The sequence below is a fragment of the Vicia villosa genome, unplaced genomic scaffold, assembly GCF_029867415.1.
Source record: "Vicia villosa cultivar HV-30 ecotype Madison, WI unplaced genomic scaffold, Vvil1.0 ctg.000393F_1_1, whole genome shotgun sequence".
Lineage (NCBI taxonomy): Eukaryota > Viridiplantae > Streptophyta > Magnoliopsida > Fabales > Fabaceae > Vicia > Vicia villosa.
Genome location: NW_026705177.1, coordinates 704,945 through 777,033, shown reverse-complemented (window position 1 = coordinate 777,033; position 72,089 = coordinate 704,945). Strand labels below are relative to the sequence as shown.

The 72,089-nt window shown below is 31.8% G+C and overlaps 2 protein-coding genes across 3 annotated transcripts; one reads left to right on the top strand and one right to left on the bottom strand.

Annotated features, from left to right (window-relative positions):
* The first annotated feature begins 28,529 nt into the window (after positions 1-28,529).
* On the top strand, positions 28,530-30,830 carry LOC131627657 (uncharacterized). The gene has a single exon (XM_058898495.1). It carries the CDS (start codon positions 29,085-29,087, stop codon positions 29,658-29,660), a length of 576 nt encoding a protein of 191 aa, XP_058754478.1. The 5' UTR covers positions 28,530-29,084; the 3' UTR covers positions 29,661-30,830.
* Positions 30,831-47,498: 16,668 nt separating this feature from the next.
* Positions 47,499-49,570, bottom strand: LOC131627656 (growth-regulating factor 5-like). Of its 2 annotated transcripts, none has more exons than XM_058898493.1 (4): positions 49,087-49,570; positions 48,456-48,984; positions 47,971-48,347; positions 47,499-47,809 (listed from the first exon to the last, which is right to left on the bottom strand). In XM_058898493.1, the coding sequence occupies exons 1-4, from the start codon at positions 49,274-49,276 to the stop codon at positions 47,802-47,804; spliced, it is 1,104 nt and encodes a 367-aa protein (XP_058754476.1). In that variant the 5' UTR covers positions 49,277-49,570; the 3' UTR covers positions 47,499-47,801. The 2 variants fall into 2 exon arrangements, with proteins under 2 accessions (XP_058754476.1, XP_058754475.1); XM_058898492.1 differs by having other exon boundaries at positions 47,971-48,350; positions 49,087-49,567.
* Between the last annotated feature and the right edge of the window lie 22,519 nt (positions 49,571-72,089).

Sequence of the window (72,089 nt, the reverse complement as noted above, 5' to 3'; positions counted from 1 at the left end):
ATGATACGAAAAGGTATAGTAATTTATTCATATTCACTTTTTAACTAAATTTTTTCTTTTAAAAATAAGATCAAGACATTTATAAATAGTTTCATCCACTAATTCATTTACTTTCAAATATTAAAATTTAGTTAATATAATTTATATAAGTTAATAAATTTAAACTTATTTTATTTTAATGTGTTATGTAGTTTAATTATTCATAATAAAATTATTTTTTATCAATAATATAAGAATACATTTTAAATTTTAAAAATGAATGTCAAATCTATTATAGTGCAACTATTCTATTCAAGAGAGTATGGACTTTTCACAAATTCAATTTTTAGTCAGTTATGAATATTCATCCTATGCGATAGTTCTAATGACAGATTCCGAGTTCACCTATGAATATGCATCTTCTACTACAGTTTTTGTGACATATTATAGGTTTTAGTGATGATTTATTGGTTTTAGTGATGAATTGTGTGTTTTAGCTATGAATCTTTATCTTCTTCATCTTTAGTAACGAGTTTAGCATCCAATCTATCATATCTCAATTTTTTTTATTAATATAAAAGGTCAAAATTATCATGTGACACAACAGGTCATCACCTTTGTCACCTTGTTATTCATGTGACATGTTATGTCATCTTTCGTCAACGAAAGTTAACTGAAGGAACAATTAATATGGACGAAAAACTATACGGGAAAGATTGTTTGAAGGAATTTTTTTGGGAGACAAAAATTGAAATATGGTATAATAGCATTCTTCATCTTATTTCAAGAATATCCCACACCTTCTTAGTGAAGTAGCATTCTCATTTTTTTTCTAGAAATTGACAGTATCAACACATTGATAGACGAAAACACTGTCTTAAAATCTTTCTTCTTCGATTCTTTATGGACAACAATATGAGCATATGATACCTCATTATGACGATCTTGCAATCCTAGTTGCATTATTTCCATCACATCTTGGAATCGGGATCACATTCATTTCCTTACTCCATCTATCTCAAATCTTGTTGTCCATAACATGGAATTTCCCACTAAATATGCTTTAAATGTTCTAAAAAAAAGCTTGTTTAAATGTTCTAAAAAAAAAAGCTTGCCATGTTCATTTTATTAACAATTGGAATGAATACCAAATCCTTAACACTTATAAACCGAGGAGCTTATACTTGTTAAAAATATATTAACACACATAAGAAAAAGTAAAAGAGAATAAAAAAATAAAATTAATTGTTGTGTATTACACTTCACATTAGTTCTATTCACAATCCATTTAGTTATAAATATCATTAATTACTCTACTACGAAAAACAAATATAACATCGATTGTGAATGATCTATAATCACGATTGATGATCTGTTGTTACGTAATGTGTGGTTGTAAGTGAAATATTTACAATTACGGTCTATTGTTCATGATAGTAAATTGGATGCCGCGCTACATACAATCAAGGTTGTATTAAATAACTATTGTAGTAGCATGTCTTGTAATAACATAGAAAAATGCAGTAATCGAACAACAACAACAACAATAATAACAACAACAACAATAAGAATAACAATAAAAACAACAACAAAAACAACAAGAAGAACAACAACAATAAAATAAATAAATAAAATCGCTAAACATTAAATCTCAACGGTAACGAAAACAACAACAAAAACAAAATCAATAAAATCTTTAAATTTCAACAATAACAACAACATTAAACATTTTACCTGACACAAAAAAACTAACATTGCTAACTTGAACTCATATATAATTTCCTTGTCTCATTCAAAATGAAGAAGAGATGATGGAGTTCTGAAATTTGTAAATGAAAGAAATGATGTTTTTGAGTATGGTTTAGTGGAGAAATAAAGAATTATAAATGAAAATTGATGTTTAGAGGTAGAACATAAAATTCATTTAAATTCGTCTAATTTTGTCTAAGACAAAAAAAAAAAAGTAAACAAAGAGCATTATATATGTTAGAAAAATAAAATTGGATAACTTTTTACAACGGTTGAAATTTCAACAGAATTACTAATTTAATTAAGTAATTGTATAACAACAACTTAACTCTCACATTTTAGATTTAAATTATATATCAACACACCTGATAGATTTTTGTATATATCACTTTATCTTTTGGCTCGAAGATCACATTATTTCTCATTATTTATTTAAATACTTCTATAAAATACTCTATATTTAAATGTTATTTACAATTATAATTTTTGTTTCTACATAAATTACTCCTCTATAGTATTTCAAAGTTATTCATATGGTTAGATAACAATACACAATCTAACAAAAACAATAGCTATAATAATAACCATTGAAGAAAGTTGGTGTACTTTGAATAGCTAGTTGTTATTTATTTTTCCCTTGATGAGATTGAGCATTTTCTAGCAATGAAACTCCAAGTTATATTTATGCTAGAAATGAGTAGCTAGGTAGGTGGTAGTATGGATAAGAGATGAGTTCAGAGATTGCATGGTTTGGATGCTAGCGTGACAGATTAAGCATATTTTGAACATCTATCTATATTTAGGTACTTCTTCTGTGTGCCTTTATTTGATTTTGTTTTTGGTGGGTGGGTGGAATTGACAGCTCATTCTCTATAGTCTGAAATATACAACAGCCTATATATTCCAGTTTATCCAAACCCTATTTACCTCTATGGAGTATTTCATTTCAAATCTAATCAAAGATTGTTGGAAGATCAATGCTATGCTACTACTTTGAGTCAACGTGTAGAATAGAATATAATAGTAGAATTTCAATTCAATAAAATCGTCTTTTTTTTAGAGATTATGTGTATAAGTTTTTAATATATATGCACGTTTTAACCTTAGCAAAATGAATATAGACTTTGCTTAGAGAGCTTGTGAAGCGATAATAGACTAAAGATTCATGCTAAAGAGACTTTGATAAGAATATCTTATATATTCAGCATTTTTTTCAATTCCAATAAATGTAGAATTTTCCAACAATTAACTACGATAAATATGTATTAAAATTCTATTTACCTACATTTTATTTATAATAAATATATAATAAATGTTATTTAATTATAATTTAATTATATCAATTTCTATTGCAATCTGTCTTACATTTTTATTAGGGTTTTTCTAACCTATGCAACCTTGCATAGGATAAGAGACAATTAATACACCATTTTTTTAAATATAAATTATCATATTTATATTAATTTATGTTCATCCATAATTGGGTAGGAGAGAGAAAATATAAAATATTACTTTTCAACAGAAAAATAATTAATATGATAATTTATATGGAAAGAAATAATTTATTAATTGCCCTTATCCTATGCAATGTTGCATAGGTTAGAAAAACCCTTCTTATTAATGACAAAGTAAACAATATAAAAATGATTTTATTAGTATGATTCTAGCAACTAAGTGATTCTATGAAAATATATATATATATATAACTGAAAACAGCAATGCTATCTATACACCAGAATTGTGTACACCTCACCTACACCGTATCTCTTTTCAACCATTTTCAGCTTTGCACAAAACCCAATACAAAGAAAAAATTAATAAAATAAACAATAGTGTGTAAAACCGTATATAACTACGGTGTGGTTGTAACTTTGTAGTGTAAGCTTAGCATTTCCCAATTGCAAAATGAACAGATTGTTTTGGTTAATATAAGTTCTAGATGCATGTATCTTTCTTTCTTTTGAAATTTTTAAATTCAGTAATTTGGAAAATCAATCCTTCAGTTTACTTGTTTCATTTAAAGTTAGTGTTCCGATCGAAAAATAAAAAATGAGAAGGTAAATGGTGATGATGGTGGATCGCAGCTTCTAACGACACAGTTGAATGAAGACATGTAAGGTTAGCACAACAACCTTCAAGTTAGTATTTGAAGAATGTAATTGTTTTTTAAATTTGTTATCTAATTTTAACGTCATCTATATATATTTAGAGAGTGATAACTAACTTGTTATTAATTAGAAGTGAATTACAAAAAGTCGTTAGATGTTTTACAGTTGAAATCTTAGATGATCACCAAATTGATAATCTTCATGTATTAGAAGGATTCTTAAAGAAATAAGACCTTTATCTAACCACTAGTTGGAATCAATATGATCGGCATAAATTCATCTGAGGTTGATCTAATCAAGCAAAATTAATATTCCATCAGATTCTTATTATAAATATATTTAATAATCAATATATTTATTTATATATAATATAATATCTAATCTAATGTGTAGTAAAATATATCTCAAAAAATATTTTTTTTATAATAAAGATTAGAAAGAATATAATACATATTTCTTTGGTCCTGTTTAATAGAAAAATTGTTTTTTAATTTTATTAAATAAATAATATTTTGAACGATATATAAATCAAATATATTACTTATCAATAAATTTCAAAAATAATATATTTTTCTTATAAATAAGACAGGATGAAGATTCAATAATTTATTAGGCGAGATTCTCTTTTATCTAAGGGCATTTATCTTAATCTCAAATGTAAATATATACAGCCATTTTTCAACAAGATACCAACATCACCCCACCCTACACAACAACACAAACCCCTAAATACATCCAATAAAAAAAACAAAACTCCAAGAACCAAACATCAAAATCAAGTCACAAAACGAGAGTGATATAGTGAGGCCATAAATCCATAGGCATATCCCCATTTCTCCAAATGGCCACCTGGGGTACCCTTTAAACACTAGCTCAAGTTTAACTACTGTAAGCAATGTAGCCTCAATTTCCAAGGCATTGGCATCTAGTAATGCTCTTTTTCATCACTTCACTGTCCTTAAACTCAAACCTTTCGCACTTTTCTCATTATGTCTTTCTATTTTTTTTCTCCTTTTTTCAAAATTATATTCACATTCATAGTAAAGTAAAAACGATGGGGCAAGGGTGCATTAAACCATGAAGTTCCCTTTTTATCCATTATAGGTTGCTTTTTTCTTTTGCCTCTATGGCTTGTGCTTTCATGCACTCTTTTTTTTACCCTTCATTTATTTTATCTCCTAGTTATGTCTCAACAATTCCAACATGCCACCTTTCATCCCTACATAACTCTCCAAATTACTAGAATGCCATTAAACAAAATATTCCATTCCTTTTTTTTTAAATGTCATTTTAGACATAGCAAAATAAATAAATAAATAAATATATTCATTTTTAAACAATAATTAATTTTTTTTACTATATTATCCTTAATTTTTTATTAATTTATTTAAGTTTTTTTATCCTTTTGTAATAAATAACTAAAGATAATTTTGTCAAAATTATAATTAATATTATTTTAAACTTTAAAATGACATTTATAATTAATGAACAAATTTTTTTCTAAAAAATAAAATTAAAAAAGATAAAGAAATAGTACACACTTTCTATATAAGATACTCCCTCCAATGTGATGTTCTTGTAAGAATGTATTTTAAAGTTTTTTATATGAATTAAATATTTTTGTGCCGCAAAGAGAAATTCTTTAAATTAAAAAATTTAGTAATTAAAAGAAAGTAATTGTTTTTTATTTTTGAAGTATTTTATATTTATTTTTTTTGAAATCGTAATTTTTGGAGTATATTTCAAAACTTATTGTTTGAATAGATTTTTTGTGATTTTTTTTTTTTTTGCATATTTATATTGAGATTACCTTTAATAATTTTTAAATATATTTTTATTGGTTATTATAATGATATGAATAATATTTGTAGTTATTTTTCTTACAAAAAGATATAAACATGTAGAATGAAAATGAAATCTACAAAATTTACTTTTAAAAAAAATTTAGTGCATATCCTAAAATTACTATTTAAAAGTTCAAAATAACAAGTATTAAAGAGAATTTGTGTATATAAATAATGTACTCAAAATTAAATTATTTAACTTTTAAAGGAAATCATTTCTTTATTTAAACTATTTAAAGAATATGTTTAGAGCACTCTTACTCTCTTAGCAAGATACTTTTGAAATATGTAGAGATAAATAGGAATAGTGTATAATTTTGATGACTTGTTAATGGGACAAAACATTGATGGCATGCAAATGCAAGGATAGAGTGATAGGTATATAGACATAGGCATAAAGAAGAAGAAGAAAGAGGCAAATAATAGGACAAATGTTGCTGACATTTGTGGCAAAAGAGACTGCGGCTTATTGAGCTGGATCCACCAAACATGCTTCTTGCTCCACTACTGTCTTTTCTAACACCTCTTCCATCTTTTATCTTAATCACTAACTATATGCGACAATAAATCCAAATCACTACACTACTTTATTAACTTAAATATACACTTTCATCCACAAAATGTTTAAGGCTCAACCTCAACAACTCCATCTCACTTAAATTTTTGGATATGTTGATAAGAAACGTAGTTGAAGATAACTTAACCTATAAAATTGATTTATAGGATGGAAATTATATTCAAATATGATATTATTGATATGAGATTTTTAACATATTATTTTGTACTCATGATTGAACAATGTAAAAATAAATTGTGGGCGATTTATAACAGAAATTCGATAAAATGTGACTCACTTAATTTTATGTGAAATTTTTAATAATATGTTAAAAATTATAGTTGGACTTAACTTAATTCTATAAAATCGATTTTTAAGTGAAAATTATCCTACCTATAAATATATACTCCTATGTTCTGGTTAACACATATATACTCTATTTCAAAATATATTGGTTAAAGTCTTTCACATATATTTACAAGTTGTTTTTTATAAACTATACCAGGGTTTAAATATAAAATCTATACAATTTATGAATAACTTTTATTTATTTATTTATTTGAATCATTGATGAATATGTTTAATATATTCTTTATAAACTCTTTCAAACAGTTTCATAGTAAATTATATATATTAATAGATAAATTCAAATGAATAGATATAATTGAGACTATGCTAATGTTTTTATAATAAGCGGTAAAAAAGTTGTATTAAAATGCAGCACTAGGATTTAAAATACAACTAAAAGAAATAATATCGAAATTTACATGAAACAACTTTAAAAAAAACTTACATAAAGGCCGATAACGGCTAAACAAGCACAACTTCTTATCAATGTTCAAAAGATCTGTTTGCCTAACTACAAACCAATATCAAGACATATTTTTTTAAAGCAAAATAATAACCTCCGTTCTCTTACGCCCCCCTTTGAACAAGATGTCGTTTCTCGTGAGCCAAATAGACGACATTGTTAATATTCAAAATAGAAGTTTGAATCTCTTAGTAATCCTCTCTTTCATTCGCGAACTAAAGCAAAGCAAATGATCTGCCATGGATTCCGCTCTTTTAATCGGAGCCATGTCAAGCCATCTAGAAATTGAACTCCACACAGTGATTGAAATGAGGCAAATGATCTGCCATGGATTCCGCTCTTTTAATCGGAGCCATGTCAAGCCATCTAGAAATTGAACTCCACACAGTGATTGAAATGAGGCAAATGATCCGCCATGGATTCCGCTCTTTTAATCGGAGCCATAGTCATTTAGAAATTGAACTCCACACAGTGACTGAAATGGGACAACAGAGGAAAAGGCGAGAGTGATATTTCTTAAGGCCCAAACACAGTGAACACACAAGATCGTGTTAATCCGAAAGCGCCCCACATTTAGCTAACTCATCTCTTATTTACAATATGTTAAGAATCAATCTCCATGCGAAAAATGTAGTGAATTTGGTCATTTCATTTAAAATAGTATTTATAAAGAGAGTAATTGCACCTGCTGCATAAGAATCTAAGACTAAAAATTTTGATTTCTCACCTATCATGCTAGTAATCAATTTGGGTCATACAAGCTAGTCTTATTAATTAATATAAGTTTTTTAAATATAAGTTGTATACAAACAAATAATCCATTTTCATGATAGTATCAATTAAATCGAGATATATAATTCACTACAAGAAATTCTACAATGTGCGAGGGGCTAAGCCCCTCACAAATCTTATCACAATTGATAAAAAAAATTAATATTACTAAGTTAACTTTATGAACTGTGTTCAAATCCCAAATTTCATTGTAGTGTGTGAATCATGAATGAATCCCATTAATTTGTTAACTAATTAAAATATATCAAATTAATCATTAAAAATAATATAATAATAATAATAATAAAATTTTATAGTATTAACCACAGCATTGCCTGGGTATGTGTCTAGTTAAATTTTTGTCTAATATTTCAAACAGCTCAATTTTGTACTTTTTAAAATAAATTTTCAAGATTTGATAATTCTTTCGGTCATATATTAAAATCTTTTTGGTAAAATAAGGGAATTTAAAATTTTGATAGCCCAGCCCGTCAGCTCTAGGCTTCAGCCCATACATCATTTGAAGCTTAGACATTTCCTGGGCTGATGAACTTCCTTTGAAGTCCTTGAGCATCATGGGCCTATCTAGTTCAATTGGTACTAAGAGCATTATGTAAAGAATCCACATTAGTTCTTTAAATAAGCCTACATGATTTTGCATATATTATTGTATATTTCTCAATTATTTAAACAACTCAATTATATTTCTTAAATATCAATAATGGATCCCATCAATTACATAAAATATTTTAAATTTTTTAATCATATAAAATTGAAAGAAAAAAAATGTTTGAGAAACATTTTTTTTTTAGAAGTTGTTTAATTTTTAAATATTCCAAAACTCTGCCAATAAAGCATTGATTGTTGTGTAGAAATAAAATGGATGCGATGTGTATCTTCTAAGGCTTAAATTTTTTATCTCATATCCCTACACTTATTTTCAGACTCGTATATTTTATGAAGAAGAGTGCTAGTAACACCCTATTTTCAACACTCTCTCTAACACTCACTTTCTTATTAGTTGAATAATGTGTGGGTCCCTCACTTTAGAAATGGATCCCACATAAAATGGTAGGACCCACACATGTTTTAACCAATAAGAAAGCGAGTATTGGAGAGTGTTGAAAAAAGAGTGTTGCTAGCATTTCTCATTTTATGAAATATTTCAACTTTATCTTTGTTTGATTTTAATTAATTTACTATTTTATTTTTTACTATTCAATCCCGTTTTATGAAAATTGGAAGGAGTTTACATTTCCATAAATGTGTATCAGATAACTATCAGAAATATCATCTGGTATGTTTTTTATCGGATAACTTAATGTTATGTTATCTAGTTTGTACTTTGTTTTTTTAACCGGGGAACTAAATGAGTAGTTATTCGGTTTGTATTTTTTTAACTGTACCAGATAACTTTTCCTATGTCATTCCGTGTATTCCACGTGTGTATTGGAATACTTAGTGTTAAATTATCCGGTTCATAACAATTTGTTAATCGAAAAAATTAAAGGTAAGTTATCCGGTAGTCATTTCTCTATAATTTTTACTTTTTTTATATTGCAGCTATGGAAATTCCTTTATCGATATGTGTTGTGAAAAACGATGTCAAGAACAAAGTATAATAGGAATTAGGGAAGATAAGAAGAACACAAGAATTGGTTATAACTGCTATTCTTTTACTTTCTCTTAAAACAAGAGTACAAGTTTACAAGAATAACAAATAACCTCACTCACCCTAAATTAGGGTTTGCAACTTAGCAATGATGAGAGACTAGTATGCTATTTATAATAAAACATAACATACTAACTAATGAGCTTTTTCCACAAGGCCCATTTACACAAGCCAACTTAATAAACAAGCTAACTTAACAAATTAGAGTTTAAACACTAAAACCTAATTTAACATGCTAACAACCCTAGCATCTTCGACACAAGCATGTGAACAACCTTCGACTTCATGCTTAATCCTGTCGAACCAAGAAGCTACCCTTCGACCATACTAGATTTCAATCCAATATCTCACAAATCTCCACCTTGGATCTAACTCTACAACATCAAGGGAACAAACTAGCTTTCTTCATGCAGCTTTATCAACTGCATACAGTGGAAAAACTTGCAACTCGGCAATGACTTGGTTATCATATCAGCAACATTGTCCTCAGTCGAAACCTTCAACACTTGGACTTCTTCACGCTCGATTACTCCTCTGACGAAATGCAGCCTCACATCAATGAGCTTAGTTCTCTCATGATATGCTGAGTTCTTCGACAGGTGTATTGCACTTTGACTATCACATTTAACAGTGATACCTCGACCTTGAAGTTTCAGCTCCTTCGCAAAATCTTCAAGCCACAATGCTTCTTTCACAGCTTCCATTAGGGCAATATACTCTGCTTCAGTGGTTGATAGAGCAACAACCTTCCGAAAAGTCGCTTTTCAACTAATTGCAGTGCCAAACATAGTGAAAACACATCCAGAAATAGATTTTCTAGAATCCATACAACCTGCATAATCAGAGTCGACATATCCTTCAATTCCTGCTTTACTATCTTCACCCAAGGCTCCACCATAAATTAGGACTCTGCTCAGAGACTCATTTATGTACCTTAATATCCACTTCAATGCTTGCCAGTGAGCCTTTCCAGGGTTCGCCATGTACCTGCTTACAAGAATTACTGCATATGCTATGTCGGGTCTAGTACAAACCAAAGCATACATCAAAGAACCAACTATATTAGCATATGGGATGCTATTCATATAGGCTCTTTCGACATCAGTACTGGGACACTGATCAATACTCAGCTTGAATTGTGGGTTTGTTGGAATCACAACTTGCTTCGAATTCGACATACCAAATTTTTCGAGAATATTCCGTAAATATGCCTCTTGAGATAAGCATAACTTCGACTTCTTTCTATCGCTTCGAATGTCAATTCCAAGAATCCTAGAAGCAGCTCCCAGATCCTTCATATCGAACTCCTTATTTAGTTCAACCTTCACCCTGGTCGCATCTTCAATATTGTTGCTTGCTATGAGAATATCATCCACATAAAGCAACAAAATAACAAATGAATTACCAGGTCGAAATCTGAAGTAAATGCAGTGGTCAAACTGACTTTTAATGAAACTTATGCGTGCCATGAACTTGTCGAATCTCCTATTCCACTGTCGAGGAGATTGTTTCAGTCCATATAAAGATCTCTTTAGATTGCGCATAAAATCTTCCTTCCCCTTTTCGACATACCCTTCAGGTTGCCTCATCAGGATTGTTTCATCTAAATCACCATACAAGAACGCAGTCTTCACATCCATCTGTTCCAGTTCAAGGTCGAACTGTGCCACCATGGCAAGCAACATTCGAATGGATCTATGCTTTACAACAGGAGAAAACACATCATTGAAGTCGACACCTTCTTTCTGAGTGAAACCCCTTGCAATTAACCTTGCCTTATATCTTTTCGACGTTACTCCTGTGATTCCTTCCTTAACTCTGAAAATCCACTTACAGCTGACTAACCTTGCCCCAGCAGGTTTCTTGATCAGTTCCCAAGTGTGATTATCATGAAGAGATTTTATCTCATCATCCATGGCCTTCAGCCATTCAGTCTTATTTCGAATCCTCATAACTTCCTTACAGTCTCTAGGTTCTTCGTCTAGAACCTCACTTGCAGAGACTAACCCAAGTCTCTGAGGTGCCTTGATGAATCTTCTCGACCTATCTCTTGACAATAGGTAGTCATCAACAGTTTCCTCATCCTCAACATCTTCTGCTTCTTCTTCGACTTCGTCAGGGATATGCAATTCAACATCAACATGCTCCACCTCAACAGGAATCTCTACCTGTTCCAGCTCTTCGTCAGATGTTTCTGTACTTCGACCAACATCATCAATTTTCTTAAAAGCCATTTCAGCTTCATTGAAAACTACGTCTCGAATGGTGATACACCTCCTATGACCTGGCTCTAGGCACCATAGCCTATAAGCTTTGAATCCTTCAGGGTATCCCATGAACATGCATTTCAGAGCTCTAGGTTCGACCTTGTCTTGCCTAATGTGAGCATAGGCTACGCAGCCAAACACTCTCAGTTTGTTGAGATCTGGTGGATGTCTCGACCAAACTTCTTAAGGTGTCTTTATTTCTAACACTATCGAAGGACATCTGTTTATCAGATATGTTATTGTCGAAACAGCCTCAGAACACCTTCTTTAACCCCGCACTAGTCAACATGCATATGACTCTCTCCAATATAGTTTGATTAAACCTTTCAGCTAAATCATTTTGCTGTGGAGTACCTGCAGTAGTTTTGTGCCTTGCAATACCAGAGTCAGCATAAAAGCTGTCGAACGCTTCATTGCAGAATTCAAGGCCATTATCGGTTCTCAACCTCTTAACCTTCCTGCAAGTCTGATTTTCTACTAGAAACTTCCAACTTTTGAAATTCTCAAAAGTTTCATCCTTAGTCTTCTGGATGAATACCCATAACTTTCTGGAATAGTCATCAACTATGGATAGAAAATACCTTGCTCCTGAATGTGATGGACACCTTGCAGGCCCCCAAAGATCAGCATGGATATAATCAAGGGATCCATGTGTTCTTTGTTTGCCTTTGTTGAACTTCAGTGTGCAAGATTTCCCAAATACACAGGATTCACAAAACCTCAGCTTTTCGACTTTGTCTCCACCAAGCAGATTTTGTTTCCCTAATTCAGTCAGACCCCTTTCACTGACATGGCCCAATCTCATGTGCCAGATTTCTATCTTCCACAAAGTTTTCGTGGATGCAATATTTTTCGAACCACTTACAACTCCAGCCTCAAGGGTATAAAAGCCTTGTTTCTTCAAGCCTCTCAAGACTTCCTCGAACCCTTCATGACTCTTAGGATACTTTTCTCTCCTTCGAAAACATATCGTTTCTTGTCGAATTCACCAAGAGAAAGCAGATTTCTCTTAAAATCAGGAACATACCTGACTTCAGTCAACAACCTTATTGACTCATCATGGAGCTTGAACCTCACATATCAAACACCTGCAATCTTGCAAGCCTTGTTGTTTCCCAGCAATACTGATCCACCATCTTGATCACATAATTCTTCGAACAAGTCTTTGTTTGGAGTCATGTGCCAAGTGCAACCTGAATCCATAATCCACTCCTTCCTAGAGTCACTGCTTGAAACCATAAGAACATCAGATGATTCAAAATCATCTTGAACAATGGCTGCATTGCGATTATCCTTACCTCCATGATCTTTCAGGCGTTCAGGGCACACCTTTTGTGTGTGACCCTCCTTCTTACAATGATAGCATCGAATACCAGATGCTTCGCCACTAAAAGACTTATGCTGGCTTTTTCCTTTCTTCTTGTCGAACTTACCATCCTTTCGCAAGAATTTTCCTTTAACGGCCAAACCTTCACCAACAGTCGAAGGTTTATGCTCCTTTCGTTCGTTCAAGTCCTTTGAATACAGGGCTGATTGAACTTCTTCAAAGGACAGAGACTCCCTTCCATACAGGAGAGTTTCTTTGAAGTGAGCATGTGATCGAGGCAAAGCGCACAATAGTAACAGCGCTTGATCTTCATCATCGATCTTTACATCAGTATTTTCAAGATCAAGAATCATCTTGTTGAACATATCCAACTGCTCAGCCAACACTTTGTCTTCAACCATCTTGAATAAATACAAAGCTTGCTTCAGGTAGAGTCGATTTACCAGTGATTTGGTCATATACAAACTTTCAAGTTTCATCCATAACCCTGATGTCGTCGTCTCCTTTGATACCTGTCTGAGAACCTTATCACCAAGGCTCAACAAAATTATGTTGTGTGCCTTCTCGATCATAGTCGTCTTCTTCGCTGCCGTTAATGCAGCATTCATGGCTGCCTCTCCCTTCAACGCTTCCAAACAACCCTGCTGAACCAGTAGGGCTTTCATCTTCAAGCACCACAGAACGAAATCATTCACTCCGGTGAACTTTTCAATCTCATACTTTGTTGAAGGCATCTTCTCCACGCTCACCGCACCAATTTGTTGTGAAAACGATGTCAAGAACAAAGTATAATAGGAATTAGGGAAGATAAGAAGAACACAGGAATTGGTTATAACTGCTATTCTTTTACTTTCTCTTAAAACAAGATTACAAGTTTACAAGAATAAAAAATAACTTCTCTCACCCTAAATTAGGATTTGTAGCTTAGCAATGATGAGAGACTAGTATGCTATTTATAATAAAACCTAACATACTAACTAATGGGTTTTTCCCACAAGGCCCATTACACAAGCCAACTTAATAAACAAGCTAACTTAACAAATTAGGGTTTAAACACTAAAACCTAATTTAACATGCTAACAACCCTAGCATCTTCGACACAAGCATGTGAACAACCTTCGACTTCATGCTTAATCTTGTCGAACCAAGAAGCTACCCTTCGACCATACTAGAGTTCGATCCAATATCTCACAATATGCAATAAAATTCAAATATGTGTAGATATATATGATGCATTCTCAACTACACTAAGATTTGATACACGAGAATAGGTGATAAGGTGAATTTAAGAGTTTGGAATTAGAAAAGTAACTGTTATAATCACTCGTTCAAATATCAAAGTAGGCAAGAGAGAGAGAGAGAGAGAAGCAACAAAGTAATAGTTGGTTGTGATAAAGGTGGAAAATACAAGGATACAAATAGTGAAAATCAAAGTGTCACTGAGAAATGTGAATGTCCATTCAAAATCATGCTAACTCCGTTAAAAGATGGGTATGGATGCAAGGTTTGTTGTAAAATACAGACTTCATAACCCCGACTTACCAGATAGATTAGAAGGTCATGCGTTTGTTGGTAGGATAAGCACGTATGAGAAGCCATATGTTGTTCATTTGACAAAGAGACATGTTCCACCTAGACACATATTGCTTTCCTTGTAAGAGGGAGATCAGGAGAGTGTCACTCAGCTCAAAAACATTTTATCAAACACGTTTAAATATGGAGCGTAAATTCAAAGTAATGAAATTAAGTGACAAATAAAAAAGACAAGGAAGAGAGAATGACACCAAAAATTTATAAAGGTTTGATCTAATAAAGCAACCTACTCTTCTCTCCAAGGAGTGATATTGAGAGTATCCACTTTTAGGATGTCACTTAACGTTAACAACACCTGTTATGTAACACTTAAAGTAAAACATACAAGTACATTTGCAATTGCATGCCCACCTTTACTTAGGGTATCATTGCAGCAAAATTCATCAAATAAGCATGCTTCGCAATCATTAAGTCTCATGATAATACTTTATTTGAAATTAAAACAAATATGGCAAAAGCCTCCACGATAAACATAAACTCAAAACGTTAAGAGTATAATATCCTAACTAAATTAAGGAAACATAATAATAAAATAACATCATTTTTCTGTCAATGTTACAGATCAGAGCAACGGAATATAAACGCATAAAATAAGAAACAGAAGAACAACCTCAATGTCATCCTTCGGCTTAAAGCACTTACTCATTTACCTGCTCGTCTGTACCACCAAAGAAGCACATGACCACACAAATAAAAAGGGGTGAGAATACGTTCAAAATGATTAACAATGAAAAAGTATGCATTGGGTAACCTAAACAAGCAATCATTTTAGATACACATCAATCGCACCAGTAAGTATAACTCATCTGCATTATCCAATCAACAAATTTCCTCAATAATCATCAAAACACTATATTTCACAATTTATATGTAATGCTATACAAATTCCAGCTTAGCTTATGCATGCGGTACCGACTCAGTAAATGGTTCTTCTTATGAATCGGATCCTCACATCTGAACCCCGAGCCCCATATCTGAGCTCTAAGCCCCCACATATGAGCTTGGGACAAGTCACTAATCCCCACATCAAAACTCGTGACTCGCCTTTTTTATAACAACAATAAAATAAGATGCATGACATTTTTCTATGCAACAACAACTCAACAAATAAATTACAGTCTAACATCTAACTGTAAATAATTTTTCACAACAACGTTAGATTAGTCCTCACATATTAACTACATACCACGACAGCACAATTATGAGCATCACATAATTTTCACACAATTATCACAACATCATCATGAATCCACCACAATCAATTAATCATACAATAATAATTAGACAACATCAAAACATCCCCAAACAGTGGCCAGATAGTAACCAAATGATAACACAATATCAAAAATTGGAATTGACGCTAAATTTTAAGCCACTAAGCGAAGAACGCTAATCATGGAAGCATGACGGGTTACCTGTCACCATGGTAAAGCCCGTCACTCACCAAAAATATCCAAAATGTCATATATGTGACAACCGGATTGGAAAACAAGCTTGGGCAGCATGGCGGATTACCCGTCACCATCGTGACGCCCGCCATTGACCTGCAAAATGCAGAATTTCATTTTTTGATGTGGAGTTTAATTCCAAACTCTGATTTCCATCCTAGACACTCAAATCGATATGGAAATAACTGAGAGTCAACATATTAACATAAATAAACCTATATTGATCAACTAACATGCATACTCATCAATTATTCACTACTTTCGACAATTTAATCATCATACTCCTATTACTCTCATGAACACAACAACATCCAATAATTCATCAACAACACATAATTCTCATGGCAATATCAGTGCATGAAAAATAAATACCATCATAGCAATTATATCATGTTATCACAACAACCAACTCATATCATTAATCATTCATAAAGAGAAGGAAATTTAAAGGAAAAAAACCTAGCAGAGGTTAAAGAATCCTCCAAACCCAATCACGTCAAGTATTTTTAAAACCAATAGGAAACATGACATGTTTCAATAAAATACTAAATTGGTGTTGCTAGGGTTTAAACTCATGAGCAGTACAATTTATCCACGGGTGCATTTAGAACAGAGGAAAAAGTGCCAATTTTTTATGACACCTTTTCTTTACCTCGCTATGAAATTGAGGTAAAACCTCTTTTTCAAACGAGTTAAAGGTGTTTTCATAGCAATAATTCCTCCATTATATTTTTTATTTTCAATCTCTAACACAAAGTCATGTTTCCCCGACATTGTTATTGTTTCATTCTCTTCGTAGGTTGACAATTAAGTTGATTGTAAATCTATAGGCGTAACAAAAAAAATTCATAAGCAAAATGTACTAGCCAAGTAGTTATACTCTCGATATATCAGCAGTGAATTTCACTGAACATTTTATGACATATTGATTAAAATCCTAGTAAAATGTTTGACTTTGTATGGAATACAAAACTTTGAGTCAAAACTAACACTAACACCTCATATAAGTAACACATAGAAAAGCTAAATAATTAAAATCTTATGGTATTATATCAAATAATACATTTCACTTAATTCATAATTTCTGAAACATTTACCCAGCGTCAAAGAGATTCTATGATCAGAACATCAAAGTTAATGGTTGTGGAAAAGTCTACAATACCCTTATTTGATTTTTTGCCACCACATTAAAATTGTGTTTATTTGATCTTTGCACAATAAAGTTCTTAATTTTATTATTAAAATAATATAACCCTCATATTTTATCAAACTTACCAAATCTCTCTCCATTCTCTATTTTTTTTTCTCTTTCATTACTTTCTCACTTCTTTCTTCCACAATTTTCTTTCCTCACCCTTTTCTCTTCATTTGTACATTTACAAAATTTTGTTATTGATCTAAATATGTTTATATACGGAAATTTACTATTGAACCAAATATTTTTGTAAATGATACCTAAACAAAAATAATATTTGTATACCGAAAAAAAATCTATTATTGATCTATATATTTTTATATACTAAAAATAGTATTTATAATCTAAATAATTTTTTATTAAAAAATAGTATACGGGGAAAAAATTATAATTGATCAAAATATTTTTATATACGAAAATTTACTATTGATCCAAATATTTTTGTAAATGATACCTAAACCAAATAAAAAGTTGTACACACAAAAATCTATTATCTATCTATATATTTTTATATTCAAAAAATGGTATTTATGATCGAAATACTTTTTATTCAAAAATAGTATACGGGAATAAAATCTACTATTGATCTAAATATTTTTATATACGAAATTTACTATTGATCCAAATATTTTTGTAAACGATACCTAAAAAAATGAAGTATGTATACGAAAAAAAATGTATTATTGATCTAAATATTTTGATATACGAAAAATGTTATTTATGATCAAATATTTTTTATCCAAAAATGGTATACGGGAAAAAAATTATTATCGATCTAAATATTTATACATATGAAAATTTAATATTGATCCAAATATTTTTGTAAATGATACATAAACGAAAATAATATTTGTATGCGGAAAAAATACATTATTTACAAAAAAATAGTATTTATGATCCAAATATTTTTTATTCAAAAATGATATACGGGTAAAAATCTACTATTGATCTAAATATTTTTATATATGAAATTTACTATTGATCCAAATATTTTTGTAAATGATACCTAAACAAAAATGAAGTCTGTTTACGGGAAAAAATCTATTATTCTTATATACCAAAAATGATATTTATGATTAAATATTTTTTATACAAATGTGGTATACGGGAAAAAATCTATTATTGATCTAAATATTTTTGTATACGAAATAATCAATTATTTATCTAAATATTTTTTTCTTTTTTAATATTTTATTTAAAATAAATTATATATTCAAATGCGCGTAACAGATCATGTTCCCGTTAATATTCAATATTTTGTTCAATAATTTTATGTTCGCGTATTCAATATTTTAATCAGTAACTTCAAATTCCCGTTAATTTCAAAATATTTTGATCAGTAACTTCATGTTCCCGTTAATATTCAATATTTTGAATAATGTAATATTAACATTGTTAATTTATATAAATATTAAATTTTCATTTAATTTGTAAATATTTACTTTTAAATTTAAAATATTAAGTAACAATAAGTAGTTCATTAATTTTCATATTTAAATATTTAAATAAATATATATTCTTGATTAAAAAAATATATTAAAATTTTAAATAAATATAATTTTCATGTTTGACTCAACAACTATATATTATTTCTATTCTTGTGATAATAAAATAATTAAGAATGTTTTATATATAAATATTTTTTTTCATCTATAAATATTTGTTTGGCATTATTTACAAAATAATTGAATCAATATTAAACTTGTTCGTATTATTATTTAATTTTTTATCGATAACTTTATTTTTTTCGTTGCATAAAATTTTCATATTAGAAGAAACAAAATTTATTAAAATTTTAAATAAATATAATTTTCATGTTTGATTCAATAACTATATATTTTTTCTATTCTTGTGATAATTAAATAATTAAGAATATTTTATATTAAATATTTTTTTATTATTAATGTCAAAAAGTAAAATTTAATTCAAATTCATTTTCCAAAATAAAAGAGAAGAGAGAGATGAATCAAGAAGTTTAATATGTGTGAAGAAAGAGACATGAAGAAAGAGAATCTACTATTCTACTATCTACTATCTATTCATTAATAATAGATTGACCAAATTGCCTAAATTACCCTTTCACCAAAATTTATTTGCACTAATAAAAGGTCATTTTTGTAACTAACAAATTAAGTATTCACTCTTTCAACTTTATTGAATGGATGCACTAAGTGTTAGCTTTTCATTGGTCCGAATTAAATAACACTTTCCCTACAACTTTATTGCATGAATGATGACATCACATGTAAGCCATGGATGATGGAAGTCATATTTAAATTTCTTTTACATTTCATTTTGCCACACTTTCTTACTTTCATTTTAATTTTTCTTAATTTATTTATTATCACAAAAAATATTAATAATCTATTTTTAAATTTTAATCTTACTAAAAATTTCAAATTTCTTTCGCTTTTCATTTTTCCATACTTTCATTTTAATTTTTCAACATTTATCTATTATCGCAAAAAATATTAATAATCGATCATTTAATTATTATTCCCAAAAATATTTAATTATTTCACGGGTCACTATCAACTCAATATTTAATTTTTTTTAATCGATCATTACACATTTTCTCTATCTTAATTAAAATTTCAAATTTCTCTCACATTTTTTCACACTTTCTTACTTTCATTTTAATTTTTTCTCTATTTATTTATTTATTTATTTATTTATTATCTCACGGGTCACTATCAACATAATGTCTATTTTATTTTAATCAATCATTGTCTTTATTTGAGAGATAATATCTTTATTTTTATTTTTTTCTCCATCTCACGATTTTTTATCATTATTTAATACAATTAAATTTCCATGATTATTGTTTATTTTATATTTGTTTTTAAATATATTTTATATCGCATCAAATTATTTTTTTATTTCACGGGTCATTATCAACATAGTAGCTATTTTATTTTAATCAACAATTACTATTAATTGAGAGATAATTTTTATTTTTAAATGTTAATATTTCATTTTTATTATCTCCATCTTATTGTATTTTTTATATGATTATTTAATATAATTGAATTTATATGATCATTTTTCATTTATAATTAAACCATAGTGATCTATATCATTTTCTTTTAATTGTTGTTGGATCGTCAATTATTAAATTATCTGACCCAATTTTGCTATTGTATTCTTAACCTATCTTAAACATTTTTTTGTGGATCATTGTTTTCTATATAATTATTGTTAAATTTACAATTAAGTAAATTATTTTATATTTTTCATTTATATTTAAAATTTTACATTTGCATTTGTTAAAATTTTATTTTTTTCTCCAACTCACATGTTCTTTTATATATGGTTCTTTATTACACACAAAATTAGCACATAAATACGATAATAATGTTTAATCTTAAGGGTCACTTTCAATACAATGCCTATTTTATTTTAAACAATAATGACTTTTATTTGAAAACTAAAGTATTTATTTTCAAATTTCAAAACGATTCTTATGGATATTCGGTTTTCAAAGAATTAGGAGTATAACAGAGCAATCAATAAAACTCAAACTCTATTCAAGTAAAACAATTCCTTTTAATTATGCATATTGCTTATAATTCCTTTTATTTATATTATTCATATCATTACAAAAATACTACAATAGAAAAAAAATCACCCGTGCGAAAGCACGGGTCTCTGACTAGTAGAGAAATAAAAGCAATGAGATCAAGCAATTGAAAAAGTAATGAAATACAAGCAACCTATCCATGTGGAGGGCTAAGGGACCAGAAGGGCAATATGGGAATTTCCAGAACATCTTTTTTTCTTATATGATAGATAGCAGATTACCGATACATTTTTAGAACAAAATTTTATTTAGGACAAATTTTACCAATACATTTTTAGGTGTTGTTTTTACTATAAATTAACCAATAAAGATATAACATATGAATAAAAGACTTGAGGATTAATACCCTTTTTAAGGGGTATGTAAGATAAACTATTACATAGGTCTCAAAATTTATTATTGTATAATTAAACAAATTTCCTAAAATATTTTTTATGATTAAACCATTGACAAAATTGAACTCTTATAAATTTTTTATTTTTTTTAATAAACACGACTCCTATTTATTTGTGTTTGGTTGTAACCATGAGAACATACAAAGTTTATGTAATTAACAATGCTTTGATCATAGCTAAGTCCATGAATTTAAGGGTGTTTGTGGGTCGATTTAGTTTGCTTTTGAGAGAATCGATCTGATGTTCAAATTTATCAAAAATATATAAATTTGTTTGAATTAAATTTGCGTTGTTCAAACTAAACTAAACCGGAAACCACCGGTTGATTTGAGTTGTACTGATAGGATACATTAACTATAAATGTGTATAAATATTTTTTTTAAATTTCTAAATTACGTTAACTAAATTTCAATAATAATGTAAAATCTCTAATTTTTTTTCGTTTCTCTATATAGAGTGTGAACAACATCAATGGAATTTAATTTTTTTTCTTAAAAATAAATAAATTATACAAATTAGTTATGGTTCGTTCGAATAGACGAACCAGTAAGTAAAATTTTGGAAATCCAATGTCCGAACCAATTAACATCAAATCGTTGATTTGATTTAATTGTTGTCCAAATAAAAAAAAATCCTTAAACCAAACACTAGTCTAGTTTAAATTTCGATTTGGTACGTGTAACTAATGAACACCTCTCTACCAGATCCATAGCACGTTTTGGTTGTGTGTGTCCAGCACTAACAAATGGACTTGCAACTTCCTTAGATTGATCTTTAATTGGTTTGTCATTGTTGTCTAATATTGTTGTTAAAAGTGCATAAATAGATTTTGGCAAGTTAGAATAGTCAAATTGATGAAGGTTTTTTAACTACTTATCTCTCATGTACCGGTCAATTTATGTTATTGAAGCATTAGCCAATTTATTTCCACTATATCAGTTCTTAACTCAATAACTGCTCTACAATTATATTAACACGTATATAGAATTGGAAAAGTGAATAGGAATAATAGTCTCGGATTATTGCGAATATATGGCCAAATATATTCCTAAAACTTTAGTTTCATGAAAGAAAAATAGTATGCTGGTTTTTTCATTAGACACTATGATTTGACATCTTAACCGAATTTGTTCCCTCCATGTTAATTTCACATCAAGTCCGTTGACCAATGACTAATTTGCCTATGAAATAGTAGAAGTTTCTGAGAGACTTCTTTGTCTAGACGAGCCTATGCACAATCACAATTAGGGTTGGACATTTAACGAGAACCGACTCAACCCGCACTAATAACCAATCGCAAATTCGATAAATTGAATTGGACTAGTTTGAAATGGTTTAGCAGTTTATTGGGTCCAAATGTTTGGAGAAATCTTTTTGTCACCTTAAAATTATATATAGAACCCTCACACTTTCTATGTTTTTATCATTATAGTCCTGATCAATATTATATTTCCTTTTACAAAAATAATTGGAGAAATTTTAAGTTTTTAAAATTCTCTGTAATTTTCTATTTTGCCAACAATATCGGAAATTTTATGTTTGATGGCAAGTGAGTTGAATTTTAACCGCATTTTTATGTATTTTCTAGATTTTTTTTAATGCAGTTTTACTGCATTTTTTAAAATATAGGGTAAAATGGAAAGGTTTTTCTGTATTTTTTTAAAAATTCAGTAAAAATGCATATATTTTACTAAAGATTTTGAAAAATCTAGTACAAATGCATACTTTATTTTAGATTTTTTTAAATATGCGGTAAAAATCATAAATGTTTTGAGAATTTTCAAAATATCAAGTAAAACATATGTATTTTTTACCGATTTTTTAAAAAATTCTAAAAAACTTTAGCATGGTTATCGCGTATTTTTAAAAATCCAGAATATTTTAGGCCTCATTTTCACATATTTTGAAAAATAAAGAATATTCAATTTTTAGGATATTTTGATAAATTCGATAGGCTAAAAAAGTTTATTTTAATTTTTATTTGAAAAATCAAGAAAATTCAATTTTCAAGGATAGTTTTCAATAGCATTAACATCAACCACACATATTAATTCTCACCCACAAATAATTACAAAATAAATATGAAATGTTATGTAATTCTCCTCCAAATTGGATGTGTTATCAAGTTTTTGGATATTAGAGTTATGTTATTAAATTATCCATGTGTCAAGTTCCTCTCTGAACCTGAGACCGTCATTGGTTCCTCTCTGAACTGTGACCTCATTGGACCAGAGTCCTACCTATTTCTGATATACATGAATGCTCGAATTATAACAATAACATTCACAACTCATATTCAACACTAGATAACATTCACATCTTGTACTAAAAAAGGTTCCTCTCTGAGTCCACAATTTTGCCAATGGAAGGCTAACATTGTAATTCCTCTCTGAATTACTCAACTTAACATATTATATAATTACAACTCAATTCAATATATTTATATAAATAATCACAATTACTCATGAATAGGATAAAATATTATTAGTAGTCATGTAAGTCCATCAACAGAGTAATAAAATAATTCCTCACTGGCAAATAAGCACAACTCTAAACATGTCATAGTTTCTCAATATTTAACTCTAACAACTCAAAAGCCTTACTCTATATTTCATAACCATTAAAAATTCAACTCTTTTGGCTTGGTGGTCTTAAATAAGTAATAATAATTTTACAACTTTTACAGGATTAATAGAGCCAACTCGAAACATGTTTGAGTTCTGAGGTGAACTCTAAAGCACTCTAAAACAACTCAAAAATAACTATGTTAACACTATAACAACTCTAACAAACTCTCACATAACAAATTTGACTCTTAAACTTATAAAAAGGTAACGAAAGGTCACCAAATTTAAAATTGCTCAAAACTTGCCGAATTGGACACCAAATCTGAACAGCAATTCGCAGCCCGCCAACCGCCATAACCTGCTGCCCGAACCTAGCGACTCACCCCTCCACGCGCGCCTTTGCTCACTGACGCTGACCATAGCTATCGCCACTGCTTCACAACCCGCTATCAGTACTGTCTCGAGCCCTCCATGATACGTCACCTACGCAACTACCACCGCTACTTCACGGTCATTTTCAGCACAGACCCGCACCCACACAATTGTGGCTTCAGAGTCACGCGCGCTCTCCGGCTATTGCGGCTTCTCTGTCGTGGCTCCCATGATTCGACATCATTGTAAAGGTGAGGCCTCGCACACACGAGCCGATTGCGTGCCAACGCTGCCAATCTGGCGCGTGACCCCCTTGACTCGACTCAATTTTCAAAATTTTCAACTATTGGGATTTGTCTGAATTTTACAGTTTTTCTACTTTCCTGCACAATCGATCCCAACATCCCCTAAAACACATATCAATAGTCACAAACATTTATATACTATGATTCAATTATTAAAAAATTTCCTCATGGGCACAAACAAGAATTATCTTACAACAACAAGGCATAAACAATGGTTCAAGTAATAACAATAGAATAGTATTCAAGAATCAATTCATTAGGGGTTTTGAGGCAAACCCTTTGACCACAAACATACAACACAAACACATAATAATAAAAGGGTAATGATCCCTCATTATTCGACTACCTAAACACCCAATATATGAATAGTTTCTCCATTTACCTCAAAATTGCAGATCGATGAACTCTTGGCCATTGGGTTCTACCTCTCACATCCTTCTTATGATCCCTCTAGCTTTCTGCCTCTTTGCCTCATTTCCCAACTTTTTAAAATTTCACGATCTGACAAAACTCTACCTCACTTATCTATTTAATTAACCCTAATTCTCTTATCCTCCTTTCTCCCCTCAACTCTCCTCACACCCTCACTCAATTTATATTTTCTACTATATTTCTATTATTTCATTTTAATTCAAATAATAATCTAATTAAATTAAAATAACATAGTTATCTAATTATTATAATGAACTCAATTATCTTAAATAAATTAATAATTCTATTATTTCTTGTATTAATTCAATATAATTAAATAAAAGTAATTCTAATAAAACACATATACCACTCTATTAAATAAAATAAATTAATATAAATTAAATTAAACATAAATAACTAAATTTGGGATGTTACAATACTCTCCCCACTTAAAAGGATTTTCGTCCTCGAAAATTACCTAAAGAGAACAACTCTGGATACGACCCCTTCATCTTACGCTCCAGCTTCCACTTCACGTTACCTCCAGCAGGTCCTCCTTGTACTACCTTCACTAGAGCAATATCTTTACCTCTTATGTACTTCACCTTTTGATCCTCAATCAACAAGAGATACCTCAACAATCAAGTTATCTCTCACTTGCACATCATCCATTTGAGTCACATGAGACAAATCAAGAATATACTTCCGAAGATGAGTATATGAAAAATAATATTAAGGTTTGAAAGAGACGGTGGTAAGGATACTCGATAAGCTACAACTTTGACTCTATGGATAATCTTGTAAGGACCAATAAAATGAGGAGTAAGCTTTCGAGACTTCAACGCATGATCAACACCAATCACTAGAGTAACTCTCAAAATCACATGTTCACCCTCTCAGAACTCACGAGTCTTCCTCCTTTTATCATAGTAACTCTTTTGCTTACTCTGTGACGCCTTCATTTTCTATTGAATAATCTGAACCTTCTCAGTAGGATCTAGAGCCATTTTCTATTACAACAGGACCCAATTCATCAATGCTATGGTCATGAAACTTTGTCGAGATTTAGGAGTACAAACAAAGTTCATATCTATTGTGCAATCTAAAGCCAATGGGCAAGCTAAAATCAACGAACACTGTAATTCTTAAGGGACTCAAGAAAAAGCGTAATGATGCCAAAGGCATATGGGCAGAACTAATCCATGAAATATTATAGTCATAGCACACCTTCTCTCACTCTACTACCAAAGAAACTTCATTTGCCATGATGTATGGAGCAGACACCATGTTGGACTTAGATATTGCATGCACTCGTGATGACGCTCCCGGTTTGATCAATAGGTATACAAGGCGGGATTGGAATGTACGGCGGAACTGATCGACAAATTAAGAAAAGTCACCCATGTTCGATAATTTGGGGTCAAACATAGAGCATCCAGAAGAAACAATCCCAAAGTCAAGTTAAGGGATATGCGAGAGAGACACACACGCACATAGATATATATCTAGTATTAAAGCAAGTAATTTTACCCACACAACAGGGAAAACTACAACATAACTAAGAGGGTCCATGTCGTATATTTGAAAAGCTTCCTCATAGAGCATACACATTACAAGAACTGAACGTACAACTTTTTCCCAAGACTTGGAACATTCTCTATCATAAGTATTATTAAAACTAAGATTACTTATAGTTTCTTAAAAAACTTAAGTATTTACCTATGAATAATTATGACCAACAAGGATATTTTCCAATATTTTGTATGCGGAACTTCATGGCCAAGATCCTTACTGCCTCTTAAGGAAATATTTTATATGCTAGAATTCATGATGAAGATCCTTACCGCCTCTCAAGGCAATATTGTGTATGTTGGATCTCATGGAGAAGATCACTACCGCTTCTTAAGGCAATATTTCGTACGCTGGACTTCATGGCGAAGATCCTTGTCATCTCTTAAGGGAATATTTTGTATGTCAGACTTCATGGCTAAGATCCTTGCCGCTGCTTAAGGCAGTATTTTTTTCGCTGGAATTCATGGTGAAGATCTTTGTCGCCTCTTTAGGAAATATTTTGTATGTTGCACTTTATGGTGAAGATCCTTGCCGCCTCTTAAGGCAATATTTCATATACTAAACTTCCTAGTGGAAATCCTTGTCGTCTTTCAGGGTAATACAAATAAACTATCTAACTCCCCACCTGAGAGACTCAAAATTTCCTCGGGCTGACTAAAGTCTATCCTAAGAGAGTTAGTCTTAAGTCTTATATGAGGGCTTGAGAGAAGTCCCGCTTGAGAAGTCCAACACTTCGCCTGAGGAACTTATAGTCTCACGAGTCAGGTTTAATATAACTTCTCTTGAGGGATTGAGATCTCCCAGGCTATCTAACTCCCTGCTTAAGAGGCTTAGAGTTTCCTCGAGCCGGACCATAACATATATATCCCTCCCAGGTGGAACTACTAAAGTTTGACTTAAGGATCTTAGTCTTAAGTTTTGTCTAAGGGCTTGATACAAGTCTTGCCCGAGAGGTGGCATTGACACATTTGTAAAAGATCTGGTAAGGGCAGAAGCTGTGCAACCCCCTAGGAGTGGCGACGATCATATGTCGCCTTCAAGGAGGTATCACCTCGCCCTAAGTACCCTACTCTCCCAAATATGTGAAACGTTGGAAAAGACGTTTCTTGGGTAGAAAGAAGGCAAGGTCAGTAGCTTGCCCATATCTCTCTAGAAAATAGGGATTCAAAGGTCCACCATTGATATAGTAGGCGATAACCCTTCCCTAAAAAACCCTAGTCCTAAGGCCTTTACAAATACTTATCTACTAACGGGGAAAGGGAAATCATAACTTGCATATAATATCCTAAGCATTACATTGATATACCTAGTTTTTTCACCTCACGTGAGTAGGTCTTCTAAAATCACTATAAACGTCATAACACCACCGTATAGAGTTTCTCGCTGCCGCGGGCAAATTCTTATCACCTTAAATTGTTATAAATCTACCACGACTTCTGAGTATTCTCTATCCTTGTAAGGATACCATGCACATTTGTACTTTTTTTACTAGTACAAAATTCAAAGTTGCTCAAAGAAAGGTAATATTTAAGAAACTTCATTTTCTAGACAATTTTCATACATACTATTCATTTTACATGTGATGCTAATGTCTCCACTCATTACTGAAACAATGAAATAATGATTAGGCTTTCCAACTCTCTCACCTTCTTAAAGAGGGAAATCTGTGCGATGAATTCTTAACGAAATTTAGATTAAGCTTTTAGAGTTGTCTTGAAGATTATTTTAAATCCTCTAACTTACCTCTATTTGTTTCTTGTTAGCATGATGTCCTATTATCCCAAATCATAAATCACTTTTTAAAAAAATCCTAAATTTCAAATAAATTTCTAATTCTAATGCAATTTTAATGATTTTTTTTCTCCACTTATTAATATTCTAAGAGTTAAAATGATATTCACACGTTGGTGACATAATGGTCTCTTAAAGACACTAATAAACATTAGATTATCAAAAAAATATTGTTACAAAAACAATTAATAATCTCCTTAGATACAAAATAATTGAAAGTAACAAAAAGAGGGAGGACACATAGGAAATAAATCTAGAGTGATGACAGGTGGGAAGATTCGTTCCATGTTGCTAGCTCATTACTCTCCTAAATTAGCTTCCCCCAACCGTTGAACCTTCGTTTACTCTCTCTCCCTCCCTCTCTATCTCTCTCCCTGCAACAACTTCCTCTTCCTCTTCTATTCCATTATCATCCACCCCAATTCTCTCTCATTTCTCATTAACATTCTCGGAGAGAAAGAGAGAGAAAAAGAGATTCACATTTTTCATTTTTCAATTCTCTCTTTCTCTCCTCCTCTAAAACGACCCCCATTTTTGCGTTTTTGGGGGCTGAAACGCCAAAAACCCTAGATGCCTTCATTCTTGATTTCCCATCGTTATAATCATCAATCAACGATTTTGATTTGTACCCATTTCGATTCAGCTGGATCTTTTCGTTAATATTGGAATTTTTTTTACCTGGGTGTAGATGTGGAGAAAACCCCTTTTGCATTTACAAACCCTAATAATTTGTATTGGAATCCCAAATTGCTCGATTGTTCCTCTTGTTCCATGGATTCTTCTTCCACATTTTCGCCATTGGGATTTTTGATTTTCGGTTTTTTTCTTAGCTTTTATGCTTTTGTTGTTCAATCTCAGATATATGAAGGAAACGATTCTCAATTTCAACCACAACAACCACAACAACAACCGCCTGTTTTTATGATGTCACCTTCTCCACCTCCGCCTCCACCACCTCCGCCACCACCACCTCCACCACCACCTCCTCCTCCGCCAACCTCACCACCACCTCCTCCTCTGGATCCCAATTCCGCTCCTTCACCTTCCTCACCCCAAGGCCATCACATTCCTCCGAAAGACGATATTCGGACCCCCGACCCCGATGAAATAAGATCACCACCTCCTCCACACCACCGTCACCGTCGCCATCACCACCGTGTTTATATTCCGCCGCCACCTCCGCTTCCGCCTCTTCCGCCACCAGGAATGAATGCTGGGAAAAAGGTGGGACTTTTGTTCCTCGGCATTGCGGCGGTTCTTCAGGTTGGTATGGTTGGGTTCCTGGTAATCAAAAGGAGACAGCTTTTGAATAGCAGTGATGACAGATACGAGAATTCTTCTTCTTGAAAAAATTTTACTCACTTTTGTTATTAATTCTTTCTTCATTTTAATGGGTTGAAATTATTCTTTGTTGGTGGAGGAGATTCTGCATAGGGAAATGTTTGGGTTTGTGGAATCATTGGAACATTTGGTGGTACTCTTTGTATATTGTTATTGTTAGTTTACCTTTCCCTTTCACATTTCATGTAAACTTTTTTTTTTTTTTTTTTTTTCCATTTTAGTTACATTTTACATTGGGTTATACTACTAATGAGAAACAGAAGAAGCCCTTTTGTTGTACTTCTTTGGTTTTTGTTGTTGTTGTTCTCTAACATGTTTAATGTACAATGATGTTGTTGGGAGTATTTGATGGATTAACAATATACAATCTTAGTGTTACATTTTGTTTTCTAGTTAATCCCTTATTGATATCAAGAGCTCTTTAGATATAGTTCTATTATGTAGTGATTATTATGCAACTGTTATGGAGTTTCTTCAGATTTCTTCGTATAGAATCTATTGTCTTGAGCGGTTGCAAAGGCTAATAATTAGGTAGAAAGTGCATAGAAATGCTTTGCATAGTTAATCATGTAACATTTCATTGCCACATTTTAAATATCAAGTCCTCTATTAGCGTGTTTGGAAACACGGTGGAAAGCCAGCAAAACGCACGTTTGGCCAGAAGCTACACTTTGTAGCTTCTAGAAATCACGGTGGGAGGGCTGCTAAACGTGCGTTTCTAGTTTCAAACGCTAAACCAAACACACCATATGTTGATGTGTTAAAGGAATTTTGACATTATGTTCTCGCAAGTTTTACACATTTACATGTCCGGTCATATTGATTGTAGTTGATAAAGTTCTGGCAGTACAGATTTCAAACTCGATTTTAGTTTTTGAAATCTATACGGTCGGATCCTGATTCAATGACTATTGATGTGGCTGACTGCGTGAATGTCGGAACCTATATTCTTGTTGATGTTATAGTCATTCATTCTAGAGGTTATGATTTTCATAGGACATGAATTGAGTAGGTTCATTGCTGTTGGAAAATATAAGGTGGCAGAGTTTGATATTCAATTTATTTCTTTTCTTGCTCAACCAACCAAACATGTTTAAGGAGAGTAAATGCATGGATAAAATTAGAAGAAAATTGAAAAGATTTGAACCATTGTTGGTACAGATTTATTATGGTATTTGACTGTTTTTTTTCCAGTTATATAGGCTTAAAATTTATTTCCTTTCTCATTTCCTGAAACTAGCAATGCAATTAATTTCTTGCTTAGTTTGTTCTTCCCTGTCATGTCGTTTGACTAGTTGAATTATGGCTTTAGAACACATGTTAAAACTATTAATCTGTAAATCTAGCTACTGTCATGCTTCTTCCTTAGTGAAAACCAAATTCAAGGGTTTTAGATTCAAATTAGTTGACCAAGAAAAAGTTAGCATGAAAATCAAAATTAGTTTCAAAATTAACACCCTTAGAATAAATTGCCAAAACTAAACTCAACAAATTCAGATTTAAATAACATGAACACTAATTATACTGACATTAGAATCAATGGAAGAAAAATTAGAAGATATATGCAGATCTAAGTTTTGTTAACAATAGAGATGACAAATTAAAGAGAAAAATGTTTGAGTTTTGATAAAAAAATAAATAGCACAGGTTATAAAAATAATATTTATAAAGAGAATATGCAGTAAAACATAAATAGATTAAATACTTTTCTCCAAGGGTTAAATATGTTTTTAGTCCTTATAAAATTACTAAAAATTACTTTTAATCCTTATAAAAAAAAGTTGACTTTTAGTCCCTATAAAAATGAGTGCAAAAGTAATTTTATAGGGACTAAAAGTCGATTTTTTTTATAGAGACTAAAAACCAAAATTGAGATATTTATAGGGACCAAAAATTTATTTAACTCATATATCTATTATATATTATTAACACTTTCTCTCGATTCTCAGAATGCATCAACACGAGTATTGAGAAATTGTGATAAAGAAAATACAAACGAACTTAATATCAAATAATGTAAAAATCAAAATAATTAAGATCATAATCAACAAAAATAAAACTAATAAGCAATGTGATAAATCATCCTAAAGAGGAGCAACAACCATAAAGAAGAGAAAGACAAAGAGAGGAACCAAATCAAGTCAAAAGAATGTCACATTTAACTAAGATCATAAGGAATTACAACAACTGAGAATAATGAAGTTGCTTAACCAAACAATTCAACAATTATCATGATTCAATTTTCACATAAGGTTCGAATTAAATTTGATTAATCGAATGCTCAATCTATCATTAAGAGTTTATATATACATAATCACTAAAAACAATAAATCCAAATGACTAGATTTATCAGATGCACAGACTTACATAAGAAACCACTACGAGTAGATAAAATTTATTAACATGTAATTCTAGAGAGGTGATAAAATCTAAGTCATGCATATCTATACAAAAATGTAAAGAGAGATGGATAGAGAGATTCTATATCAGGTTTATACTGGTTCAATATGTTCGTCGTAACTTTACGCCTAGTCTAACCTTCAATGGTGAACCACTACGTAGGCTCTTTCACTATTTTGCAAATTAATATATAGTTTTTGGCACAACAGATAATCTATACAACATTGAATTTTTCAAAACCAGTTAGCGCTTAAGCCAACACAAGTCTAAATCTGGATTTCCCTTCAGTTGTAGCAGAATACTCAAATGGTTGAGTTCACAAGATCTTCACTTAATCTTGACCCAAATATCTTGCTAAACCCAAAGTTCTTCTCCAAGCTTCCAGTCTGTAGCATTCTTTACTTTAATTTACTGATTCCTTGTCTGATCCCTTGTTCTACTCAAGAATCTTGAAAAATTCCAACTTCGTTACGCAACTACCTTCTTTTAATACAACTGATATCTTCAATGGAGTATACAATAATGTTTTCTTTTTGGAAGTTCAATAATCACAATATCGAGTCTTCAATTTGATACACACGAAAAGCTTCACAAAAAATATTAGATTACCTAATGGGTCATTTATCTACCACTCTCACTCAATCTTTGAAGTTGAGTATGACAACAACGAGGTTTTTTGATTCAAAATTGAAGATAATTGAATATCTTAAAAAAAACTCACACAACACCTAAACATGTCTAACTCAATCAACAACTATGAATTTTTTTTATAAGTTTGACTTAAAAGAGAATATGTGAAAGAAGAACACTTAAGATGTTCTATATTGTGAAAATATGGTTCTAGAATAATTTCCCTTTTATCTTTAATCGAATCAATCATCAAAATCAAAATAAATATACTCTCAAACTTTTGAGAATTGTATAGTGCCATTGACATGTTGGGAAATAACACAGCTGAAGAAAAAAATAAATAAACAAAACACAACCAGTAACAGAAGAATATAACGTGGAAACTCCAAAACCGGAGAAAAACCACGACCGTTGTCTAAATAGACAACCAGAGAATTATTACTATGTGAAAATTTTACAACACATAGACTTCTCTACTCTCACCCCAATACCCTAGTACACCCACACTCTTTAAAGCAAATATTTAAACTAAATCTCACAACACTCTAATACAAGAGCATAAGAGAACAAAGAAAATCAAATATAAGCTTAAAGTGCTTTTTGACTAGTGTATCTAAAAACAAAGAACTTAAGTCCAATATATAGCCTTGGTCCCCCCTTGCTTCACCACACTAAGCAATGTGGGACTTCTCAAATAACTACTTTTTAACTTCCTTCTTTATTTAAGAATTTAGGCAACACTAGACATACAATCAACCCCAACAATCTTCACCTTGATTGTAATGGTCTTTAATCTTCATTGTCTACACCGACAATCATAATTCTCATTGTCTATACCGACAAATCAAATTATCATACTCCACCATAAAGAGTACACTACATTTGAAACTATCATCCCAAGAATTTTTCTTCACGTCGAAACCTTGCTGAAAGATTATGGTGCAACTCCCATGTTGGCTTTTAGGAAGTTCTTCAGCCATCGACACATCTCACCACACACCTTGCATCAATTCCAACCAATTCCTGTGTGTTGTTCTGAATCCGCTAGCAATGATTTGTCCTTTTGCATGGTATAGCGGAAATACCATAAGGACACACCTTATCTTCTAAAAAGGATCCCCATCATCTCCCAAAACAAGGGAGACGTTGCTAGCACTTGCCTTAGAGTCTTTTTCAGATACTGCTCCACCTGGACAATTTCTCTTTAAATGCCCAAACTTTCTACACTTCCAGCACACCATATTATTTGCATGGATCTTCTTCCCATTAGCCCCACTTCTAGTTACCAACGCCGAGTTTGATGAAGTAATTTCATAACTTTTCATCCTCCTTTCTTCAGAAATAATTTTAGTTGCAACATCTTCAAAACTCAACTTTTCTTTCCCATACATCAAAACAGGTTTGAGATGAATATAAGAAGGTGGAAGGGACAAAATAAGCCTTAACGCTTTATCTTCATCATCAATCTCAACTTTAATAGATTCAAGCTCAGAAACAATATTATTCAAAGTACTAAGATGATCAGAGATTTTTGTACCCTCATCCATGCGCAAAGTGTGGAATTGCTCCTTTAACAACAAACGATTTGAGATGTCCTTTGCCTGATATAACCCTTCGAGTCTTTCCCAGAGTTCCTTGGCTGATGACAGATTCTGCACATTCGCGAGAAGATTCTTTTCCAAACACAAACGAATTGCACTTGTAGCTCTCAAATCTAACTCCTCCCACTTGTCAGCCTCCATGTTGGAAGTGTTTCCTTTTAGCGCCTTGTGTAATCCTGATTGTATCAACACATCCTTGACTTGTACTTTCCACAGGCCAAAGTTGATTCTTCCATCAAACTTCTCTATGTCAAACTTCATAGCACTTGAATAAGACATAGTAGTTGCGCGTAGACTGCAAAACGTGCACCAAGTAGGTTCCCAGGAAAGAGAGGTGGGTCACAACGGACACGCATAAATACCACGTCTTTCCTTAGCCAGAACCTCCCTTAACAACACTTTCACAGTACCACCCCTTCTTCAGCACCTTCACAATATCACAATTCTTTTCTTATGTGGAAGATCAGACAATGTTGCAACCACAGAGAATACTAAGAATTGTGATATCTCATCGAGCCGAAGCTCTGATACCACTGATGGGAAATAACACAGCTGAAGAAAAAATAAATAAACAAAGCACAACCAGTAACACAAGAATATAACGTGGAAACTCCAAAACCGGAGAAAAACCACGACCGTTGTCTAAATAGACAACCAGAGAATTATTACTATGTGAAAATTTTACAACACATAGACTTCTCTACTCTCACCCCAATACCCTAGTACACCCACACTCTTCAAAGCAAATATTTAAACTAAATCTCACAACACTCTAATACAAGAGCATAAGAGAACAAAGAAAATCAAATATAAGCTTAAAGTGCTTTTTGACTAGTGAATCTAAAAACAAAGAACTTAAGTCCAATATATAGCCTTGGTCCCACCTTGCTTCACCACACTAAGCAATGTGGAACTTCTCAAATAGCTACTATTTAACTTCCTTCTTTATTTAAAAATTTAGGCAACACTAGACATACAATCAACCCCAACATGACAAATAGTTCTAGAATGATCAAAATAAACCCTAGTAAATGGGACACGAATTTACAATATTACATTATTGCTATTTCAAAAAATTGCTTTTAAGAATGAAGAAAATAAAAATTTATTTTTAGTAAAAAACAAAAGAATTAAAATTGTATTTAAGCCTTTAATTTTATTTGTTATCTAATTTAATGTAATTTAATCAAATAAATCAATTGAACTATTGTTTGAAAGTCTCATTGGTTTGACCTTGACCCTTTAAAACATTGATTATTTTATACATATGTTTATGGTGTAAATAATTCCTATATATTTGTCCATTTAATATGTTCATAGTCTCCAAAGACCTAACAACCAAGTCTTCCCATAAAATAACTTAAGATTTTGAAAAGATCATAGTGCCCAAATCTTCAACAAGAAATATACGGTTTAAAGGGCTTGAAAAAGCTAACTAAGCTCAATCTTCTAAATTTGACAAGAAAGAGCTTATTATTACAACATGGAAAGATAAGTAAACAGGTCAGGTTCAACGCGTTTTAGTCTTCAGCATCAGTATATTTGAATACTGAGTTGTGTGGTACACGCGAATATGGAGACTTATCGCACATAATAGAGTTAACACAAGAAATCTTATATTTTTAAGGGAGGTCTGATGAAAAATGCTTATTTCATTTCAAGAATCTACTTGTCACTTCAAACTTTTTCAATTCAAATTTATGAATAGAAATACATAGAAAATTACATGAAATTATCATTATTAATATTAAATTTTGATATTACTGCTGAGTGGAGTAGAAAATAAGTAATGAATGGGTCAAGTTCTTGATGGCAGGTCTTCGGCCGATAGTTAAAGTTTTTGGTGACCAAAGGGCAAGTACACCCGTAAAGTTATCACTCTAATATCTAAGTCAATAAAATCAAAGAGATGAAACTTGAAAGCGGATAATAAATTATACATTGATATGACATAGAGTTATACTTAAATAAAAACAACGGTCAAAGCCGTCACCAATAAATACGGTTTCTCGTGCATGAAACAATTGGATGAAACTGATGGTTGAGATGGAGTGAGTCTCACTCTAGCACGAGGTTTTCCTGTGAGAGTGCGCTTGTTTGCAAGCTTGAGTGGGTGTGGAAATTGATTATGCCTCCAACTTGGGCCAACCTAGTTGGTATGCTAGACTAGTCCTGAATAGTTGCCCCCAAGTCTTTTCTATTAAACATGAAACAATGATTTTTTATAGAAATGTTATGACTAGCTGCAAGGGAGTTCCGTCGTTGAGATGTCTTTTTTGTCGAAAGGAAAAAGGTTGTGGATGAGTTGAGTGAGAGTTGGTGCCCATGGGAGCATGTGCATTAAATTTTTGTCCCATCATTAAGACGTTACTTCAAGGAAGACTTCCATGTGGTCCTAGGCGCATAGGAATGGAGATGAATTCCTTAGGGTAATCGATTACACTCAAGTGTTGTTATGAGATCAATGTTGTATCTGGACCGTTGATCGTGGCTTTCAACATTTTCCTAATTCTTGACCATAAATATTGTTGCTTCTGGTTGCTTATAAATTAGGGGGGTGGAACCAGTTACTCTTTTTGGATTTCTTATTCTAGAGTGTCATAACTCCTTTTGCCATTGATCATGAAACTTTTTCAAAATATTATATCAAATTAAAGAGGCATAATGGAATGTATTTAAGTAAAAAAACATTAGTTTTCCAATAACTTCTTTCATACATCATTTTTACATAACTCAAACAACTTTTTAAAGTGTTCATATTTCCATCAAAATGAAAATTTGGTCATAACTTTCATTTCATTAAAAAGAGTTTCATTCATATTATTTTGAGCATTTAAGTATATATGTTTAGATTGTGATTAAGATAAAGAGAAGATCAATTTGTCATATTCTTAGAATTCAAGTCAAGTATTCAAATTACTCAAATTATATACTTTGTTTGTATTGATTAGTCCGCCATTGTTGTTTGGTGTGATCATCAAGTTGTTGGTGATTGTTATAAAAAGGTCCTTTGAATTAGTTTGATTCAAAGTCAACCATAGTTGTCGGTGTTGTTGGAAATCAAGGAAGTGGTGTACTTTTATGTTGCTGTTAGAAGATTTTAGGAGAAGTCTTGGTGTGAGGCTTGTACAAAGATCTAACAATAGTGAAAATCTCTCACGGGGCGTGAGGGGACTAGATTTACCTTTGATTGGAAAGGAGAACTAGTATACATTTTTATGTTCTTAATTTTTTGCACTTTACTTTTCTATTATTCATCATTCAAAATAGCCCATACACTTTATTATAAACTAGAAACTTGAAAAAGAAAAGGAACTTGTATAAAAACTAGAAAAATCCAGTAAGTTTAATTCACCTTCATATTAGATTACACACTTTAATACTTACAAATGATAAATCATAAAGCAATAAATAATACAGAGGAATTGGTAACCCATTTTGGTGCAAGTCACCTTTGTCTAGGGCACTTACAAATCAAGAAAGGAAATCCACTATCAATAGTATTAGTACAAAGTATCTTAGATGAATAACCCTTGTTAAATGCCACTTCCTAATACTACCCGTGTCTTTCTATTTAAGACCGCCCTAAATATGAGATCCCTCTCACTTTCTCTCAATCACTAGCCCTAGTGATCAATACAAAACTCAAACCAATGTTTGTTTAATTACAACTCTCACTAAACAGACAACTTCCATACCTTGATATGAAACTTAGAAGCTATAGAGGTGCACAAACTAAAACAATTACAATGACTCAAAGAACAAAACCTAACACTTAATATATTAAAATCTAGCATGTGTTTTCAACGTTGTTAAGAGGAGTCTTTTTACAATAATTCATCTGTTGGGCTTTTCTTCAATGGACAATATATTTGAGAACAACAAGATTTGATTTAGATGCAGATTTGATTTGCTTTTAAAAAACATCCACCAAAATATTTGATTTGATTTGATTTGATCTTCATTCATTTTAAATTTTCATATAATTGGATTTGATCTTATTAAATATTTTTACCAAATCTTACTAAATTTGCTAAAAAGATACAACAACAAATCTCCTGGGAATCAAACAAAATCTCTCTCAAAATAACTCATAAACCTTAGCCTGCAAATTGAGTCCAGATGCTGCACACATAATGGAACATCTTGGCCCATATGTTGCCTCTTTACAACATACATCTTATACTACCCATGCTGTTTTATCTAAAGCATCCAATCAAAGGAACAACACATTTATTAACTAATATTAGTTCTACTTCTTTCTCTTTTCCTATCATCTTCCCAATAAACAGAGGGTAGAGCCACACTCATTGACAATGTGCATTAATTGCAAGATGACATATACATCTTCACAAGAATAAAGAGCCACCATATTTTTCTTATTAGAGTACTATGGAATTTGATAATTGAACAACTTAGACATATATTTCATTGTGATTCTTATTTCCATTTTGTCTCCACACCAATCCAAGTCACAAAATCCAGATAACATATCCCTTTGGACACCATGTTTAGGTAATAAGATGCCCTAGTCTATTGTATGCCTGTGATATATCCCATGATCCTATTGATTGCTTGCATATGTGACAATTTAAGTTTCTACCTAAATCTGCTCACACACCAACATTGTAACTTATATCAAGTATGGAATTGGAAGTGTACCTCAAGTAATTCACCGTTTGATTTTATATATTACTATCAATAGCCTTTCATTCTTTATATTTTCGTAATTTTGAATTTGTTTTTGAATGAGTATTTTTCGAGATTCACTTCAGCTAATTAAATCTCTTCAAGATATCATCGATGTACTTTATTAGGTGAATGACCAAGCCCTTTATGGTTGCATCCAATTCAAGACCAAGGAAGTAACTTAGACTTCCTAAGTGTATTGTATCATATTCAGTGTTGATGTTGAATTTGAGTTTCTTGAACTAATTATGATTGCATCCTTTCACGAGTACATATTCCATATTGTTGACGCACCGTCATATATTCCATAATCAACCGTAGACTAGTATCAGCCAATATGCTTTAAAAGGCCAGGATTTTGTAAAAACTTTACAACAAGCCTTTTCTTTTATTTTGAAATGGTACTAATAGGAAGTATATTTACTTTTCAGACCCATTTGACTATGATATATATATATATATATATATATATATATATATATATATATATATATATATATATATATATATATATATATATATATATATATATATATATATATATATATATATATATATCTTATTTGATGGTAATTAGGAGTGGACATAGGCCAGGTCGATAATAGGGATCTACAGGCTAGCCTACAAAGGCTCAAGCCAGGTCACACATTTTTTTAAATAGAAAAGGCTTAGGCTTTTTTATAAGCCTATTTGGTTAAAAAGGTTAGGCCTCAGGCAAAAAAAAAACCTTTTAAGGCTATCAGACCGACCTATTTAAATAAATCCGAATAATTTTTTTATTATCATTATGTTATGTTTTGTACTTTGAATTAAAATACATAAATAAAACTTGATTATCTTGAAGAACATGTGAAAATAATATGAAAACACCTGATGAACATTGATTTCATAAGTTCTCTTAAACAAATAGTCTCACAGAACTTATGTTAATATATAAGTTTAAACAAGTCAATGCAAACAAATTTTTAGTCTCTTGGTCTTTTAGTTAGTTAGTCTATTTAAACATTATTTTAATTGCTTATTTAGACATTTCTAAAACAAATAGCCTTTTATGTAGGATAACAGGCTAACCAGGCCTTCGAAAAGACCAGACTCAGGCCTAAAAATTAGCCTACAACAGGCTACAGGCCAGGCTTAGGCTTCCGTTTTTTTGACAGATCAGGCTTAGACTTAGTAAAGTCTAACTTGGCCCAGCCTATTTCCACCCAGAATGGTAATGGAACTAGAATCCGTGTTTGGTTATTCTAAATATCCTTAATTTCTTCGTACATAACACTAACTCACATTAAGGATATAACTCATTCTACATAGCTGAGTGGTGCAACATTAATAAATAAGGCTAGACGCAATAGATTTCTCCCTGGTATGATAATTTGTTCCATAATAATATAATATTTTGGAGACTTTTAGTTGGAACATTAAATATTTGGGATCTTATTTCTTGCTCTACTTGTACAATACATGTGTGAAGAACGTAAGGCTTGCTCTGGTCATCAAGAAAAACAAATGGCACACTTTAAGATGATTCAACCAATTAACTTTGTCAAATACAAAATTCATGCTCATTTGTTGTAACATAGTGTCTAGCAACAATCCATTAGGTCATCGTATTACACAATGTAGTTGTGGTATCCCATAATAATTATTTTCTCTCTTATCTTCAAGCTTCATCCTTATTTGGTATTGGATGTGTTTGAAACTTAAAGACCCAAAGATCCTCAAGTGTTTGACAAATTGAATGTGAGATGAATAGATTCCCTCTAGGACAATGTCTACTCTCTTGGTAGAACTCATGATAAGCACATAAGAGGTAGTCATTAGAACTTCACTTAAAAAAGCTTGATGAAGTTTCTCCCTTTCAACAAGCATGTGGTCATATTTATGATTTCATATTCGTCCTTTAGGCAAGACCGTTATATTGAGGGGAGTATACTTTTATAATCTCAAGATGAATTCTCATCTCTTTAGAAAAGGGTTCCAATTCTCTTAAAGTGTACTCACCATCTCCATTACTCCAAAGGATCTTGAACTCCTTTCTGCTTGTTTTTCCACCACCACTTTGAACTTCTTGACAATTTGAGGCACTTCATATATAGTCTTAATCAAATAGACCCATTAAAATTGTAGTCACCATCAGTATCATTTTTTAGTTTTGATTGTTTTCCAATTTTATGTGTACAATCTATTATTTGACTCATTGCTTGTTTGTATTCTATTCATCATGTGAATTATATGTGTTATTATTATTGTAGCATTGTTATTATAATTCACTTGGAATAATATATTTTAATTGTATTCACTCGATTCAACTATTTAAGTTCACGTACCTTTCAGAAACCTCTTGACTCATTGACTTTGTTTTGGTAGTCCATGTTTGAGTCTTTTTTTAAGTCTAGCAATTATTTTATATCAATATCACAATTATTGCTTGAATCACAAGCTATAACACTTGAATCAAGACTGCAAGGTTATGTGATTTGAATCATACATGTGTGAGTCGAATCATAGAGCATCATGAAAGGTGGGATTTGATTCTACCTCATTTGAGTCAAATCATAACAAAGTGTGATTCAAATCTCAACCTCTATGAGCCGAATCATTAAGTGTACATGACTTGAATCATGGCTTCTTTATCATCTTTCCAACCATAGATTCAAGTTGAGTATTTCTATGTTTCAAATCATAACTTTATGATTAGAAAAAAAACATATTATCTCATTTAGTTGAGTGTGATCATTCCCCAAATAGTGTGTCTATTCTCTTGCACCAATTTTCATCTTTCTCCTTTTTGTAAATGAGAGTGAGCGTGTCAACGAGATAGAAAATCACATAAAAAGTGTGAGGAAACACATCCCTAGATTCATTGTTCTTCTTGTGTTCTTGTTGAAGACCAAGAAAGCCACAAAAATAGAGAGAGTTTGATCAATCAAGTGATTAAATTGATCAATCTTAGAACAACCACATAGAACCTTGAAACCCATTTTTGCCAAGAACCTTAAGAGAACTTGGAAAGTGTTCTTCATTCACCAACACCTAATTCCTTGTTGATACATTTTATAATTAACCACCAAGAATGTGGATCTTGTGAATTTTAATTGTGTGTGTGAGATTCTTCAGACATTATTCATCATCTTCAACCTTTGTCAAGAACGATTGTTATGGACATTTAACTCTATAGATTGAGTTTGAGAAGTAGATAAAAGGTACATTAGGGAATCTTATGTTTTTCTTTGAAGTTATGGTTTTTGTGTATCAGGTGGAAGAATTGTTTCTTGGATATTGATTTTGGTTATGTGTTGTTTACAAAGAGATAAGAGTGTCTCTACACTCAATTGAATACTTTGGTGAAACCATGTGAAGGTTGTCGCGGAACAAAGTTGGGAGTTTTCCAATTAATTGAGGCTAATGGAAATCGCTCAGACAAGTCTTCGTTAGGTTCAAGGGAAAATTGTTGTAGAAAGGAAGTTTGAATAAGGTCATTGTTGATAGCAAGATTATTAGATCACGATCATTGAGGATCTTGTGTGTAGCAGTTCAGTATCTGCATCAACAAAAGGAATTGTCATTGAATTCGTCTGTAGCCTAATGCAGTGTGGTTATTTGCATTCGGATTGATGATAGTTCGTCGTATCAAAATACTTGTATATTAACTCTTGAACATAGTGGAAAACATGATTATTTTCCCGGTGGTTTTAAACCATTAAAGAGTGAAGTAGGTATATTGAAGCTGGTTTCTGAACCAGTATATATCTCTGTATACTCTTTTTTTCCTATCTCTCTTTTATTTTAGTTGTTTAGCATATAAAAGTTAAATCATAACACAATTTGTATGTCATTTAGGTGTGATTATGCTTGTAACGGTTTATTATATAAACATAGGTCTGTGTTGCATCGAACTTATTGAATCATGCTTAAGTTAATTATGTTAAACAACATGTCTAAGTTAAGATATTAAATTGCTTAGATTAAGCAATTTGAATTGTTCAAATTGATTCAAGTCATTACTTGATCATTCTATTAGTGATAACATTTAAATTTATTGGTTAGAATCCATATGATAAGATTTTATGCTTCCATCTTAAGTTGTTTTAGCTTCTGCTCGCCAAACTCTCATTTTTATATTGGATGTTTTTGAATCAGTTTAAAAAGGGACATATCTATTCACCCCTATCTTCTAGACCTTTTTCACACTTATATTCCCAACCAACATCCATATCATTCTACTAAACTCACTCAAAATGAAGCACAATATCTATTATCTCCCAAAGACACTGTGTGAAAGGGACCACATACACCAATATGCACCTCATCAATTTTACCTTGAACTCACATTGGAATATGTGATACAAATGATTTCCTTCATTTCTTGCATATCAAGCAATTATTACACACATTATAGGAAGCCTGATTCTAGGCAAACCATGTATCATTTCCCTTTACTTTAAGGTGCAAAGACTCTTAAAACCAAGGTGTCTATATTTGAGGTGTCATAGCCAAGCATCATTTCCAATCAACTTAGAAGTAAGACAGTTTGAATCAGTTGTGTTTTTATAGAATTGGAAGTTTTAATTTTGGGAGAGATGAGCTATCAAAATAGTTCTTTGATGTGAATTAAAGATCTCCATCTGATTGAAAGGAAAGGTGCACGATAAACCCCTTCTAAGGAAATTGAATAATGCTTAGCAAGTTACCCAACATGCTTGAATATACAACACAACAGTCATGAGTGTTTGATTTCCTTACCTTTTTGATCCAAACATCACCAAATTCCTATGATAGATTGGTTATGTTATCAATAAATATTATCTTCCTCTGTCTTGATTCATCAAAATTGACTAGCCATTCTCAATGATTTGTCATGTGATTTGAACATCCTATGTCCAAATACCACTCATCATACTTTCAAGTTCATCATTTATTGTTCCCACCAATAGGATATGATATGAGTCAGGGTTACTTTTAGTTTGATTCATGTGCGCCTCATTCTTTTCACTTCCTCTGCCTTTGGAAACATTTTTTATTTTATACTCATTTGCAAAGTATCCAAATTATTGGTTGTTATAACATTGAATGTTCTTCATTTTCATTGACTTTTTTACATTCCTATTTTGATGAACATTATCGTTTCTTTAAGAAGATTCCGGTTGATCATTTTTCTTAAAATTATCTTATTAAGATCCCCTTTCTTGAATTTTTCTTTTCCCTTCCACTAAGAACCACCAACTTTTTTGGATGTTTGAGCCTGTAGAGCCTGCCCCCCCAATCACTCATTCTTTTATTATTTCAAGCATTGTTAAGATGCTTGCAAAAAATAATGCAATTTCTCAATCTTCTTAACAGAAAAGTCTTTTGATTCTTCAATTGTCACCAGGGGTGGAAAACAGGCATACCGTCCAACAAAAGCAAAAAAAAAGGGGCGGGCATAGTTAAGGGCGTGAGCCTAAAACCTTGACTCTTCTTGCAAAACAATGAGGGAGTACATGCAGTCATTGCACCTCTAAAGAATAAAAGTTGCAGGAATTCTTGCTAATGGTTGCGTGCATAAAATCTTGCAATAATGGGGGCAGGACAAACATATTAGAGTGTGTGGGATTTAAAACGTTGGTTTGGCCTGCAAAAAATGCGGGCAAAGCGGCTCAGACTCGTTTGCCACATAGTTGTTACTTCAACATAATCAAATATGGAGGAGAGCGTGTGCATCACTTTGTTCACGATGTGGTGATCTATAACAACTTAGCCACATCTCTTCATATGATTAGTGACCATCGTGATGTTGCCAAAATACTCAATAATTTCTTATTATTCTTCATCTGCAACAACTTGAATTGTCTTCTTATGGCTTACAAATAAACATTTTTGAGTCTATCATCACCAACACGGCCTTTCTCAAGAATATCTCACACCTCCTTCAATGAGTTTGTATTCTCATTTCTTTAAACGATAATGCTATATATCGCGAAGCCAATTGAACGCGAATTTCACAAATGCTATTTTTTTTTATATTTTTCAATATTATTTTGACAATAGAACCACAACTAGTTTGTGTTTGTCACGTCAACTAAATATCATAATTCCAAATGCATTATTTTGAACAATGTCACCGCTTACTCTCAAATTATATCATCTATTTTTTTTTTTAATTTGACACTCTTACATAAGTATTTCCACCATTTAGTGGCTCAAAAGAATTCACAACTTATTTTTTATTACAATTCAATCATTTCATTGTTTAATTGCACTATTGGTCTTGAATCTACAGATCTTGTGAAATCCATGCTCTTAGGTTTTCAAATTGAAAGGTAAACCAAGTGTGGAAGTAAAAAATGAGAGATAAGTAAGAAAAAACATAATTGGAGGGAGAATAGATAAACAAAAATTAGAGTCGCACGTCATTCGGGATGCTTTCGTGATATTAATGTTTGACATTAAGCATTTTCCTTCTTTAAAAATGCACCATATCAACACATTGATGGATATGGATGACTGACTGACCCAAACTCGCGGGGTCCGCCCGCGCTCGAATTCGAGTCAACGGGTGAAAATACGAGTTGACTGGGTTCAGGTGTCCCCCAATATTTCGGGTGCAGGTTTGAGTAGTGTGAAACTCGCACCCGAAAGCCGAAACCACACCCGCTTAAACCTGAAATTACGTAAGTGCCACTAAATATATATAACTGTAACAAACTTGATGGAAAGTTTTAGACTTTAATTTAAATTTCAATGTTGTTGGAAAATTGTAATGAGATTGGAAAGTTGTAATAAAATTGATGAAAAATTGTAATGTTGTTGTTGAAAAGTTGTAGAAAAATTGATGAAAAGTTTCAATGTTGCTGTTGATTTTATGTGTTTTGCTACGGGTTCAGGTTCGAGTGAAAAAACCCGAACTCAACGGATATGGCCGTGAGTGTTATTTTGTCACCCAAATAGCCTTTGAATTTGGGTTCGGGTGCGAATTTTAGTAGTGTAAAACCCGCATCCGACCCTACCCGTTGCTATCCCTATTGATGGATGATTTTTTTCAATTCTCTAAATGTGGCAATCTGAACATTTGATTCATCATTGGCAAGTCTTAAATGTTTATTTGCACTATATCCAACACATCTTTAAATCCAATTATCATGTTCATTTGTATGCTCAATCCATCCCCATTCTTTGCTATCAAGAACCGAGAGTTTCCCAAATTCTCCAAAGAAATCATTCACAATCTTCACTTAATGATCAAGTTGAATATGAACACCAAATCTTAAATACTTAAAACCAAAGAGTTTGTGGTTCTAGATACCACTTGTTAGGACTAAACACACAAAAGAGACAAAAAAAACATAAATAATGTGTGTGCATTGCACTTTTAACAATAACCTTCACTTATGATTGATACAGTTAATTTATCTCTAAAGAACCAATGATCCAATACTCATTGGACTTACAAACACCTTAATAACCTAGCCAACTTAATTATAATTAATTATTCATGCAAGAAGTAACTTAACTAAGTTAGCCACCTATATTTGAATTGGAATTACATGTCAACAAAACAAAACATGTGCTTATGTGCTTATGTAGAATAGATGGTAGAAAAGAGTTGTATATATTTAGTTGGCCTAAAAAATTGTGTATGCTAGCATAGAAGCATCTAATGGAATTTGATAACCTCTAAAATGTTTGAGGGTGTCATTTTGAGGAAAGAACATTTTTTCGAGATGTATATATATTTGTCTCTCAAATGACACTCTCTAAATAGTAAAGAAGATCTATCAATTCTCATATCATAAGATTATTTAAGTCTCCAAAAAAGGATTTCATTGCAAACTTGGCATTTGAACTTCAACTTCAAAAGATTCTAAATGAATTGAACACAGTTTTTCTTCAATATAAAATTTCATAATTCTAGATTCTAAGAGACTAGCCCTTAAAAATGTATTCTTTAATTTGTTTATATTATTAAAAGAGAACTATGTATAATCCATCCAAAAAATCATCATTGATATGTATCAGAAAGTCCCAACCACCAAATGATAGATTTAATTCAGATATGTGGGACAGGAGAGAATTGTAATTTACACAAATAAATATCTCCAAACTATAGTACAATTGACACATGATACCCTTATGCTAAAAAACTTTTTCCTTTCTTAATTTTTTTTTTAAACATAATGTGTCACATTAAGGGCAACTAATCAAAGAAAAAAATGAATCAATAAGGTGTCTGATATCGATCCAACGACTGCGACTATACTAATAGCGCGTGCGTCTTTTTTGGGACTAATAGCCAAAACTATCAACTGAGTTGGTTTAACGGAACATAACACAATGTATAACGTGTGAATTTTATTGTAAAGGAAGTATTTCACTCTCACACCTAATCATAAATAGTAGTAAATATATGCAAAATACTTGAGCACATGTTTTCTGAAAGTTGGGTCCATGCATCACAACAAGAGAACACAAAGTATCAGAAACAAACACAAACATATCAGAAAGCTCAATTTGAATTGTCCTTGATTGCTATTACTACTACCACCCATTTGAAAAAGTAGATATATTGCATAACAACTTAATATATATGCTTTCCAGTCAAACAACTTAAGTGTGAAAATCTGAGACATGTTTTCTTTTTTAATAACTTTTCTTCATGTTGAAGAAACAAACATATATATTATAATAAAATGACACAAAAATCTTAATGTGGTCCCCTACATAACACAATAAAGATCACACCTTTTGCTAAAGAAAATTCACCCCAGCCACACATAACATCTTGATCTTTAACTCTTTCTTGGCAGTATCCTCTATCCACCATCAACTCATTATCATCAAAATAATAACTTCATTCATCTGTCATGTATATAGTAATAAAGTATAGTATTAAATAACTTTGAACAAAAATAATATAATATAGTATTAATAACAAAAATGACACAAAAAAACAAAGGAATATTGATAAGTGATAATGAATAATGATAATGATACTGATAATGATAATAATGATAATGAACCTGTTGGAATTCTGGAGTTGGAAGCAAGATCTAGCCAAGAATCTGTGTTCTTTGGTGTCCACTCTCCAAAGAAATGATGAAGAGGTTTTTGAGTTGTCTCACTTTCTTTGTCCTTGTTTGTTGTTGGCCTTGTTGATTTGAAGTCTGTGCCTAAAACAAAACAGTGTTGTTCTTGTTGTTGCTGCTGTTGCTGTCTTGGATTATCATCATTGATGTTGTGAAATTGTGAGCTTGCATATGATGATGACTTAAAGGAATTCAGTTGTTGTTGTTGTTGGTATGGATCATGATGATAACTCCTAGAAGAACCTGAAGCTTCTGGAAAGAAAGTTCTTTCATCCACAGTTCCATCTCTTATCCCTTGAACTTGCACATGCCTCCTTTATCATAAACAATCAATTATTACATAAAAAACAAAAACTAGTATTTTTTTAAGGTTTCTGTCACACAACAATATATATTTTAAGGTATCTGCAACAATATACCTATAGTCTTTTTCATCCTGAGAATAAGATCCAGAATCCAGAAAGAGGTGGTGAGTAGTAGAACCATCATGATGAGGTTGAAACTCAGAATGATCAAGAGGTTTAGAGCCAGTGATAGATTGCTGAGAATAATTGAAGTAAGGGTTTTGGTAGGGTTGAGAAAAGTGTTGTTGTTGTTGTTGAGGTTCATGAAAAGGAAAAGAAGAAGGTGAGGTTAAGGTGGAACTGTTGTTCAAGGAGAGGTTTCTGGTATTGGTTTGAGATTGAGGTTGAGATTGAGGTTGAGATTGAGATTGAGATAGAGAGATTGTGTTTGTGTTTGTTGATGTTGTTGATGATGAAGAAGACACAACTAGTTCCACAGGCTTTCTTGAACGGTTTCTACCTCTGTGCATGTGTCTTTCACAGTACTTAGAGTCTGGATATGCTTCCTTTGAACATCTCCATTTCTTGCCATCTGTTCTTCTGCACCTTCCTGGCTCTGGGTCTACTTTTCTGCCAAATCCCATTTCAAAACATCCCCACCCAACTGCACCACACACAGTTATCACAACAAATATATAATAATAACAATAACAATAATAATAGTAATAGTAACAATAACAGAAACTTTATTATATAAAAAACTTACTTGGAGGATGTGGAAAGATTCTTGAAGATATAGAACTGTCCAAGCTTCTTTTGATGGAGAAGATAAGATCTGGAGGAATAGGTGTACCTGTAACCATGTATTTGAAAACAAGGGCTTGTTGTTCAAGCTCTTGCCATTGATTTGGTGTAAAAGGTGACCTATTTCTTGAACTTGCACTACTACTCATCATGCTTTTTTTTTCTTTTCTTTTGAGAGTTTTTTTTGTTGTTTCTAAGTTTTTGAGGTTTTTATTATATTGTGTTGCTATCTATGTTATGCATGTGTTGTGTTGTTGGGTTGTGGCAACTCTTGAGGTTTTGTGTTGGCTATGTGGTGGATGGAAGAGTGAATGAGTGTGATGTTATAATGACTGCACCTCTCTGAGATGGTTTCTGTAAATTTTGGTCTGCACCTGCCTTTGTTGTTGTTGCTGCTATTGTCTCTGACATCTTTTACAGAAATTCATAAACTAATGTACAAAGAAAAATAATTTTTTTATTCAAATGCATGTTAGTAGTCCATGCACCTCTTTGGTTTTGCTGTCTCCACATCATTCTTTGAAAACAGTGCCATTAGATTATGTGTAAGTGTAAGCTGCTTAGATACCTATAGTCACTATTATATGATATTATATAATATAGTATAGTATTTTCAACCTAGATAAAAAAATGATGGTATGAAAAAGATGATGCTTTTATAAAAAAATACTTTTATGCTGTATTGATTTTGTAAATATAATATTGAAGTAAGAAATTTTAACTAAAATGGACAGTTGAAAAAAAAAATTTATTGTATCTAATTAATATACACACATCAAACCTTATAGTGTTAAGTGTTTGGTGTAACACCCAAGATCAACGAGGATATGGTGTGATTGTCGGTGCATAAGCTATGACAATAAAAAACTCCCGAAATCGAAAAAGATGAAAAGTGGTCGCTGAATTCACATCGAAATAAGCGGGATTTTGAGCCTGTACAAATATAGAATTGCATGGTTGACGAAAGACTTATAAAGATTTGATTGGTACTACATTTACCAATAAGGTGTATCTTCTTTTCGGTAGTTTAACAGAAAATTTTCAATAGTTAAGCATGCTTGATTTGGAGTAGTATTTGAATGTCTGATCTTCTGGGAAGTTTCTCGAAATGCATGTGAGTGAGGACAAAATATACTAAATAGACTCGTGTTGGTTTGTGGGATCAATCAATAATCATGAAAGTAGTTTGAGGCATTACAAATGGTATCATAACAAATCTCTCCCAGTACGATGTGGTTTGAGGATGAACCAAGCGGAAGCTGGCGGGCACGTAACACTCAAGGCCGACGAGGACAACGAGTGGTTGTCGGTGCACGAGGCATGACAATGAGACACTCACGAGGTCGAAGAAGGCAATGAGTGGTCGCCGAATTCACTTCGAAATAAGATGGATTCTGAGGCTGTGCATGTATGGGACTGCATGCTTAAAGGAAGATTTATAAGGATTGATTAGTACTACCTATACTAACAAGATGCATCTTCTTTTTAGTAGCTTAACAGATAAGAACTTCATAATTAAACACGTTTGACTTGGAGTAGTATTTGGATGAGTGACCTTCTAGGAAGTTTCTCAAAAAACATGTAAGTGAGGAAAAAACATTGCTGAAAGGACCCGTGTTAGTTTGTAACTTTTCGGGTGCAACTTTTTTGTAAAATTGAGTTCGATCAAATTTTAAAAAAGGCATAAGTATACAATGAGCCACCTCTCTTATAAATTAATATATTACTTTATCATATGTGTTGTTTTTTTTTCAATTTTGATAAGGAGCAACTTGACATTAACAAAATAAGTATTTGAGGTGTTCACCCTTTTACAACCGATGAAACTAAGGGAAGACATAAAACAACCAAGAACAACAGCCTAAAACGCCTACCAAGAACACCAAAACTACTTCCAACAAACTCAGGGATTGTTACACCAATTTAACCAAGAAACGTTCCTCCCTTTTCTATGATAGACATTGAACCAATCCCAAGATAAAGTTTTAATAAAACTCAACATGTCCAAGTTTACAAGAACACTACTTTTGAAAAGAATAGAGTTTCCATCAGACCAAATGGACCAACAAAACGCAAGACCAAAAAACCAAAAGGAAGAGGAAGAATTTAAATTATGGAGTCTAGTCAACAAAAAACCTCCAAGAGACGAAGCATCAACTCCAATCCACAAGAAAAAATTATTCCAAAGAGATTAGAAAAATAGCAAGAACAAAACAAGTGCTCCACATCCTCCTCTTCCAAATAGCACAAGGAAAAAACCACGTTGTGAGTACGTTCAATGATTCCTCGCTTGGTCAATTTCATCCTCGTATGCAACTTGTTAAGATTAATCTCCAACCAAAAATGAGAATTTTGCTAAGAACTTTGAACTTCCATAACCGATCAAGCGCTTTTGCTTTACGAAGATCCAAAGTAGACTAAAAAAAGTATCACAAATCCTCTTGTAGCAATCTTTAATCGAAAAATCATCTTTATTTCTCTACCAACCAAAACGATCTTCTTTATAAGTCACTTCTCTTGTAAGTCTAACATTTTACTAATTCATTGTTGATGTAACATTTAACCACTCACATTTGAATCGAACAATCTGCTTTACAAGTGAGTCTTCCATATCCCATTCTCGATTTTCTCACGAAGTAAAAACAAAATTCTGATACCACTTATTTGAAAGCTCATAGAAATCAGAAGTAACAATAGAGACAATGCTCCAGAACTGCATGTGAAATACCGCATCTCCATTCAAAACCATAATACTTTAGGCACACGAGTGTTTGGAGACTTCAAAATCCACAATAAAATCGATGTTCCATAACCACATGAGTGTGAGATGTCACATATCCATCTAAATTTTTAAATATATGAATCACTTTTTTTTTAAAAAAAATTTGACATTCCGACTCACTCATAATCAGTATTTATGTAACTTAACCGTCCACACTTAAACACATCCGATTTTATGATGACAAGAAATTAATTTTAAATTAATTATTTTTGCAAAATTATTTTTATTTAAAAATAAATTGAATGTTAAAGATTCAAGTTTCATCATATTTTTCTAAAGTTGAATTGAATAATAAATTTTAAAATAAAAATTATAATTAAATTCAAAAGCTATCACATTAACTTAAAATTTAAATAATCTTATTTTTAAACAATAATTCAACCGATCAAAAATGATTTTATACCTAAATTTTCACCATTTTCAAATGTGGAATCAAATATAGGAATATGTAAATTGCAATCGGTGGTATCAATATCTTTTGCAATCTTAGGGTATGGTAGCTTTTGAATATAAAAAAGTCTAGTATATGTGATTTATAATCTTTTTTGGCTTAAGCATGCGTGGCTTTATCTTATTGACAGATATTGGAGGCCATAGGCTAAAGCTGAATCCATCTTTTATTTTTAGGTACGGACATACTGATATTTTTATCTTTTGTAACAATTTTTCTCACCATTAAGCATCTCACTTTCATCGGTAGAAATTGGGTTACAGTCAATTTTGGACTCTTATGTTTCATTGTGTACAGTCATGTCATGATAATCCTTTACATGTTTGTCTTTTAATGATTTCTTCAACCACAAGATGAATACTACATCATCTTTTTGGGCCACAGGAATAACAGGTAAGTGTGTGTTTCAATTCTCTTTTTTTAAATATATTAAAGTTGGGGTTTGGTTACCATATATAGGCTTTGGAGAAATCATTGTTTGAGGCTTTTTCTAATAGGGTGTAAGATTAGTTAAACATGAATCATGATGTTATAAGTACATGTTTAGATTGTAGTTTGTAGATCCCCTTTTAGAATTTAAAACTAGTTAAAGTAATAGGGTAATAGTTATCAATAATAATATTTTTCAATGATCATACTATAGAATAAATCTTGTCTTTCAACTATAAGCTGCCTAACTTCTTAAAATCTTAAATAAACTGTTAAGCATCGAATAGGATTTTAGCTATAGATATAATCTCTCTTGGTACAAATTTAGATCAATCACTCCATTAAATAGATATAAAAAACGTCTTTTTAAATAGGGGTGTGTAAAATAACCATTTTTCATAAACTGATTTAAAAAATTTGGTGGACCAATTTTAAAAGCCCAAACCATTTTGCATAAAAACTAACCTAAAACTATTTTATTGAACCAAATTAAAACTGGTACCCATTATAAAAAACCAATACTTAAATGGTTAACTTAATTTTCTCTCACTTGCATCCGTTTTTTTCCACTCAGTGCTTCATCTTTCTTATTTTTCTTCTTCACTCACTATCCGTGCTTCATTACCGTTTTGATTTTTTAAAAGAATATTTTGTCATTTTGCTCAAGATCAATTTGATCTTCTATCATCCAATTTTACACTTTTCTCCTATTATCATGAGATATTCTATGTTCTTTCTCGACGGCAAAATCTGAGTTTTGTTTATTCATTCGTGTAACACATAAAAACGATTACAACAACGACAACGACATCCGCAACTAATCGCAAAATTGGAGGCAAATGCAACTAATCACAACAATGATAACAAAGTTCTTAGATATGAATTAGCTTTTTCTCAATTGTAAATTTGATTTATTTTGATTTTGGCAATTTTCCCATTTATATTTTTATTTGTTGTTTCATTTTGACTTTGCAGTATTTATTTTTATTGATATAAAACTGGTTTTTTTTTTTTAAAAAGGTTTTAAAACTGATTTTTTTTTTTAAAAACTGTTTTTTTTTATAAAACTGGTTTTGAGAGAACCGGTTTTTTTGTTTAAACTGGTTTTTATGAAAAACCAGTTTAGAACCGAACCAATCCATATGTAAACCGATTTTAATAAAATAGTTTTAAGTTCCAAACCAAACCATATATATGGTTCAATTTGGTATGGTTATTGATCCATGCACACCCCCTATTTCTAAATGGTGAATTGAAAGAAAAAGTTTATATTCAAATCCCTCAAGCGATCTCCAAGGCTAAGGTTTAGTAGATTAACTCTACTTGTCATGCAATTTGGGTTCAACCAATGCAAATAAGATCACACTATGTTTGTGAAATACTCAATAGAAGGAATTTGAAGTCAAAGACTTGAGACAACCCAAGTATTATTCTAGACGTGAAAGTTATTATTCAATCAAAGAGTGGTATATATGAATCACAAAGAAAATACACTATATATTTACTTCAAGAAATTGAAATGCTATAGTGCAAGGTAACTAATACGTTCATAGAACCAATAAAAATGGGTGAAGATGAAAGCCCACTAGCTAATAAAGATAGATATCAAAATCTAGTAGGAAAACTAATAAACCTAACTCACATTAGGCTCGACATTGCATTTGTGGTAAGTTTGGTTAGTCACTACATGTCAAATCCAAAGGAGGGCTATATAAAGTTGTAACATAATCCTCCGATACCTCAGGGGCACACCAGATCGAGGCCTCCACTTCTAGAGGAACTCAAACATGGGCATTGAAGTTTACACAGATTCATATTGGGCAAGATGCTCTACAAATAGAAAATTAAGAATAGGTTATTGTTCCTTTGTGTAGGGGAACCTTATGATTTGGAGAAGCAAGAAGCAATCAATGGTAGCTAGAAGTAGTGCAGAAGCAGAATTTAGAGCAATGGCTCAAGATATGTTCATGTTTAGATTATAGTTTGTAGTTCTTCTTTTAGAATTTAAAATTAGTTAAGTAATCGGGTAATAGTTATCAATAGTATTTTTCACTTTAAATGATTATACTATGGAATAAATCTTGTGGCCAAACTAATTTCAGTTAGAGTTATAATCTCTCTTGGTGCAAATTTAGATTGGTCACTCCATTAAATAGATATAAAAAAATGTCTTCCTAAACAGTGAGTTGGAAGAGAAAGTTTATATGAAAATCCATTAAGCAATCTTTAAGGGTAAAGTTTGATAGATTAACTCTAGTTGTCACGCAAGATAGGTTTAACCAATGCAGATAAGATCATACTATGTTTGTGAAACACTCAATAGAAGGAAATATAACTTTGTTTATTGTTTATGTTGATGATATAAAGAAATAATTATCAAATTGATCATCTAAAAGGACTATTGGCAAAGGAATTTGAAGTCAAAGACTTGAGACAACCCAAGTATTGTTTTAGGGATGAAATTTATTACTAAATCAAAGAGTGGTATATATGAATCACAAAGAAAATACACTCTATATTTACTTCAAGAAATTGGAATGCTTGGGTGCAAGGCAACCAAAAATCTTATAGAATTGGTGAAAATGGGTGAAGAAGAAAGCCCGTCAACTTATAAAGATGGATAACAAAGCCTGGTTAGAAAAATAATATACATAACTCATACTAGGCCCGACATTGCATTTGCAGTAAGTTTGGCTAGTCGCTACATGTCAAATCCAAATAAAGGCCATATGAAAGTTGTGAATATAATCCTCCAATACCTCAAGGGCACAACAAATCAAGGCCTCCACTTTAATAGGAAATCAAACATGAGCGTTGTAGTTTACATAGATTTATAATGGACAGGGTGCTCCATAAATAGAAAATCAACAATAGGTTATTGCTCCTTTGTGCGGGGTAAACTCGTAATTTGGAGAAGCAAAAAGCAATTTATGGAGGCTAGAAGTAGTGCAGAAGCATAATTTAGAGCAATGGATCAAGATATTGGTGAAGGAATATGACTTAGGAGGATGCCAGATGAAATCAAAATTTATGTAATCATACTATCAGGATATTATGTGATAACAAAGTTGCTATAAGTATTGGTAAGAACCTAATTCACCATGATAGGATTAAAAATGTGGAGCTTAACAAACATTTGATTAACGAAAAAGTTGATCATGATATTGGAAGGGTTAATCATGTTTCATCATGCAGGATAACAACCGAAATTGTACCCAAGTCCCTTCAAAGAAATACGTATGATAAAATCAAATCCAATATGAGATTGATAGACATCTATCACCCATATTGATTGGGCGCATTGGAGAGTATTTGAATCATATGATACTTATAATTCAATAGTTATAGAATTCTAATTATGCAGAAGTTATAAATGTTAGTGCAGAAACATTTCCTCAGAACATTGTCTCCATGAAGATAGTTTGTTTGGTTAGTGCCATTATAAACATGACAAATGAATAAAATGTGAATTGTCAATTTCAATATTCATTTAATTCCTTATGACATTTTCACGATATTTGAGAACCTTAGTGGACTTGAGAATAACTCGTCTACCTCATATTCAATTGTTTTATATTCGGCTATTTTTTATTCAGATAAATAGAGTTTAACTGACCCAAAATTTTACAATTTTCTGTTTTGTTCTGAAATAGACGCCAAGAACAAAGTATAATAGGTTTCTTTTCTTGAAAAGAAACCCACAAGGGTTATAAAGAGTGAATAAAAAAGAACACAATGAAATTGGTTATAAACTACTATTCTTTACTTTCTCTTTCAAACAAGATTACATGTGTTTCCGAGGGTACAATCTTGTTTCTGATCTCCAATCACTCTTCTTTGTAATTGTTTCCCTATGTTGTTTCCTTACAATGTAGTTTGCACGTACCTGCTTTGATTATTCAATTCTAGGAAATCCTTTCACGATGTGCTTCTTTTCTAGCATTTTTAATCCCTTGAGGCTCAAGTGACCTTTCCTTAAATCCAATAGGAATGTAGTATCTTCACCTTCAGTATTCAAATAAGACATCATTTTAACTTAAGAATTTATGGGAAATAAATTTTTTGAGGGCATTTGAGATGACATAAGCAATCCACTCTCTTGATAAAAAACTTACCCACATTATTCTTAAACACAATTTTCAGCTTCTAATGTTGGAGTTGGCGTGTGCTCAACAGATGGTTCTTCAGTTCAGGGATGTTATAGACATCATTGACAACCTGAGCAACGTCATTGATGTGAAGCCTCACATTGCCTTTCCTCATGATATGCATTTGAGAATTATACCCAATCTCATAGTTTCTCTAAACATCGAGTCAAGAAATAAAAGCCATCTTTTATTTCCACACATATGATTGTTGCACCTAGAATCCAAGAACCAACTGCGATTCTTGGAGAAATCTTGTCAAAGCTTACATATGCCACGAATAACATGTCTTCCTCATTCTCATAGTCAACATAGTTGGCATATTCTTCAAGGTCAGGAAACTCATACGTAAAATGCATTAAATGTGGCATAAACTTGTAGAAATCTATGACACGTTAGTTGAATCATCTTCCTCTATCTTGAGCACCTTTCAAGGTTCCACAACCTCTACCTTTCTCTTTCATCTTTACTCAATTGGAGACTATGAAGACTTGGTCTTCCTCCTTGATAGGTTGCAGCTGCTGAGTATGAACTAAGAGGGAACCCTATAGTTCATCAATGTAGAGTACCTCAACATGGTTTGATTCTTCAATGGCACATATGACATAATTGAATTTAGAGGACATAAACATGGGAATTTTCTCAACAATTGTACATTCCTCCATCTTGTCACCATGAATCTTCATCTTATTGACAACTGCCAACGTTCTTGCAAATTAATAATCAATTGATTCGTCTTCTTTCATGCAAAGAAGTTCAAACTCACCCCTTAATGCATGTGGTTTATCTCTATTCACTTCGGTGGTCCCCTGATATTTCTTCGCCATTGAATCCCAAATGGTTTTGGATAAACTCTTATCAAGAATTATTTCAATGATTTACTTCTCAATCGAATGAATTAGGCGGTGTTTGACTGTAAGATCTTTCAGTTTGCTTTCTTCAACTAATTTTTTCTGCTCCGCTGTCGGTGTAATTTGGAGAACAAGAACACCTTCCTCCACAGTGGTCCAATAGTCCTTCGATCACATAAATTTTTTCATAAACACGACCTAATGATCATAATGACCATCAAATTTTGAAATAGTTGGACAACCATGATTGCTTCACCATTGTAGTTTGTAGCAATCCCCTTCAAGAACGCCAAATAATGCACTACAAACCTTAATGTCGTAACACCCGTGTTTATGGCTCACAAATGAGCACTCAAAGATGAATAGTAAATCACTTTGATCTTGCAGAATGCTCAGTTAATTCGATACCACTTGTTAGAACATGAAAGTATGCATTAAAAACCTCTCCACCTTATTCCATTCCATGGAATAAAGGGAATGGAATAAAGATATTTATACAAAACTTACAAATCAAGTAACCATCTAATCGAAAACTAGTTACAACTAATAGAATTAATTTTAGCTACTTAACAAATTAACATCCTTTTAACAAGTTACCCAAAAAAAATTTAAATTTTTATTGATTTGTTTTTGGAAATTTTTATATATTATGACCACTAATCCAATACCAATTTCACCGTCTATTTATTAACATCCCATTAAAGATATAACCTAACACTCATACTATAAAAATTGCTAACACAAAAAAGATTTGAACTTGAAATTTTGAAAAAACACATTCCTAAATCAAAAGCTTTTGACAAGAGACAAACTTTTCTAAGAGACAACAAACTACCATCTTGGAATTACTATATAAATACCATTCATGTACAAAATACTATATTCTTACTAGGAAACCATGATGTTCATTTTAATAGTTCAAGCTTCACAAACTCCAAATTTGTAGCAACTATAATACTATACTATCAAACTACAATATACATGACAAATTTTCAATGTCAACAAATACTCATCAAAATGGCAGCAAACTAAGAAAAGAAGAACTTCAAAATTTTATATTCATTTCCCCTCCTTCACACACACACACACACAGTGACAGTGTTCAGAGCAGTTATAAACATTATTTATTCATTCATGATGATGATGATGTAACTTTTGAAGTTCACTGAAACTGGTTGGCACAGTGGAAGTAAAAAAAAAAAAAGAGCATCATCTCATCTCATTTCATCGATTAGAGGTTATTGTTGTTTTGCAATTGAAAGCACTTGTCTTTCTCTACAGAAAACGTGTCAGGAAAGTGCACTCTGAGGGTTAAAACTATTCACACACACTGTTACCTCTGTCCCAAAACACATGCTATTCTTTATTACTATTTTTTTTTATATTATATATTTTTTCACACACCTAACTGAACCTTTCATATTGATTAACCCAAAAAATTTCCTGAATTACATTTTCATTTCAACTTTTCTCTTTCTCTTTTTGTTATTTGCTCCCTGACTCTATGCTGTTGCATTGCAGGCTTCAAAAGATCACCTGGCTGCCTTTTGTTTTTTTTCTTTGACTGGAATCATCAGTCTATCAACAACACTTCCCCCCACTTATTGTATATTTTTTTTTGGTATTATTAAATTGGTTTTGGAATACACATTTTTTTTTTTTGCTTATTATGATATTTTTCTCTTTCTCTTTTGACATTCAAAGTTTAGATTAAAATATTTGCATCTTCCTAACACTTCATCCGTCTAAATAAATAGTCTCAAAATATATATTTTTTTTTAAGTTTAGTATTAAATAAATTTTTGAACTATATCATCTATTTAATATTATTTTTTATATTTTTTGTTGATAATAATATTAATAAACTGAAATATGATCATAGCCACACAAGATAAAAGATAAGGAATAAATGAAATGAACTAGCTAGTGAAGCAATATCACGCTCACAATATAATTCACAATATTTTTATTATTTGAATCGTAATATATAATAAAAATAACAATTATTATAATAATAATATAAAATACATTTTTTATAAAAATATTAATAATAAAAAACCTTAAATAAAGTACATCATATAAGCAAATGATTGTTACAGGATTAACTAAGAATAAAATTTATGTAAAGATGTGACATTTTTATTTATTATAGTTTTGGAGTATTGATTTAATTTAAACTAATTTCATGTTTCTAACTAGTGTGTTTAAAAAATTATGTTATTGTTATTTTTTAAAGTTCAACATGTAATTGGTCTTATAACAAGTATTTTAAGAATATTGTTCAAAGATTTAATTAAAAAAAAGTTTTGAAAAGAATTAAATATTTTAATTTTCAATGAACAAATATTTTATAAAAACTATACCCTTAAACACATTAAATTTAGAGAAAAAAATAATATACACTGACGGTGTAAAATAATTTTACACTGTCAAATCAATCACGTCCATATTAAATGTCAAGTCACACTGTTATTTTTAAAAAAATTATATAACATAATTAATTGATAAATCTCAATTGAATGATAGTTACATTCTCAGTACACTACCTTTAACCTCTTAAATTTACTTTTCCATCTATTTTTTTTTTCAAAAATATCAAAGGCATTTTGTCCTAAATTGAAAAAAAAAAAAACTAACACACATTATATAGATTAAAACAAAGTTGAAAATAGATTATTTAATATTAAAATAAATTTGTTAGCACAACAATCGAGGAGGGTCGAGTCAGGAGCATTATTAATTTCCAGGACATTCCACTTGAGCAATACACCTTTTTGTCGGAGACACACTACTTATCCATCTAGAACCTTAAGGTGATATGTGAGTGGTTCTCCCACTTATATATATATGCTCAAGTCACCACATGCATATCCAATGTGGGACTATTATCCACACCCACACTTATATTTTATTGTCAACAAAATTAACATATTTTTTTTAATAATCATTGATTTATAAATATCAACAATAAATAATATTATAATTTTCTTTTAATCTTTTAATTTATATTCTTTATCAATTTTTTTATATACGTAGTATCCAACCAGTCAGATAGACTAATCGACATAGAAGACTTTTATCTCGCATAACATTTGAGGGTTTGAGTTTTTTTTATCTCAAACACCATCGAATTCAAGACCCCAAAGAGAGCAAACCTTTGAGACCTGGTCTCCCTTCCGCTTGGCCTTAATAAATAATAAATTTAATCAGAATATAAAAATTTCTTAATTTTATATAGCAATTATAATTTTTTTTAGTATTTGTAAAATAGTTAAAACAATTTATAATAAAAAATAGAAAAATATTTTGAATCATAGAGATAAGTTAATGTGCGGGGTGTGGATGTGATAGTCCAATTCCAACACAAAAATATCTATTTTATATTTTGATAACCAAGTTTTTATATAAATTCTCCCTATAAAAATTATTCCATTCGATGCAAGTTGATGTTAAATAGTACTATAGATAGTTTTTTATAGAACTTTAAACATTAGTTGTGGAGTCTCATTTTTTTTTCTTCTGAAAATCAATTCACACTGATTATAATATTTTGAACTCATCTTCTTTGTCAGGGGTGTATTTTTTTTCATTCTGAGTTGTTATTTATTTACCCAACCAATTTATTTAGGTGGCGTAAATATGTATTCAATATAGATGTGACGAATTTTAATGCAAGACACTCACCAAAGTAAACCATCAATAACATTAATTAGAGAAAGAAAAAAGGAAAAAACTGATAAAAAAAATTCAAATTAATACAAAAAAAAAGCTTCATTATGTAAAGCTATTATTGCAAAATATTCATAGGAAGTTGAGAAATTTGGGCCTATTTGTTTCGGTTTTCAAAAAATTGTTTTTTTTTTTTTTTAATTTTTGAAAATAGATTTTCCAAAATCGTTTTTTAAAATATTACAAGTTTGTTTATATGGGTTTAATGAATATGCACTGATAGTGTAAAATAGTTTTACACTGTCTTTCAATAGAAAACAAGTAATCTGCCGTGTCATTAAAACTTTTTCAAAATATTGAATATTAACCGGAACATGAAATTACTGATCAAAATATTGAATGATAACGAGATCATGAAGTTACAGATCAAAATATTGAATATTAACGAAAACATAAAGTTACTGATTAAAATATTAAATATTAATGAAAACATGAAGTTACAGATCGAAATATTAAATATTAACGGAAAAATGATATTTATTGATCAAAATATTGAATATTAAAACAAATGAGTGCACCACACTGGTTCTAGTGCGAATGCACATGTATCTCGTTAATATTCAAAATATTGAATATTAATTAGAGCACGGAGTTATTGATTAAAATATTGAATATAACGGGAGCACGAAGTTACTGATCAAAATTTTGAATATTATCGGAAACATTAAGTTACTGATCCAAATTTTGAATATTAACGGGAACAAATTTTGAACATTAATGGGAACACGAAGTTACTAATCAAAATAATAAATATTAACGGGAATACGGGGTTGTTGACAAAATATTGAATATTAACTAGAACACGAAGTTACTGATAATTTTTTTGAATATCAACATAAACATTAAATTACTGATAAAATTTTTCAATATTAACGGGAACACGGAGTTACTGATCAAAATAATAAATATTAATGGGAACATGACGTTACTGATAAAAATATTGAATATTAACGGGAACAAATTTGGAATATTAATGGGAATATGGGGTTACTGATCAAAATAATGAATATTAGCGGGAACATGAAGTTACTGATCAAAATATTGAATATTGACGGAAACATAAAGTTACTGAATAAAATATTCAATATTAACGAGAATATGAAATACTGATCAAAATATTTAATATTAACGGAAACATGAAGTTATTGATTGAAATATTGAATATTAAAAGGAAAACGATGTTTATTGATCAAAATATTTCAAACTTTGGCCCAACCTATTGAAAAGAAATTTTTATATTTTACACATCTGTTTTTACGACATTTATCTCTGCAATAATATTTATATTGAACAAAATAACACGGTCACAACGGGTACCCGTGCGGACGAACGGGTATCACACTAGTTTTTGCATACAAATAATTAAAAAATAGTCCATTTACGATGGAGTAGTCCAAAATACATATAGGGTCGAACTCAGGTAGTTATGTTTGATTCCATATTACAACAAAAATTTGAAGGCCCGATCCAATAAAACCCAAGACCTCTCAGGATTGAACCGACATTTCTATATTTCACCTTCATATTTTTACAAAATTTTAAATTTATCCATTTTATTTAAAAAAATTAAAAGAAATACTACACCACAAAAAATTTGATTAAAAACATAAGTTTTGCACAATTCAAAAAGCAAAATATATTCTGTATTTTTTTAACATAAGTTTAACAAAAAAATTGATTAAAAACATAGGGTTTGGGTCTGCTTGTCATCCCTAACATGAAGATACTGATAAAAATATTGAATATTAACCGGAACATGAAATTACTGATCAAAATATTGAATGATAACGAGATCATGAAGTTACAGATCAAAATATTGAATATTAACGAAAACATAAAGTTACTGATTAAAATATTAAATATTAATGAAAACATGAAGTTAGTGATCGAAATATTAAATATTAACGGGAAAATGATATTTATTGATCAAAATATTGAATATTAAAACAAATGAGTGCACCACACTGGTTCTAGTGCGAATGCACATGTATCTCGTTAATATTCAAAATATTGAATATTAATTAGAGCACGGAGTTATTGATTAAAATATTGAATATAACGGGAGCACGAAGTTACTGATCAAAATTTTGAATATTATCGGAAACATTAAGTTACTGATCCAAATTTTGAATATTAACGGGAACAAATTTTGAACATTAATGGGAACACGAAGTTACTAATCAAAATAATAAATATTAACGGGAATGCGGGGTTGTTGACAAAATATTGAATATTAACTAGAACACGAAGTTACTGATAATTTTTTTGAATATCAACATAAACATTAAATTACTGATAAAATTTTTCAATATTAACGGGAACACGGAGTTACTGATCAAAATAATAAATATTAATGGGAACATGACGTTACTGATAAAAATATTGAATATTAACGGGAACAAATTTGGAATATTAATGGGAATATGGGGTTACTGATCAAAATAATGAATATTAGCGGGAACATGAAGTTACTGATCAAAATATTGAATATTGACGGAAACATAAAGTTACTGAATAAAATATTCAATATTAACGAGAACATGAATTACTGATCAAAATATTTAATATTAACGGAAACATGAAGTTATTGATTGAAATATTGAATATTAAAAGGAAAACGATGTTTATTGATCAAAATATTTCAAACTTTGGCCCAACCTATTGAAAAGAAATTTTTATATTTTACACATCTGTTTTTACGACATTTATCTCTGCAATAATATTTATATTGAACAAAATAACACGGTCACAACGGGTACCCGTGCGGACGAACGGGTATCACACTAGTTTTTGCATACAAATAATTAAAAAATAGTCCATTTACGATGGAGTAGTCCAAAATACATATAGGGTCGAACTCAAGTAGTTATGTTTGATTCCATATTACAACAAAAATTTGAAGGCCCGATCCAATAAAACCCAAGACCTCTCAGGATTGAACCGACATTTCTATATTTCACCTTCATATTTTTACAAAATTTTAAATTTATCTATTTTATTTAAAAAAGTTAAAAAAAAATACCACACCACAAAAAAATTGATTTAAAACATAAGTTATGCACAATTCAAAAAGCAAAATATATTTCGTATTTTTTTTAACGAATGAAAATTTAGAAATATATTCCGTACTGCATTTGATTTATAATGAAATATATTTAGTTTTAAAATAAATAAATGATCAACCAATAATTTTTCAAATTAGGCACACCAAGTCAAACAAGCCAATAAATACGGATTTTGAAATGAATAAAAAATCGTTGCAAAGAATCGGCAGCGTTTATTTAAAGCTCTCTCTATAGCAAAACAAGTGATTGTGACCAAACAATATAAGTAAAGGTATTTTATTGCTTTAATTAAGCTTCTTTTTTTCTCTCTCTCTATTTTTGTTTGTCATTCATAGTTAAAGGAAATCTATACTGAAATGTATACACATTTTAATAGGGTTCCTAATAAAACATGGATGTTAGGGCAGAAGAATCACCTAAAGCCTCTGCTCCAATTCAACCAGCAAGGTACTTTTCTTAATGGTTTTTATTTTCCTGGATTTCAAAAATAATAACTTGTAAAGTTATATGTATGTATTTAATTTCATCGACACACATGAACATATAGGCTCTATTCAAGGAAGGAAGGAAGCATGTTGATGCAAATAATTGCGATTTCAACGGCGTTATGCTTAATACTAATCATCTTTCCTGTGCTACACAAATCATCACAGGGTCTTAATGAGAATGCTGTGTTAGCATTGATCCTCCCTATTGTTATATCTTTTCAAATAGCATTATTCTGGATGGCACTATATCCATATAACAAGAGTATCTTTGCAGTGATATTGATTATTCTGCTAACAAGTGCAATATCATTTGTAGAAGTGAATCTTGTTTCGTCCACAGGTGCTATCATTATTTCCGTCGGATGGGGCATATTAATTTTATTATATCTAATAATTCACTGGGAAGTGGTTTTTTATGAAGACATGGTATTCTCAAGAGGAATTCAGAAATTGTTAGCTCTTATTTGGATCTTATTCTTTCTTTGTTTTATTAAATGCATAGTCTAGTGTACAAGTAAGCATTCATTGTTTTATTTTCTTTTGCTATCCTATATGGACATGTTGGAATTTTTGTTGATCTCAGTCTAAGACCAATCATCCCCACACTCCACAAACCTGCTAACCGCTGTGCTGCAGAACTATTATTTTCTATGCCGCAGTCCTAATTTTTTTTTCTTCTTAACTTCTATTTCTATTAACAAATTTATTTACTGTGGTGAATATCTTGGTACATAGAATGCTAAGAATATATTCAACGATTGTATTTCTTTTCATCAATATATTGCCTAAATATATATTAACAAGTTAGAGGGTTGCTTGTGATGTAGAAGCACACCATGCACCCCATCAGGCCTCCTAGCATGAGATAATATGTATCTTGAATGTTAGAATAAAGTACAGGCAAAATTTGGGGATGTCGAAAGCAATCAAATGGGTACATGAACTTCATGTAGACGGTAAACCAACCGACAATTTTCAATACCTTAACAAAAGGCACACGCATTCAAAACAAACTAGTTTTTTTTAAGTTAACTTTAAGTGATTTGGGTATGCCACATCATATTCCGTTAGAAGAATTAAACAGCAGAGAGCAAAAATATGGACGGAAATAATAACCTCAAAAAAACAAAGAATAATAAATCTAGAAAATAACAAGAAGATTCTGCGTTGCTTGTTATCCAGATTGGTGGTCCATTGGTGATTTGGAACTAAAAGTATGTTCCTGAACCGCCACTTGTTGAGGAAAAACTCAGGATCTACAAATCCCCGGTAATTATTCCTCTAACCATGCATCTCTGGTGAGACTCACGCGTACATGGGTCCTCTGATTGGCCCTAATGCTAAGATTGAAAAATTTAAAGAGTTTTTCCCCCATGTATCATCGAACAAGACCCATAATTTGTAGAGCTAAAACCCTGACTAAGGATAGTGCTCAAGCTAGGAGAACCAACTTCACGCGGGGTGCAAAATAAACCTAAGTCAATTGATCTTAAGTTCAATTTATGAGTCTTTAGGGGAGTCTGCCGAAACCCTGAAGACTTATCAAATGGGAAAAAATATTTTGTTCGCTAGTTCCTTTTGGTTACTGCAGTTGTGGTTGAATGCCATCTTCAAACCATATCTCCCCAGTCCCCACCAGGAATATCATCAATGAAGAAGATGAGACAATCAAGAATAGGACAATCGAAAGGAATCGTTTGGTCGTATTGACTCCAAGTGATGTAGGTTCCACCTTGAAGGAATCTTTTACCAGCTACGTGATGTTGTATGCAAAATGCTACAATTTTACTCCTTCAATGACTCCTTTTGCCAATAGGACTAATGGCTCTGAGTGGTTCACTAGAGACTTTCCTAAATCTTTGACTGATCTAGATAACAAAACTATGGCCATCTGGGAGGCATTCCTTACTCCAAAATGATTGCCACCAGATTGAGGCCTTTGAAGAACCCAATTATTTTGGTCAGCTACCAGCTCAACCTTGTCTCTTGATAATTTGGCTTAATCCAACCCTTACCAAAACCCCTATAAGCCAAGAAGAGCCATCTCTGTCTATACAACATGTTTTTCACAGGATATGAGTGCGACAAATATCTCGATATGCATAAGTGTATGAACTTACTCTCTCTCTCTCTCTCTCACTCTCTCTCTCTTTCCGACCCTCATAGAGTTTGATACTTGGTGGAAGAATTATTATATTAAGGAGATGTTCGACGTTGATGCCTTTACTCGACACCGAACAACTATTTTTTGCTTTAATACAAGAACTCTTTAAGAAAGGTAGATCTATTCACATCAAAGAGATCCATGCATTCTTGAAGTACTTCGAAACTATCTATAGACCTGGTGATCTTAGTCGAACCATCCATGATCTAAAAATCCCTTCGTATGTTAAATACGAAGACATGTATGTGTTTGCTTTTAAATTTTATTTACCAAAGTTTGCACCTTTACCAAGCGCTGATTTGGGTTTGGCACTTCGAACCCCGTTCCCAGACTAGTTTGTCTGTGGGTCTTATTTGAACCTTCTCAATAAATATTCTCAAAAACTTGCCAAACAGGTGGTTCCGACTAAGGACACTCTAGATAGTTTCAAAGGTCATCTTCACATGGGTATATAACACATTCACATTCTTTCTCCAATACTTGAAGGCGTGGATTGAGAGGATCTTCTCGACTTCCTCTTTCAAAATTCCTTTTTTAAATGTATACTTATTACTTTAACTATTTGGTTTGTCTGTTTCCTATTTAGTTATTGATAGAAAATAATAGATCAAGGACAAAGCCGATGCTACAGTGAAGAAGGCCGCTTCCTGAGCCAAGGGTGGTGATGAAGATACTACTTTTACGAAGCCCATAACAAAGGTATTGTTTTAAATTCTTCTTTTTACTTGTATAATTTAAATTGTACTAATAATTTTGTTGTTTTGAGGACATTCAAAACCTCCCCCAACTCCCCAAAAAGGAAACAAAGTGACCCTCAACCCACACCAGTTGAGTCAGACTCTAAAGATATCTCTCCCGACACTTCGAAGCCTGCCCAGAAGAAGAATAAGTCAACAAATTCTGACTCTGCTGCTCCTCCAAAACCTAACCCAAAGATCAGACAAACGAAGCTGAATGTCAAGAGGGTGATCGATATTAATCCTGAACCAATTAATGTGGCATCTGAACCCGTAGAAAGTGACAATTCTAGTTCTGGTGACAACGATCTTAAGGTAATTTCAATCTTCAATTTACTTTTTGTTTGTGGTACTTTGCTTATTACCAAAATTGAAGAGCAACCCAAAGCTGATGACTCTTCTCCAAACATTCTTGAGAACAGCGAAGAGGAACAAAAAGACGGAGACAAACATATGTCCAATGCTAATGAAGAACCTGAAGATGAAGGATAACCAACAAAGGACAATCCTCAGCCAATTGATGCTGGTGACACTAACCAGCATTTTGGGACTATTAGAGACTCTATGGCTCCTTCGAGCGACACCAGCATTCCCCTCAGCCAGGAAGAAGTGGATGATCTAAAAAAGAACAAACATGATGAGTATTCGAAGTCCATGATGAATGCAAGGAAAAGTTCTACATCCAACTCTTCGACCGCTTCTGGGGGTCGCCCAACTATTGAGCCTACTGATCAATTGCTTCACAAAATAAGAGAAAAAGTGTTAGCTATTGATTTAATTCATTTGTTGGAGAACTGTGCAAGTTCTTGTCATGGCATAAAAGAGTTGTTGAGACAAGTCGAAACCCTAAACATCTCGCAAGAAGTTACAGATGTTATTGTTGAGCTTGGGCTCCTTGTTGAACATGTTGTTGCAAACCTTTTGCGTAAGCAATAGTCTTCAAGCTAGATAGATAAGAAGATGGAATCTTAAGCAGCAGAGTGGGATGCAGCCACAGTTTCTACACTTAAGGTGTTACTAAGAATCAGAAGAGCTCCACATCTGTGTTGCCAACATCTCGACCCAGGAGGATCAAATCAAGGTGTTACAAGCCAAGATTCTTAAAGCTAACGAGCGACAAAGCGAACTTAAGAAATTGGACCGTTAGGAACTCGACGAAGAGATTAAGGTGGTCGTCCATCACTTTGAGAGGGCCTAGAGGTTGAGGACTGAGATTGCTACCCTTACCTTCAACAAATATGTGATATAACGATGCTTACCGATTGCTGCTTCAAATTACAACCAGATGAAAGCTTCACTCCCAGCTGCTTTCCATGTTTAGTCATTTATTGTATTATTTTTTCTTTCAGTTTTTGGTTTGTAACTTTGAATTCTTGACAAAGTTGTAATGACTTGGCCATTTTGGCGTTTATCTTACCATTTTGGCTTTTGATTAACGAGCTAATTTATTATGTTATTACTTTCATTTCCTGAAGCATATGTCTATATTTTTTTCAAATATTTTCCATTTACTCTCAGGAGTCTTCGATCTTCTGATATTTCTTTGATTTCATAGGAGTTATTGAGAAAACTTGAATTACTCGGAATGGTCCTTCCCAATTAGGGACCATTTACCCAAGGTTCTATGTTTTCGATCCATGGGTAGGATTACTTTCCTTACCAAGTCTTCATTCAAAAAGGTTTTAGTCTTGACCTTCTTATTGTATGATTTTTTTGACTCTTTTCTTATGCCATTTTAGTACTTCTAAGGCATTTAATCTTTCCTAATCTAAATCAACTAGTTCACCAACTATCATGTTCCATTAAGATTCATATGGGATTTCTCACTGCCTTTGGACCCTAGTTGACTAGAGACGTATCTCAACTGGTAAGAAACTATCATGCCCATAAGTTAATCGAAAATAAGTGGCATTTGTTGCTTCTTTGGGGGACGTTCTATAAGCCTAAAGAATTTTATCTAAAGTTTTATACCAACTCTTTGGCTTCTTTCCCAAATATTTCAAAATTAGACCAATCACTACCTTATTTGCTGCTTCGAATTGGCCGTTCGCCTGGACATAGTAAGGCGTGGATGTTAATAGTTTAATCCATACTTCCTTAGAAAACTCTTGCATTTTTCGACCAGTGAATACTGAGCCTTGATCAGTTCTAATGGTCTTAGGGATTCCAAATCCTATAAATTATATGTCTTTGGAAGAACTTGATGACTACTTCTTGATCTACGCTCACCTAAGGTATGGCTTCGATCCATTTAGTAAATTAATTTATACTCACCAAGATGTATCTTTGTCCTTTAGATGAGGTTGGTCGAATCTCACCAACCAAATATAACGCCCAACCTCTAAAGGGCCTAGGATTTACTATGAAGTAGAGTTCCCTTGCAGGAATGTGTTGAATGTCTGCATGTATTTGGAACTCTAGGCATCCTTTAGCGAAATCGATGAAATCTTTTAACATTGTGGGCCAATATAATACTTGTCAAAATAACATCCATTTCATTTTGTGGTCTACCTGGTGAGCCCCGCACGTCCCACGATGGACATTCGATAGAGCTAGGTACGTTTCACTTTCGCTAAGGCATTTGAGTAGAGCTCCCTCAGGTGTCTTTTAAAACAATTCATTTTCCATTAGAGTATAACTTAAAGCTCGATACCCGGTCTTTCGTTTTGTGGATGATGTTGGGTTCTTCAGATAATCCAATACTGGCTTTCTCCAGTCTTTATCCGTTAAATTGTCAATGGTCAATATTTTGAAATTCTCTTCGTCTGCATAACCCAACTTTGTTACTTCAAAGTATGATGGAGATAACCTGGTTACTTTTACCTTACCTCGAATTTCAGTAAACTCTTATAATTTCTCTTTTGATAATTTACATCTTGAAGCTATTTGGGCCAAGTCATTAGCCCCTTAGTTCCTGAGTCGAGGAATGTGCCTGATATGTACATATTCAAATTTTCGCAATAGTCTATTTACTATCACAAAATACATGATCAAATTTTCTTTGACACATTTGTATTATCTAGTTATATGTTTGACAACCAATTCTGAGTCATCTATTATTTCGACTCTCGTTGCCCCTAATTCCAACAAGACTTCAAGGCCAGCTATTAAAGCCTCATATTTAGCCTCATTATTTGAGCAAGGATCTTCTACCCTGTACTTGAATTTTTTTGGAATTTTGTTAGGAGACATAATGAAAACTCCAATCCCAGTTCCTTCTCTATGACTAGAACCATTGAAATATAATTTCCAAGGTTCAATTTCTATGAAGTTTTGTGGAGTTTCAACCACAACATGGTCGACTATAAAATATGTGACTACTTGTCCCTTCATAGCTTTCAAGGGCACGTAAGTCAAAGAGTATTTCGTTAATGCAAGTGCCCACTTCCTAATTCGACAATGTAAAACAGGCTTTGAAAGCATATGTTTATAATATCAAAATGAGAAGACACATAATTTTCAACTGGATTTATAGAACTCTTCAACTTGGTACATGAGAAGTACAGATACAAACACAATTTTTTGACCATACTATACCCAGTTTCTGCATCATTAAGGACTCTACTTAGATAGTAAATGACTCATTCAACGCCATTTTCATCCTCTTAAGCAAGCATTGTCCCTATGTTTACATTAGATGCAGAAATGTACAATCTCATACTTTATTTCTTATTATAAGGGGGATATAGTTGGGGAATGAACAAGATAAACTTTTATTTTGTCGAAAGCTTCTTACTGCGCTTGCCCCTATTTGAATCCTTCCTTTTGTAGTCGAACAAAAGAGAAAAAGCTTGAGTCTAGCTGCTTAGATTTGAAATGAACCTCCTTAAGAAATTGATTTTCCTAGTAGAGACTGCAACTCTTTCTTTGTTGATGGCACTTTTGCTTCCATTTCGACCTTGGTCTTATTTTGGTTGATCTCGATCCCCTTTTTGTGAACCACAAAGTCTAAAAAATCCCCTGCCTGCATACAAAAAACACATTTGAGAGGATTCATTTTTAGACCATGCTTCCTCATTTTATGATTGTCGAAGATGGTCTATATGACTTGTTCCTGATATAGACTTAACAACAATGTCATCAATAGAAATATGCATAAAAGTCACTATGGAATCATGGAAAAT

What these genes read in the sequence shown, in the direction of transcription:
- LOC131627657 (XM_058898495.1), top strand. Translation starts at nt 29,085, where the DNA reads ATGGATTCTTCTTCCACATTTTCGCCATTGGGATTTTTGATTTTCGGT.
- LOC131627656 (XM_058898492.1), bottom strand. Translation starts at nt 49,276, where the DNA reads ATGATGAGTAGTAGTGCAAGTTCAAGAAATAGGTCACCTTTTACACCA. An exon ending in AATCTTTCCACATCCTCCAA is followed by an intron (nt 48,985 to 49,086) that starts GTAAGTTTTTTA and finishes TGTGTGGTGCAG; the next exon opens with TTGGGTGGGGATGTTTTGAA. An exon ending in CAGGATGAAAAAGACTATAG is followed by an intron (nt 48,351 to 48,455) that starts GTATATTGTTGC and finishes TTTATGATAAAG; the next exon opens with GAGGCATGTGCAAGTTCAAG.